Below are 72089 nucleotides of genomic sequence, written 5' to 3' on the forward strand. Positions count from 1 at the left end.
TCTCGCTCCCATCCCGCACAAATTTTCGGCGACGCCGGTCGCTTCTGCTGCGCCAGACACCTTCGCTCTTGCGTCTTCCGCGCCAGTTCCTGTGGCACTAACCTACAGCACCCATACTCCGCTCGTGCCCACTCCAAGCGCACTAGCTCATAGTGCTGCAGCGTCTTTCCACCCATTTCACTCGCGCTCACTACTGCTGCTATGGACCACGATGTCCTTTCCTTGTTCGCACCTGCTGCCTCTAAGTACAGCGCCACTGCCTCGCCTGCATCTGCTCGCCTCTCCAGTGTTGCCCACGCGTCTGGTCCTACTGTTATGGACTACATCACCCATGCCCTGCCCACGCCTGCTCCTCCTGTGCCACCCTCTGAAGCCTCCATCGCCAGCACACCCGTTCTGTCCGCCCCCATTCCGGACTACAAGAAAGGCCAGGCTTCTGCTGCTTCAGTCACCAGGCCAATAACGACCTTTGACCGCTCAAACACTATTTTGCACCACAGACCAGTACGGCTTCCCTGCCTCAGTGCACATCGACTGCTCCCGCTCATAATACTACCCCTCTGAGGTTTGCCAAGCTGCCAACCCTGCAAAAAGCCAATCCTAAGACGTAGTTTACTGTAGTGGACAATAACCTCGATTTCCATTGTATCTCAGATGATAGCACAAAGTTCATTTTATGTAAGTCTGCAGGCTTTAACTTCAAAGTTAATTTGCTTAATCAGTTATCTCCATGAACGCATCGGCATCATCAGTGATCTGCTGCCTATGGACTGCAGACATACATTGACTGGAAGGTGCATCATTGAGCTCCTCTTCTGTCCACCCACTGAGGTCATACACCACATTATTCACAACAAACTATTAGGCGAGCACACGCTTCCTAGCTCTGGCAACACCTTCACTCCCCAAATCAAAAGTGAAGTTATGCCTGACATCGCTCTCTGAGCTCTTTGGCTTGTCAAACGTCCTTACAAGCTATAGCTGCAATTACTTCCACACTTCACGGCCCCTCTAGAGTCAAGCCTCTGTTTCACTGACCAAGCATTCTCTATTATTCACCACTGCCACCTCATGTCTCAAGCACTGGCGCCAACCACACTGGTGAGGCAAACTCTCACGTGCCGCCACCACTGTGGCCACCAAGCCCAGTCTTCTGTTGTTACGCTGCTGCTGCCGGGTGGCCTCCAGCCTGCACTACCTGTGTCAACAACCTGACACGCACCATCTTCAGCTGAAGCTTCGCCTGACCAGCCCTCGAGCACTCAGCAACGACCCATCCTATCTTCCGAACTGCCTCCCTGCCAGCTCTCCCTATCTATTTGCATTGTTGGTTTCACACGACGTTCGGCGACGCTGCAACTGCAGGCCTCCGTACAGTCACCCAAATGCCAACGGTGGACACGTTTGGGCTCCATATCCCGCCTTAATGAGACACGGCGCCTACCAGTCCAGGTCTCACAGTGTCTGCCTTTGGCACACACTCATCTCCTCTGGCCTCTGTTTCCTCATGGGCACAAAAGCGGATGTCACTCTTGTCCCTGCCACTGTGATGCCTATTGATCCCTCTCCAGCTTCTTTACCTCTCGCTGCTGCAAACAGGTCGCTTATGCTGTTCACAACTCCGTGAGGTTATCACTCGGCCTTTCCCACAATAAGCTTTTTGTATGGCCTTTTTATGTGGCAGAAATCGGTGAACACGTTAGGGTTGGACTCCTGCGCCACAGTGACCTTTCGCCTGACTTTCAAGCCACCACAATTCGTCACTCTTCAGGTGACTTCATCTCCTGTGACAACAGCTACATGCCGCACCCAATGCCTGTTCCTTCAGCTCCGCAACTGGCAATCCTCACAAAAAGTGCATCACTAGCCTCACAGGTCGTGACTATGTTCTCTGAGCTCTCTGAAAAGCACTCTACATCAGAGCTCCGCGCACAAAAGTCTAAGCTGCCCTCACACATAATGGTTACGTCCTTTGAATTGTCACATGTACTGGCCTCTCTACCGATGCATGGGCTTCTGAGTGCGATCTCGACCCACAGTTACGACTCAGGCTGGCACTTCGCTCCCTCCATCCACAGCAACTGCACAGACGCCATAACACGAAGCCCAGCAAGTGCACCCACTTCTACATGTACATCTACATAGATACTCCACAAGCCACCATGGGCGTGGTGGAGGGTATCCTGTACCACTACTTGTCATTTCTCCCCCCCCCCCCTGTTCCAATCGAAAACAGAGCGAGGGAGAAGCGACTGTCTATACACCTCCATATGAGCTCTAGTTTCTCGTATTTTATCTTTGTGGTCATTATGCATTATGCACGATGTATGTTGGCGGCAGTAGACTTGTTCGGCAGTCGGCTTCAGATGCCAGTTCTCTAAATTTTCTCAACAGTGTTGGTCCCATTTGACTTCCTGAAGCATCTCCGTAATGCTTACATGTTGTTTGAACCTACCGGTAATAAATGTAGCTACCCTTCTCTGAATTGCTTCGATGTCTTCCTTCAATCCGACCTGCTACAGATCCAAAACACTCATACAGTATTCAAGAATAGGTCGCACCAGCGTCCTATATGCGGTCTCCTTTACAAGTGAACCACTCTTTCCTAAAATTCTCCCAATAAACCGAAATCGACCATTTGCCTCCCCAACCACAGTTTTTACATGCTTGTTCCACCACATATCGCTTTGTAAAGAAATGCTCAGATACTTCAACGATTTCACTGTGTCAAGCAGCTCACTAGTAATACTATATCCAAACATTACAGGTTTGCTCTTCCTACTCATCCGCATTAACTTACATTTTTCTATATTTAGGGCTAGCTGCCGTTCATCACACCAACTGGAAATTTTGTCTAAGTCGTCTTATATCTTCCTACAGTCATTCAACTTCTACACCTAACCGTACACCATGGCATAATCAGAAAATAATTGCAGATTGCTGTCCACCCTGCCGCCAAGTCATTTATGTATATAGAGAACAACAGCCGTCCTATCTTACTTCCCTGGGGCACTCATAACAATATTGTTGTCTCTGATGAACACTCGCCATTAACGACAACAAACTAGGTTCTGTTATTTAAGAAGTCTTCGAGCACTCACATATCTGTGAACTTATTCCATACGCTCATACCTTCATTAACAGCCTGCAATGTGGCAGCGTGTCAAATGCATTCAAGAAATCTAGAAATATGGAATGTGCCTCTTGCCTTTCGTCCATAGTTCTCAGTGTATCATGTCAGAAAAGGACAAGCTGAGCTTCGCGCGAGTGATGCTTTCTAGAACGATGTTTACTCGTGGACATAAGTTTCTTAGTCTCTCAAGGAAGTTCATGATATTCGAACTGAAAATGTGTTCAAGGATTCTGCAGCAAACAGAAATTAGGGATATTGGTCTGTAATTTTGCTGGTCCATTCTTTTACCTTTCTTATATACTGGAATCACCTGCACATTTTCCATTCGCTTGGGACTTTGTACTGAGCGAGAGATTCACGATAAGTGCAAGCTTTGTAAGGGGCCAACATCATACAGTACTCGTTGTAAAATCAAACTACGATTCCATCCGGACCTGGTGTTTTTTCAAATGTTTCAGTTGTTTCTCTAAGCCAGGTATTCTTATTTCTATGTCGTCCATATGGGAGTCTGTCTGATGGTCAAATGATGGTACATTTGTACTGTTCTCCTGTGTGAACGATTTCTTGAATGTGAAATTTAAAACTTTGGCTTTTTTTTTGTTATCTTCTACTGCCTCACCAGACTGGTCAACAAGGGACTGAATAGAAGCCTCAGGCCCACTTAGCGATTTTACATGCAACCAAAATTTTCTCAGCTTCTGTGCCAGATATTTTGCAACCCAAGCAGCTGCTTCCTTTGTGTAGAGCACCACTGACTTATCAAAGGGAGTGATACAAATCCCCACTCGATAACGCAGGTCTATAAATCAGCTGTCAAGACCGCCACAGAGTCAATGAAGCCATTGTCTGAGATCTCCACTCTGCTCCAAACCAAAGGCCCCCATCAACTCTGGGAAAGATGCTGCAAATTATAAGCTCTGCTTCCAGCTCGCATGCAAGGCCAACAGTCTTCACGACCTACGCCAGCTGCCGGTACAAACTGAGGATTACCTCAGAACCCACACAACAGGGGCGTTGGTGCCAACATGAACCACAACTTGCAGATGATTGCACGCTCTATAGCCATGGGCAAGGCCCCCTCCACATCTCAGATGAGGCCCCCCAGCAGACATACTGAGTGCACATTGGCTTTCTTTCCAGCCCTGAAGGCTATGTGCCTAAGGGGCTCCATAAAGCCCCCAACATTGGAGCTCCCAATAATCAGTAAACCCCTCCCCCACGTTCCTGCTCGGACCCTGCTGAAGGAGCAGCCAATTGTCCACTCAGGATGGAATGGGTGAAGCCAGGTGACCAATCTCTATATTAGCCCTCCACCTCTAGTGACGCAAATGTGTTACCACTTACCACTCACCCTGCTGTGAGGTCAGATCAACTGCATCAGGTGCAGTGGGAGGTGCCTCAGAAGTAGAGCCCATGGCAAAACAAGGATTGCCTCAGAACCCAAGCGACAGGTGTCGTTGGCGCCAACATGAACCACAACTTGCAGGTGACTGCACACTCTATAGCCAAGGGCAAGTCCGCCTCCATATATCAGATAAGGCCCCCCTGTCAGACATACCGAGTGCATATTGGATTTCTTTCCAGCCCTGAAAGCCATGTGCCTAAGGTGCCTAAGAGGCTCCATAAAGCGCCTAACTTTGGAGCTCCCAATAACTAATAAACCCCTACACTGAGGTGTCTCATGCGATCCACCAGATTCTCTGCCAGTGCTACACTCTGAGGCACCAGCCTGCAGGTGACTGATGGTTGCCAACAGCACTTTCAACTGTTGTGTACTGAGGCCAGCTCCTCCTGACAGGTCAGTATCATCGCCGCACCTATTGACCTCAATGATATGGCATTCTGGCAGGCCGCCAACATATCAATCCAACAGCTACTCACTGACCGATAGAGTTCACTCACGCTTGAAATGCGACACTTTCCTGGAGCAACGACACCAGTGCTCTGTGACATGTCGACAGACAGGATCTGACCAGTCATCTTGACAGAACGACTACGTGACATCTTTGATGCCTTACACAATTTGGCCCTCCTGGGATAAAAGCAACTACCATACTGGTAACCAAACATCACGTCTGCCCAGGAGCCAAGCACAACTGCCGCACATAGGCAAGTATGTGCACCCCTTGCCAATGTAGCAAGGTTGGCAGGAATGCATGACACACCTCCCCCATCAGCCCTTTCCCTATTCCCCCCGAATGGCTGAGGCATGTCCACATTGATCTTAATGGGTCCGCTCACTCCATCGGAGGGTTTCAAATACCTACTGTCTGTGGTATACTGGGGCACCCGGTGGTTCGAGGCAGTTTCTCTGGAGGTCATTATGGTTGACATCATTGCCCGCACGTTTGTCAACATGTGGATCTCCTGATTTGGCTGTCCTTCATACCTGGCTCTGGACCAAGTCCACCAGTTCAAGTCTAACCTGTTCAACAGGCTGTGAGCTCTGAATGGTGTGTCGTAGTTCCACATTATGCCCTAACACCTGAAGAGCAACGACCTGGTTGAACACTGGCACAGGACACTCACTCTAGGTTGTGCACATTTGTCATGGCAGGCTCTGGTCCGAGACACTTTCCTTGATACTTCTAGGCGTACATGCAGTACACAAGGAGGGCCTGGACACATCACTCACAGAATTCCTGTACGTTAAGCCATTAATGCTGCCCACTGAGTTTGTGAACGACATCCCACCACCCTCTCAAGATTCACTACTTGCCCTGGTCCATGTGCACATCTCTAACCTTCGGACAGCACCACCTAAGGCTCACACCACTCCATGTGTGTTGCTCCATAAGGACTTGGAAGCATGCTGCTTCATTGTGTTACAGGACGATTCTGTACATGTGGCTCTTCAAGCCACCTACTCAGGGCCACATAAAGTGCTCGTGTGCAACACCAGTACTATGAGCATCAGTTTCAATGGCAAGCCTCAAACAGTATCAGTGCACTGTGTAAAACCCCCTTGGGCTCTAGAGACTCCCTGAGGCACTGGTTCCCCCATCTCTCCAAGATGACACCTCTCCACTATGCTCTGCACTTCCAGGGGAGGGGGAGTACTCTGTGGCTTCTATTGATAAATGAAAAGTGTGTTTTATCTGTGAATTACTTTCTCTAGACCAGTCCAATGCCAGCTTTCTCAAGTGCTGTAACAGTTACGTTTTCTGATGTATTGTGTCTGGTTATTCAGTGTTTAATAAATGTGTTTCTATTGAAAAGTGTATTATTAGTGATGTACATTACCTTAACTGCATTAATAACCACTCATTAATATAAGGCTCAAACACAATTTTGAATGGTCATCATTGTAGAAGGTGTATCAAAAGTCGTACTGGGGGGCTGATTTCCTTCATCATTATCGTTTACTTGTTGATCTCAAAACCAAAAAGTTGATGGACAAAATCACTAAATCAAAAATTTCAGTACAGGTAATCACTGTGAATACTAATAATTCAGTAAGCTCACTCTATGCAACATGCCAGATTTCCAAACTTTTGGAGAGATTTTCTGAACTAACAAAACCATCCATAGTACAAAACATGTTGAAGCACACAATGCAACACTACATTACTGTGTCTGGTGGGCCACCAGTAGACAGTAAAGTCAGGGTCACATACGCAACTAATGTGGAGCCACAGCTTGTGTCTATCTGCATTGGAATCGTTAGCTACCGTTCACACAGGACACCACAATTTCTGTGTTGTTGCACAACTTTCAGCGTGGTGTGGGCGGGTGTGAATGTGTAGTGCAGGTTGTGGCATTAGAACTGTGATAAGAGTTATACAAAGAAGACGAAACCCAGATGTTGGATCCTAAAACAGATGTACCTCACTGATAAATCAAAAGGCCACAAACACATTTGTAATAGAAATAACACTTGGAGACGAAAATTCTGTTTGCAACAGCAAACTAACCAAAAACTGGCATTAAATATCATCACACCCCTCTTCCAAGATTTTAGGGTCCTATTGTATTCGTTGATATAGACATTTCGAATAACTAATTTCTAGTTTAACAGCTGCCACATCACACTCAGGAGCTGTTTTCTGCATACAATCCACAATTTATACTATGCTGGTCTCACAAATCACGAAGTATAAACGACTAACTTTTTTGCTTACTTATACTAAGTTTATTTATTTATTCATTCAAAAACCTTTTAAGATAGTGGTACATGTCATTGGTTCGCACAAACACATACACACACACACACACACACACACACACACACACACACACACACACACTCACACACATGCACAGCTGCAGAAAGTCAAACGTAGGTTGCCGTTCTTGTAGTTCTAGGAGTTGCGAAAATGTACCTGCTGAACACTGGTTTCGTTTTTATTTTGCGATAAAATGAAAACAGAGTGAAATCTAATGCGTGTTTCGAAATACTGCCACCAGGGAGCACTGGTTGAAGGAAAGTGGCGTTATAACTAAGTTGAACTTGTTTTGGCGCTCCCAAGTAGCGCCACTAAAAACTGGGAGTTCACACATGCAACTGCAGTATGCCACTAGCAGTGGCGACACTTTTGTTGCGTGCGTGAACCCGGCTTAAGGGTTGTAGACTGGACCCATGTAAATCGCAAACTACAAGAAAGAATTTCAGTTTCTGTTAAATAATTGCATTATACATCAATCACAATAACAATGGGCTTGTCCACTACACTTTGTTATGAAACCTAATGTTGAGTGGTAGAGTTTTTGGAGATTATTGTCATCTGAATGACCAAATTCTACCAGACTGGTATCCAATTCCATGAGCTGACGATGTAAATTTTATGCTTCAAAATAAAAAGATTTTCTTAAAAATTGACTACTGATAGCACATTGCCAAATTCCATTAACTGACAAATACAAATCAAAAGTAGCTATTATTACATCTTTTGTTCTTTATGATTTTAATTATATGTTCTTTAGACTTCGTAACACACCTAGCATGTTTCATATATTTTTACATGAAGTTGTAAGAGAACTAGATTTCTGTTTTCCGCGGTTTGATGATATTTTAATAGCATTGGACTCTGAAGGGTAACATGTCAAGCGTCTAAATTTACTCTTTAAACAGTTAAATAATTATGGTCTCATAATAAATGTTGGAAAATCGGTATCTGATGTACAATAGCTAACATTCTTAGAACATTTAATTACATCTACAGGAACAAAGCCAGATTCAGAAAGGGATGCGACAGTAATGAACTACAAATTACCCAAAACTGTTTGTGAACCTAGAGTTTCCTTAGGGACCATTAGTTTCTATCATCAGCATTTGTAACATGCTGCTGAACACCAAGCTTTGCTGAATAGTTACCTAAAAAAAAAAGCACTCCATCTTCAGGCCATGAGTGGGCTACCGGGACCATCCGACCGCCATCTCATACTCAGGGGAGGATGCGGATAGGAGGGGCGTGGGGTCAGCACACCACTCTCCCAGTTGCTATGATGGTATTCTTGACCGAAGCCTCTACTATTCGGTCGAGTAGCTCCTCAATTGGCATCACGAGGCTGATTGCACCCCGAAAAATGGCAACAGCGCATGGCAGCCAGGATGGTCACCCATCCAAGAACTGACCACACCTGACGACGCTTAACTTCGGTGATCTCACGGGAACCAGTGTAGCCTGCAAGGTGGCAAGGTACCTAAGAGAAAGAATTGAAAATGACTGACAATGTACTGACTAGACAGAAGAAGAAATTGTTCAGATCCAAAAAAACGCAAAGATCTCGCAAATGCTACATGTCCAACATTTCCATATTTGTACAATCAACTCGCTTTATTTGTGGATGTATCATATTTTGCCGCAGGTGTTCTACTGCAACAGTGGCAAGGTAAACAGTGGAGACCAAGTGGATTTTTTTGAAGAAAGTTCACAACGGCACAGAAGAAGTATTCCTCATGTGACAGAGAGCTAGTTAGTATATACATCACTGTCAAATATTTCAGATATGTGTTAGAAGGAAGACTTCATTATTTATACCGACCATGGTACTTGTGTAGGAACCTATAAGGAGTGATGGTTTTTATTTGGTCCCATTTGATTACATTCTGTACAAAGTGTATACTTGTAATATAGGACAAGTCAACTTAAACCTATTTTCTTGTAACATTTAACCTATATATTACAATTTAATACATCAAAGTGGCAACAATTGTAATAATGTTGCATATATTTTTCACCCATTTTTAGGTGCTGAAAATTATTTACATTCTACGATATATTCATATGTACATGTTTCGCTCCGTATTCATGTTCTCAAGTTATTTACATATAATAATATGTTCAATTAGTTACAGTACCTCCATAACAGTGGTAGTAGCATTTTTCATTCATTGATACATATACTCTTCTACACTATAAAATTCTTTTTCCATTAAATAATCCTTTAAAAGCTTTTGGAATGTCTTTTTGCTCACATTGTCCTGTAAACTCTTTGGAAGGGACTTTATGAGTTTGATAGCCAAGTATAAAGGACCTCTTTCAGCAACTCTCAGTCGTTGTTGTGTACTTCACAGCTGGTCTTTATTTTTTGTTTCATATATATGAATGTCTGCATTTCTTTCTATTGCTGCATTTCCTTTTATTAATGTTATTATTGTTTTGTAAATGTATAGAGACGGAAATTTCAGTATTTTTAGACTATGGAAAACAGTTCTGGATGAATCTCTTGTTCTTGTTCAAGATTGTCCCAACAGCTTTTTTTCAATGTAAATATTCTTTTTGCATTTTTGCTGGTCCCCAAACAGTAATTCCCTGTTGTGGGTATGGCTCAAATAGAGCATGGTACACGGTACATAGAAGCTCCTTGTTGGCATAATGTGCAAGATGTTTTATAACAAATATTGAGGTCTTATTTTACAGCAAACATTATCTATATGCTGACCACTGGAGCTAATTGTCAACTGTAATCCCCAAAAATTTAATAGTTTTAACTTCTTCCAGTCTTGTGTCAGCTACAAATATATCTATATGTTCTTCCTTTTCTATATTTGTGAACATCATGAACATTGTCTTTTTTAGATTTTGTATGGGCCACTGTTCTGTGTTATTTGTTGACATAAATGCACATATTTCCCGTGTTTCCAGATTTTTTTCTACATTCATTAGTGTCATGTTATCTGCATATAATGTTTTTTTATCTTTCTCATTGACATCAATATTGTTTGCATATAGGTTGAACAGAAGATCCTTGACGCATTCCATACTTAATATTTCTGATTTCAGATCTGCATGCTGTTTCTGTTTGTACATACTGCTTTAGGCTGCTGATGTATTATTTTAGCCACTTGGCTGCATGTCCACGAATACCATAGCTTTCATGTTTTTCCATAAGTGTAGTATGGGTGATTGTGTCAAACACGACAAATCCAGAAACATAACAGACGCAGAGTTTCTTTTATCTAATCCATCTATAACGGATTATGTGAGGCCTGAGATGGCGGTTTCTGTAGATTTCCCTTTTTTGGAAACCATGTTGTGCTGGAATTAGAATACTTTGTTTCTCTGGGAATGTGGCCAACCTATTATGCATGAGCATCTCTAGCATTTTTGAGAAACCAGAGATTAAAGACACTGGTCTGTAGTTATCTGGATCATTTTTGTCTCCTTTCTTAAATATTGGTACTACTTTGCTTACTTTTAATTTTTCTGGGAAAACTCCTTCTCTCAATGAGCAGTTTGCAATATCCAGAAGAGGTTTGATAATTTTTTTCATTCACATGTTTTATTAAATAATCTCATACTTCATCATATCCTGCAGACTTTTTGTGTTTCAATTTCTGGATTATTTTTATGAGTTCTGTTTTTGTCACTAGTTCCAGGAACGTTGAGTGGGATGGTTGACCAAGTGTTTAAGCATGCTTCGACCATTGATGATTTGTTTTTCCTTTCGAAATTTTGTAGAGCATCTATAAAGTTGTTGTTTAGTATATTAGCAATTTTTGTTCCATCTGTAACTATGTTGTCATCAACCTATATAGAAAAAACGAAATGTATTAATTCATACAGGCGCCAGTTGAATGCGCCAAAGATATATTAATTCATATTACGCCGCATTAATGTAATCTGAGGGGGCGATGGGAATATTAAAAACAATGCAACTTCACATTTTTTGCATCATCTTTCTTGTTTTAATGCATGCATCATAGTTCTTCTGTTCTCATCCACGTGTCTTCTCCTGTATGTGCTTAACAAATAAGAAATGGGTAGTTCGTGAAAGGAGAGTATTTTATTTCTACAAGTTTCAAGTGCACCTGTTCCCCTCTATGCGCATCAACAACCATTAAGTCAACCTTCAGATGCACGAATAATCTTCAAGTGACGACCACCGCATCGTCATCGGCGTTGTCGTGCTGCAAGAGAGAAGAGGTAATTATCATTAATAGGGAAAAAAGCTTTCGAATTTTATTCTTCTTAGTTCGTGTTACAGAAGATTCAAAGCGGCACCTACCGTCACGTCCTGCATGATGCTTACATAAAGAAGAAAACTTTCTACAGGCGTTGTGAATGTGATGTCATACCTCTCTCTCTCGCCAAATTAATTGTACTTTTATACATACTCTAAAATTTGCATTTAAGTAAAAGACTGAGAAATTAATGCCAATCAAAGTACGTAATCTCCAGTGTATTTCGCAGTTTACTACTGATTTGTGACATACATCTCGTGAAGAAAATGTTACTGCTGGTAGCTTATCAAGGCTTGATTAAATAAATAAATAAAATTGCAGAAATGGTCTATGGCCCGTCCATCAGGATACCAGTTGATTCTTTTTCGAGAGTATGGCACCTCAATTTGTGTCACAGCTGAAACAGTACATGACTCATCTGAAACCTGTATAATATTCCCAAAAAGCAAAGGAAACACTATTCGTACACAAGGACCTAATCAACTCAACACATGTGTTGATCAACAGCCTGAAGACACTCGAGTTCTGCCGTCAGCCCGAGACCAAGAACTAGACTCTTCAGAGGGTGAAAAACAAAGAACAACAAGCAACAAGATCTGGGAGTGAAATTCTGTTTCCAGCTCAGTTAACGTCCCAAACTAAATATGCTACTGAGAAAAGGGTCATGAGGGAACATGACAAATTACTATTTGTATTTGTATGTGTTTGTAAAATGTTTGCCGAGATTATGCTGGAATAATAGCCTCTTAATTCTTTCGGATTTAACATAAAAAGAAGTTTGTTACTATTGTGTTGTTGTAATCAAGATTCATTGTGTGAGCGATAAGAGAATAAAATAAATGAAGAAGTCCAGATTAAATTGAGTCCTTAATGAACTTAGGTTACAGAATTGATTTAGACATTGTATGTATGGAGCTATTTTACGACGGACTGAGTAAAAAAATAAAATAAATAAAAAAAAAGACGCCGCCATTTCCGTATGTTCGAAAATATTAACGACGAACCATGTTTGGGGTGCAATATTAAGAAACAAGAAACTGCTTAATAAGCCATGAGTGCTCACGTTTGAATGAGTCGGTGAGGTAAAGGCCGAGAAGGAAATAAGGTGGAAAATTTTATGGGATCTAAGGCGTAGAAGTCACATTGAACTCTAGTAACTTCCCAGAACTTACTCATAGTTCCATGCCTGAAGACGGACGTCTTGTCATTACCATGAGGCAAGTACATAAATGTTTATTTCGAAATATGTTGAGTATTTTTTAGGGTTCTATGAGACCATCGAGACCTCTTTCTGAGTTTATATTATACACGGCGGTTGACTCACAAATAACGTGGACTCGTTGGGGCAAAGAGCCTAAATGATTGTATTTTACCCCCATGTCATATGGGATACGTTGTCATGGTGACGTTGCGGGCGAAGTAGGGGTTTCTGAATGTTGTTTCGCCTCGTTCATCACTAACAAGGTAGCAAAATATGACAATTGGTAGGATCGTCAATGTCTGGATCAGTTGGTGTCGTCAGACTCTGCTGTTTCAAATAACAAATATAAATGTTGAGGGTTAATACCACTAACTTCCAGTTAGAAATTTTAATAATATATTATTCCCACCATACTACTGCAGCAAAGTAACGAGAAGCCAATGAATCTTAGAAGATGTGTGTTGATTGTCGTGTTGTTTTGTGTGAGTGTTGGATGTTGGGACACGGAGGAGCTGGAGATATTCGATTTAGTGGAGGAAGTTGACACGAATTTCTATTCTTTATTAGATGTGCCACAGGTACGTATATTTTAAAATGTCATAGACGCTTTTGACTTTTATATCTTAGATGACAGTGAAATTGCAAGTGTGTAGGGTATGCTTGCAGGATGCAGACGCCGCTGTCATACGTAAAGCTTACAGAAGATTGTCGCTACAGATTCACCCAGATAAGAATGATGCACCAGACGCAGAAATTAAGTTTCGGCAGGTAAGTATTGCATACAGTCCAATAAAATATACGCGCGGACACTCCGCGAAAAAAAAAAACAAAAAAACTCCTAAAGGTACACGTAACAACTACGAACAGTTCCTGCTTCATATGCTGTATGTGAGAGTTCTGTCACAAAAAACAGTGATTGTTGCTACGCTCGTAGATGTATTATTTGCAAGGCATAATACATGTTAAAAAATTGCTAAAATTTATTCTTGGGTTACGGGTAGAAGGGAAAGTATCAATGCAGTTCAATTGAACCTCAAAGTTTCCACTAGTTTTCTACACATCTATGTTTTCTTGGTTTTGAAGAACTCGTAAATGTAAATTAACTGTGTTGTGACAGTAGTTTGATTCCATGAAAATCCAAAAATACAGATGTTGTTAGTTGGTCATAGTTATTTCTACAGTTGTGGGCTATTAACACACATAGTGGTAATACTTGAGCTGCTATATGCCAGTTATTCCATTTAAACAATGTAAAATCCAAAAATTATTGAAGGTTTGGTAAGAAGCAATATTATTTAATTTACAGCTTGTGGCAGTTTATGAAGTTCTTCGTGATCAAAGGAAGCGTGCATTGTATGATCGAGTGCTGGAGAATGGGCTTCCAGATTGGAAGCATGCAGTGTATTATTACAGACGTGTACGGAAGATGGGACTTGCTGAAATGTCATTCATACTGTTTGTGATAGTAACAGTTGGACAGTACATTGTGGCATGGGCTGCATATCTGGAGAAGAAGTATACAGCGGTGAGTGATACTATAGATGTTTAACTTATAGTGTTACTAAAATATTGAAGCTTTGTATTAATACAGAAGCATTTAATGGTGACTTGTGAACGGTGACTAATCTACTAGTAGAGAAACAGCAATATGCTTTGCTATAAAGTTAACAGAACATTTTGTTCAACCATAATTACACTGTACGGTTGTTAAGATCCATTGTATTATATATTCAAACAAACCTCTTGTAGCAGGGTGTGGGCGCATGAGGAGTTGATTGGGTGTCGTGGCTTAAGCTGAGTTCCCACAGTATACTAGTCCCACCCAGTGTTCTTTCATCTTAGCTGGAATACTGACATCCCAGAAATCAAATGAAATTTTTTATAGATTTAAAGAATTTCTGCCGATGAGTATTTATTTTGCATTTCCTTAAAATCCTTCTGGAGAACTGTTCCATCCATGAAATAAGTATGTTTAACAATAGAAGCGCTCTGTTCTTGTTTTGTTGTAGATTCATATTTGCACTTATCAACAAGTAAAGTATAAAGTTTGATTCAGTGGAATGTGTTAGGTTCTTGTAATGTGTTTTATACTGTCACAAATTTTCACTAGATCCCAGGAATTCATTACTGGATATTTGTTTTGTGAGACTGAGTAGAGCCCTATGTCTGTGGTGGACCTTTAATGAATTATAACAATTAGCTAACAAATTCTTTGTTGTAATGAGGCAAAAGGACTGTCAGAAGAGGGTCAGTCATGTTTCGAGAACAATAATGTTTTGGTTCATAACCAAATTCCAATAAAGAAATGTAATAGCAGCACCCAATCTAACTCATTTTCAATGTTTCTATGAGTTGTACCTTACTTCTAATACTTGACACAAGCTGCTCATTTCATTTTTTATGTTGGTAATGATCCATCGGTGATGGGACAAGGGCAACTGTCTTCAGAGCTTTAAAGAAACTGCTTTAAAAAGATACTGAATTCATCATTTGTTTGTTGTTGAACACAATTTCAGTTTAATTATTTCTTATACATAGGGCTCACAATTAGAAAGTTGTAAAGCTCCACTGAACATAATGATCAGACGATTCAATATTAGTGTGTGTGTGTGTGTGTGTGTGTGTGTGTGTGTGTGTGTGTGTGTGTGTGTGTGTGTGTAGACTCTTACTCTTGCTGGAACCAGTTGCACAAATAGTTACCAGATTATGAAAATAGACACGATGTGGGCAGTCTTTGTGAGGAGATGACTCTTGACTTCTTGGGTGTTTTGAATATTATGTTATTTCAATGACTGGAGTTCTGCACAGTAAAGTAAATAATGTATTACATATTTGGGTGTACATGAGTGAAGAGAAACAGTGAATCTGCTCTTCCGCAAGTACTCTTTTACTGCCAGTGCCAGTGTGCAGGGCACATCATGAACTGGCACACAAGATGCCTTTAGGAAGCACAATCTGTGGCACGATGATATCACTGAAAAAGATTGTGTGTAATTGAAAGGTAATGTGACGTGGTTGAAGTTAGATCTTAACATTTCAGTCAGTGTTCTGCTATCACAGACCAGTGTAAGCTGCACGGTCTAAACATTGTGGATAGAGAGTTTAAAACATTTGGTTATTACAGTGAATGTGCTGCCATGGTGCAAATGATGTCAGTACTATGTAAGGACCAATGGTGATTGGAACTGAATAAAAAATCCATTGAGTCAATCTTCATTAATTGTTTGCACTAAACTGAGCAAGGTGAACAATAAGACACCGGACTTGCACTTGGTAGGAAGACAGTTCAGGTCTCTACCCAGCTCTATTAAATATCAGGAAAGTTCCTTTAAAAGGGACATGGCCAATTTCCTTAGTCATTCTCCTCCTATCAGAGATTGTGCCCCATCTCTTAATGATCTTGTCACTAGTGGGATCTTACATCCTAATCTTTCTTCTCCATCTTTTAATGACCTCAGCAATGAGGAATGTTGAACCACAGTCTTCCATTTTTTTCCAATATCGTTTGGACACCATATTGTGTGTGTGCCTGTAGACATGAAGGTGGGTGTGTGAAAATGTGGTGTGTCAAGACCGCTTCCAATTTACAATGCTAACTTTCTTTGCATGTAGTACCACAAACTTGCATATCATTTTTAGTGTGAGACCTGTCCGATCTGATTTGGATGTTTTTTAGCTTTGTATTATGTAAGTCATCATAGACTGTGTGGTGGAGGTTACGTAGTGTAGTAATACAATTTCATTCCATTAATATTGGAAATGTATTGAAGCTGTCTGCAGATGATGCTGTTTTCTTTCTATAGAGAGTATTATGAAAAGGATAGTTTGCTACTCGCCATGTAGAGTAGATACTATAAGATATTGCATTGCCTGTATTATTCCGGATTATGATGCAATGTTCCTTTGGACATGCTTGCATGTTCGAAGGAACAGGCACTGCAGCAACTACGGCAGTAAGAAATACATGACGCAATTGCAAATATGGACATAATGGCTGTAGTCGCTGCAGTGCCTGTTCTTTGCGTTGCATCGTAATTCAGAATAACATAGGCACTGCAATATTGTATTTATCCACCGAAACTGGACAAGTGACTTCCCTGTAGGGAGTGTACATAACGGATGTAAAAGTACTGGTTGTAGGTACATGGTTGACAACATATGGAAGTTTGGGTCTGACTGAGTCATCATCGGATAGCCAGATGGTAAGGTGACCACTTGCGATAAGCAGGAAATCCGGTTTCAGGTCCCAGCCCAGCACAAATTTTCATTGTTGTCAGTCCATTATACAACTGATGATTGCCCATATTCACAACTGAGAATACATGTCATGTATATAGAGAAGCTGTTGAGTCACAGACAGGCACAACAAAAAAACTGCTAAACATTTGAACATTTGGCTAAAAGGCCTTCTTCTAAAGCAGAATACGCAAGCACAGCCCACACACGACTGATATCTCTGGCCACAGACATTTAGCCGAAAGTGGAAGTTACAGATGCCCAAGCATTTAGAAAAAAATAGCATTTTTGACATGGATCAAATATGGCCAAAACCATTTATATTGGCATAGTAGCCAGGTAGCAGTTGGTGCAGCATTATTTATTTTCAGTTTTTGCAGTGCTTGCACTGCAAATAAACTGAACTAATGCTCAAAATGTTGCCTTTATTAATATTTTCGTAAGAGGCACCAAAAGGAAAGACAAAGGAAAATTTGGTTTGCAAGTAAACATCCAAGGAAAGGTAGTACTTGCATTGTCCTTGAGAACTCTGCAAATAACTTTCCAAGAAAGGATTGTAATTGAAATGCACAGTCTTTCATATCCTGTTAATTTCATTTTGACCTTCGAGCAGCCCTTAGTGGCAGCACATGAATAGTAGTTTACTGATACAGGTAGAATTGGTCGATTGAGAGGGAAAAGAAACTACATCCCCAGGAGAATGCACCAATATGTATTCCATTGTACATCACCATCTATCCTTGTTAATATTTGGTGAAATAATGAATTAAGCAGGGATTGATGTCAAGTTGTGTGATGAGAGAGAACCTTTTATGAATATAAACAAAGTTGTTTTTCTATAGCAACTTTGAAACAGTAACATAATTGTGCACCATTTATAATGTGTGGAAGATGCCAAGACAATTACTGCTTCCCCTGTTTTTTTAATGAATACCCCTGTGAAACAAGGCTCTGGAAGTAGACGACATTCCATCAGAACGACTGATACTGTAGGGAGACAGATCTCTTCCATCTGGTGTATAAGACAAGCAAAATACCCTCACACTCCAAGAAGAATGTTATTATTCCAGTTCCAAAGAAAGCAGGTGCTGTCAGTCTAATAAATCATGGGTAGCAAAATACTAATATGAATTCTTTACAGAAGAATGGATAAAGTTGTAGAAGTGGACCTCAAAGATCACTGTAGATTATGGAGAAATGAAGGAACATGCAAGGCAATTCTGTTCCTATAACTCGTATGTTAAGGGAAGGCAAACCCAAGTTTGTAGCATTTGTAGACTTAGAAAAAGCTTTTGGCAATGTTGATTGCAATACTTTCATTAAAATTCTGGTGGTAGGAGGGGTAAAGTGCAGAAGCAAAAGGATATTTACAACTTGTACAGAAACGAGATGGCAGTTACAAGAGTTTAGGCGCATGAAAGGGAAGCAGCAGTTGAGAAGTGTGTGAGGCAGGGTTGTAGCCTGTCACTGATGTTATTCAATCCGTACATTGACTAAGCAGTAAAGGAAACAAATTGAAAAATTTTGAGGAGAAATTAAAGTACAGGGAGAAGAAATGAAAACCTTGAAGTTTCCCAATGACATTTTAATTCAGTTAGAGATGGCAAAGTAGTTGGAAGAGTGGGATACTGTATTGAAAAGAGGATGTAAAATGAACTTCAACAAAAACAAAATCAGGATAATGGGATGAAGTCAAATTAAATCAAGTGGTGCTGAGGGAATGAGACTCACAAGTAAGACACATACAGTAGTAGATGAGTTTTGTTGCTTGAGCAGCAAAATAACTGATGATGTCTGAAGTAGAGAGGATAGAAAATGTAGACTGGCAATGGCATGGAAAGCATTTCTGTGGAAGAGAAATTTATTAGCATTGTATATAGATTTAAGTATGAGGAAGTCTTTTCTAGAAGTATTTGTAAGGAGTGTAGCTATGTATGCAAATGAAACATGCATTATAAACAGTTTAGACAAGAAGAGAATGGAGACATTTGAAATATGGTGCTACAGAAGAATGCAGATTATTAGGTAGGCAGATAACGTAACTAATGAGGAGGTATTGAATGGAACTGGGGAGAAAAGAAACTTGTGGCACAATGTGAGTAGAAGAAGGGATCAGTTGGTAATAAACATTCCGAGACGTCAAGGGATCACCAGTTTAGTGTTGAGGAGCAAAAATTGTAGGAGGAGACCAAGAGATGAATACAGTAAGCAGATTCAGAAAGTGTAAATTGCAGTAGTTATTCACACGTGAAGAGGCTCGCACATGATAGAATAGCATGAAGAGCTGCATCAGACCAGCCTATGGACTGAAGACCACAACAATAACATTCTTTCTGCTGTACGAACCGCTGCCTGGCAGCTACACTAGCTCAGATGGTTCATTTCTCATCTGACCTGCACCAGAATTTCTATTTTTTTTCTAATTGGTTAGCCATCTGGACCTTCTATTTCTGTAACTTATATTTCAGGCCAAGCCCTACATGCACTGTAAATGTGGAGGAAACTGGTGATAAGTAGATGCAGTCCACTTGTTACTCAAATATTCACAATTCTTTGATATTGAGAGTAAAATCAAGAATTCTTTGCTTAAGAAATATAATCTTACCTGTTGTTCATTATGCCAGTAGATATTTGCCCCATGATTAGAGGCATACCTGTCAATTATACAGTCTATATAGCAAGGTACTTCATAATGCAAAGACTAGCTTATGTTTGTGATATTTTTATTTATCTAAACTTGAATTTTTTTCAAGTATTGTAATATTCTATTTTCAGCAACAGTTTTTAGAAGCAAAACTAAAGAGACTACAGAAAAAACAGAAGAAAGGAAAATATGATGGGCCTGCTCTTCCAGATACAATAGTTTTAGAGATACCTTCACCAAGGTTTGTACTATCTATTATCAATCTCTTAAATGTATTTATCATTATTTCTTCACAATTAATAATAAAAAAGATTTGTGCAACATGTGAGAGATGAATGCAAGAATAAGCCTTACATGGAAGGACTAAATAATAATGAAGTAACATTATTTAGATTTGCACTCTCAATGTTAGATTAGTTGCAGGGTATTTCACTAGGCGATTTTACCGGGTTCCAGTTATAACGCATGTTTATCTTTTTCTGTTACCTTATATGCAAAAGGGGCATATTGGAATTTTGTTGGTAGTGGCTTGGTCAGCAAGACCCTTTATACATTATAAAGGGGAGAAAAAGTGAAAATCTATTATGGATGTGGAACACTGTGATGAATAAAGATTTTGAGTAGTGACGGCAGCCAGTCGCCTTTAAGATGGTACAACTTTTATTTTCCCACTACTGGTTTCAAGTCACCTAGCGACTCATCAGTTGGTACTGTTTTTGTATATGTTTGTAACAGTGTGGGGGTCATTGTTCAGAGCATATGTGATGCATGTATCACTTTGGAAACCATTGTTTCACCAGCTATGTTAATTACACAACACACACTTTGTCATAGGTTACAAACTCCTTAGTGTGTAGCATGTGAGAGGACATTTTTTGTTTCAATGGTGAGGGACCATTTCGTAACTGCAATCAAATCTAACCATGCGTGTCCATGCACTGATGGGTCAGAAAATTATGAGCACTAGCTTAATAGTATGTTCGTCCATCTTTCAAATGCAGTGTAGCATCAGTTCAGCCTGGTATGGATTCAACAACTCTTTGATAGGTTTCCTGTGGTATGTGGCAACAGGTATCAATGTACAGGTCACGCATTTCCCATAAATATCGGGCCAGTCTTTGTGGATGCGGAGCATACCAGATGGATTCCATCGAGTTCAGATCAGGTGAATTTTTTGGCCAAGACATCAACATTAGTTCACTATTCTGCTCCTCAAACCAATGTTGCATAATTCTGGTCTTGTGACGTGGACAGTTATGTTAGAAAATGCCATTACCACCAGGGAAGACATCATGTGTGAAGGGATTCAGATGACCTGCAACAATGTTAATGGAGTCCACAGCTCTCATACTGCCTTCTAGCACTAAACAGGTCTCATGAAAGCCCAGGTGAATGCCCCCACCCACCAAATGGCATAATGCTGCCCTCCACTACCTGCATCCATGGCGTAGTGCATGTTTTGAGCAGCTGTTCACCTGCATCATGCCTATCCAGATACAGCCATGTTCATCTGACCAAGTGACATATTTCTGCTGATCAGTGGTCCAACCTTGACATTCTCATGCTCACTGCTGTCGTAATTGATGATTCCTTTGGGTGAACATGGAAACACGTTGGGATCATCTGCTGCAGAGCCCCATGCTCAGTAATATACAGGGTGTACAAAAAGTCTGGGAACACTTTCAATTATTTATTGCACCAGAACTAAACATTGTACAGATATCATACATATTGCATTTTGAAGAGAAACGCTGAAAGTTTGTAAAAAAAAAACATTCGATATGGGAACCATGAGTGACCTGGCAGAAGTCAATACGGTAATCAAATTCTGGCCATACCCGTCCCAGCATGGCATTGTCGACTTCGGCAGTCGCTTCTCGTATTCTCTCCTGGAGCTGTGGTACATCATGTGATAGAGTTGGTACATATACCAGATCCTTAAGATGTCCCCACAGAAAAAAGTAACACGGAGTGAGATCTGGTGATTGGGGAGACAATTTCATGAAATAGCTTTCCCCTTGATGTGGCAGCTCCATGTTTGCGAGTAGCGCTGGCTATTGGCAAATTACCAAACTCCGCTGTGGCAGTATACATGGGGGGGGGGGGGGGGGGTAACTTTCAGGGTTTCTCTTCAAAATGACATATGTATGATGTCTGTACAATGTTTGGTTCTTATGCAATAAATAATTGAAAGTGTTCGCAAACTTTATGCACACCCTGTACTTCAAAACATGTGCCCCCACCACCATTGTACTCTTGTCAGATCTGCCATAGACCGTTGCCTATCTCGTTTTACTTTCTCCCTTAATTTAATTGACAAGTCAAAATTGTGCATCATTACAACAGAAACAAACTTTCAAATGAGTCAGCATTCCTGGCTTCATGCTTAGTACTTCACAAGACTGTCTGTCTGTCTGTACCCTCAGCAATGAATACTGAGGCACATAAAAAAATGTGAACACTTACAGCCTGTCGATACGACATCCAATCATCCAGAAGTTACAGCCATTAATTTCCACTGCATGAAATTTTTCGAAATCAGTTCTCCCACTGACCACCTCTCTTGTGGGGCCCATGGTACTGTCTTTGAGAATCACTTCCCACACCTGGTTGGAGGAGCAGCTTCCTCCTCCAGTGTCCACCCATGGCACTTGGGACACGTCTACCCGGAAACCCGCAGATCAGAGGGCCAGTACCAGCCAAGGGCTGTAGGAACTGAGACATATCGGTACTCTCTTCATCTGGCCCCACACTTGTCAAGGATGGACTCTCCCAAGAATCTCAGCCACCAAAGGCTGCGGAGGAGGAAGAGGAGAAGAATCAGAATGAGGACAAGGCTATTCTGGTGACCTGGAGTCGCCAGATCCCCCCGCGCCATCGGATTTTGAACCAATGCTCATTGATGTGGTTAGATTCCTATTGGTTACACACAGTGATCTTCTAAGCACTTGACACCTAATCTGAACATGTGTAACATGATCATTCAGTGGAAATGTAGTGGATATTACCCTCACCTGTACCTGTTGGAATTACACACCTTATTTCCCTCTCTTCTGCAATTTGCATTGCCCTACAAGAAATGCACTTCACAGATGACTATTCTCCAATGCATCATGGTTATCATGCATTCTGTCAGTCCTGTTGGCCATGACAGGGTTGCTGCAGGAGTCTGTAATTGGTTTGCATAGATGTGATCAGTGAGTAGGTTCTCTTTGTATCACATAGGAAGCAATAGCGATGAAAGTGCAAGGGACATCAGCGATCACCATTTGCAACGTTTACATACCTTCAGACAGGACTTTATTTACCTTTGACCATCTTAATCCTACAACACCCCCTCCTTTTCTCCTACTTGGGCATTTGAGTGCACACCACCAATGGACTCCCTGTGGGGGAGTACGACTTTGTCTGGTAGAGGCCTTCTAGTTGGCCAGTTTCTTACGGACCAGTAACTGTACCGCCTCAATGATGGAACTCCTATCCCCTTCAACACCGCCCAGGGCACCCTTCAGCTATCGATCTAACGATCTCTTTCTGCCATCTCTTCACTGCGTTGGTCACTACATTATGATCTCCGTGACTATAACAACTTTCCAGTGATCCTGTTGCTTCCTTGCCTATGGCAAATGAACAGACTATCTCATTGGCTGCTTTGAGCAGCCAACTGACAGTTGTGTGCCTCTGCATTTACCTTCACCCCCCCCCCCCCCCCCCCTCTATCAGAGTGCACTGATGAGATTGTGTTAAACATCTCTGTTGCAATCAGCTATGCTGGTGGCATTGCTATTCCCCTTTTTCCAACGCTGGCCCATGCCACTGTGGACTAAAGACATTGTAATATCTATTCAGGATCACCGCAGAGCCCTGCAGTGTTCTGAGGGATTCACAGACCAGTCATATCAATTTAAGTGATTTTGTGCTAAGGCTCGCTGTCTGAATGCAGCAAGAAGAAATGGTGGAAGCAATGTCTCTCATTCCAGAGAACATATGCCTCTTCATTCCAAGATGTAGGCCATGCTCTGTAGTCTTCTGGGCAGCCAACAGCCAAGAGCTGCTCTGGGTCTTATCCATGGCTGGTACCCAACCCACAAATTATCACTGATCTATTTCAAGGTCCTCAAGTCTGTCATCCTAATGACCCTTTGTCACCTGTTACCCCAGTACTTCAGGAGTTTCGGGGTGTAACCATTTTTTACACTGATGGCTCTAAAACTGGGGATAAGACAGGGTATGCTTTTACATTTGCTGGACAGGAATATCATTTCTTGCCATGAACATGTAGTATTGTTACACTGGAACTGATAGCTGTTAACAGAACCATCCCCTTTATTAAATGGACCTCATTTGACTATGTTTAAATATGTAGTGACTTAGTGAGTAATCTACAGGCCATGGGCTGTCACTCTGTGGTCTTTGCTCTTCATGACCGCCTGCCGGAGTGGCCGAGCAGTTCTAGGTGCTACAGTCTGGATCCACGTGACCACTACAGTCGCAGGTTCGAATCCTGCCTCGGGTGTGGATGTGTGTAATATCCTTAGGTTAGTTAGATGTAAGTAGTTCTAAGTTATAGGACACTGATGACCTCAGAAGCTAAATCCCAAAGTGCTCAGAGCCATTTGAACAATTTTTCTTCCTGACCTGCCCGCTGAACTTAGTCCTACTTGCTGCTCAGTTCTCTTTCTCTAGGCACCAAGTCTCATGGTTATCTTAGGGAATGAACAGGTCAACCATTTGGGTAAAGAAGTGGTTACTTGCCTCCACTGCCAACCCCCCTGCCCCCAATATGTTGAAGATACATGTTTAAAGTTGGTGGTAAGCATAAAACATCATCTGAGATTGTACTAAATAGTTTCTCCAGGCAATTAGTCTTGGAGCCCACATGAAGGGTAAATGATTTGCAATAACATACTAGACCTCTTAGCATCAAACAATCTTGAACAAAAATATATCCAAAATATTATCTTTTTTTTTTTTTTTAAAAAAAGAGGATAAAAACTAAAAACTCACTGGACTGCTTCCTAAGGGTATTTCCATTTCTTACTTAATATGTTAACATTGCCTAGTGTGCCTTAGATTCAAAGAAGTAGTATCTATGGCAGTTGTGAGTTTTATACACATATAGGGAGAAATGACTGTCACAATAAAATAAGAGATAGCACAAAAAATTGAGGTGTTCACTTCTTATAAATGCTTTTTGAGAGTGGAACAGTAGGGCAATACTCTGATAGTGGTTGTATGCGCCCTCTGCCAAACACTTAAGTGTAAATTGCAGAGTAGTCGTTTACATGTAGTTGTTTTCTCACTTCCCTTGCAGTACAAACCACTAGTTTCTGATGCTCAGAGTTTAGCTTCCTATTCCACTTGGCAATGTTTTTGCTTTCTTTTCTTCATTTACTGTCTACGTTTCTAGATGGAGATGTCCTAAATGATACAGAAATGTATCATGAGACCTCATTAGCGAGCTCACAGAACTACTTTAGTGGATATGGTGTTTTGCTTTAAATGTTATGTACTAGTTATTTAGGGATAGAAGCAAAATTAAAGTTAACTATAAAAATATTTTTTTAAAATTTGCAAAGAAGCAGTAAACTGTCCAAGTAGTTGTCTTTGCCAATTTAACACTTGTTTTTGAATTGGTTTTCCGTTTTTATTTATTATTAGTGTACTAGCTAAAAATAATGTCTTGTTTTGATGACAGGGTTTGGGACACGTTGCCATTCCAGTTACCAAGGATGCTGTGGTTCGTCCTGACATTGTGTCCACAGAGTGTGCTGCTGATAAAGAACATGCTGGCAAGACGGCAGCAGAGGAAAGAGGAAGACACAGCTGAGTGAGTAACAATATTTTAATAAAGAGTCAAAAAATCATGCTAAATGTGGTATGGGTGGGAAAAACTTACTGGTTAAAACTGATACTGGTATTTTGGTTCTGAATAACTGCTATTTTTGGTATTTGTTTGGTCTTGGTTGTAACAGGTCTTTCAATTTTTTACTAATAACCATGTAAAAACAGGCACATCAGTTTCATGTAACAGCGTGCAAAAATTCTTTGTTTTTTAAATAAAACTTTTTTTAAAAAGAGCATTGTTTCATCACCATCAGTAAACACTTCCGGGCTAAGTTGCCGTGGTCGATCTGTAGAACTTCTTCTCCCTGATGTTTCGTTCTCAACTACGGACAACATCTTCCGAGGTGAGTCAACGACTGGCTGCTAGGAGCTGGGGCCGCCACTTATATGGATATCGTAGGGGGCGCCACCGCACGTCACGTGGCATCGATGTGCAGCTATCTCTGGCTATCGTCTGTTCTCTCCATTGCAGGCAATCGATTGTCACGTGATTGTTGCAACGTCGACCGCCATATCTTATCCAATTTTAATCCTTCTTCTTTACGATTAAAATTGTATTGATGTTTGTGGATTTCAATTGCCTCTCTATACATACGTGTATAATAGTGCGACGTCCTCGCTAGCACGCTTGTTTCACCAAATTTTATTTCGTGATCTCCATCCTTAAAAACATGTTCCGCTACTGTCGATATGTCCCAAACGACAGTTTCTTTTGTGCTCCGTCAACCGTGTATTGATGCACGGTTGACTCACCTCGGAAGATGTTCTCCGTAGTTGAGAACGAAACCTCAGGGAGAAGTAGTTCTACAGATCGACCACGGCAACTTAGCCCGGAAGTGTTTACTGATGAAGACGCCGGGCGTGAAAGCCTACATGGAATGATGAGAGCAATGTTTGTTTGTAAAATTTCCATTGCTTTGAAATATTTGGTTATTGTAGAAAATGGGAATAGCAATTAGTGTTATTTTAATAGTCACACCAAAACGAGAAACAAACATAGGACATAAGAATTGGTACACCACTGGTGAGACAATAATGTACCTGGTGCCATGTGGTGAAGCCTGGCCTATTAGGTGGCACGCATGTACATGCCTTGTTAAAGACTTGCCCACACTTGTTCTGTAGGATACCGTATTTACTCGAATCTAAGCCGCACTCGAATCTAAGCCGCACCTGAAAAATGAGACTCGAAATAAAGGAAAAAATAATTTCCCGAATCTAAGCCGCAGCTGAAATTTGAGACTCGAAATTCAAGGGGAGAGAAAAGTTTTAGGCCGCACCTCCAAATCGAAACAAAGTTGGTCCATTGTAATATGAGATAGAATTCAGGTCGAATGAATGACGATACAGCTGCAGTAGTTTGGTTCGAGCCGTAAGCTTAGCAGTTAAGCTTTACCAGGTAGCCATTGCTATGCGTCAGGCGCTCCGTCCTTATTTATGCGCGTACCCTTAGTTTCTCACGTGCTTCGTCTGGTTTGAATTGATTGCTTATTTTTCTTTGATCTGATAATTGCCGTTCTCTTTGTTATAGGTGTTTTCGTCACTCTAAGCTGAAAATGCATTACTGTACTGTGTCATGCATTGTTTGTCGCATTCCGATAATGAATGTTCACGACCTGTCGCCGCTCGCGGCATGGTTTGCTTTTGTGCCTGCTACCGCCGCTTACAATAAAAAAAAGAGAGTAATTGTCTCAGTAGCGAAACAATGGCAAGAGACTGCTATTTGGTGTTATTTACACTGCTGCTTTCTTTGATAATGATCATCAAGAACCAAATAATAAACTCCATATGATAGAAGATGTTCTGAACGAGAGTTTAGTGAAAATTTCCTCCGTTTGAAAATATTTGCAGACGCCACTTTAGTACATTATTTTCTGCACAGAAATTAGTCATCTTAGATTTAAAAATCTAGTCAATTGCCGTGCTTCACTTCTGACTATATCACTATTAGGCATAAGAATAATACGAATATGAACATGACATATGTGTATACTTCCGAGTTTGTGTTGTCTCATTCTAGTTTCGTAGTTTATTAGGCAGACAGGATTTAAATGAGATAGCAGCAAACATGAAAGAATACGTGGTAAAATGTTTATATTCGTATTATTCTTATGGTGAAGAGAATACTGCATGTGATTCAGAATTCACAAAAGTTCCCATTAGCAACCATCTCTTCTCACAGGTAGAGAAAAAATCAGAACGTAGAATTGGCCATACTGACAAACATCGCAAACGGTCTTGCCAGTCGGATTTTCGTAGTACATTGAAAAGCTGTTACATTCGAAGATGAACAATACGGAGTTTGTATTTACTTCGTTGGATAATGTATGAAAATGCAGTGGTCGAAATTCGGGGCGGAGAAAAAAGCTCGTCTTCCATGTTTTTTTTAAATTTATTTACTGACGCAGAGGTTTTGGCGCCAGTATTTATCTTTGTGCCTGTAAAGCATGCCTGTGTAGCGCTACATATATTCGACGGCAGAAGTTAGTTGTGGCAGCACCTACCAACATATTTCAGAACTTCCGCTTACTTTGCACTCGATTCTAAGTCGCAGGCGGTTTTTTGGATTACAAAAACCGGAAAAAAAGTGCGGCTTGGATTCGAGTAAATATGGTAGTTCCTCACCTTTGTCGTTGGACATTGGTTGTATTGCAGAATAACATCATTCCTAATTTGGGAGTATTTTACGAAGAGTGGTAGGAATTAAGTGCAGTGTTCCATTTGTGTTAAAAGATTGAAAATGGGGTGCACAAACGAAACAGTGGCACTTTACAAGGAGAGCAGGTAAATTTGATTGACATACGTGTAATTCTGTTGACGTACTGTAAACTTGGGATAATAACTGAATCCTTAATTTTGTGATTGCTTCGGGCTGAAAAATTGATTCCATCCAAGAGTGATGATGCAGGAAAATAATCGGAATGTGACCTTATGCACTCTGTTACCACACCTGTCTCCTTCCCTTTTGCCATCTTTGCTAGAGATACTGAGACAGATTTCTGCCACAGCCTCAACCCCGTATCAGTTGAGATCTCATACTCTTAACCTGAATTATAATTTTTTGAGCTTTGTTTGACGTCGTCATTGATTATGGAAATAACAGCTATAAAGAAAGGCTATTTCAGAAACTGGTTATTCTGATCTGTTTTAACAGTCAGGTTAAACTGCAGATGAAAAAATTGATATAACTGAAAACTGGTTGTTACAGTGATAGACCACCACCCCTAAAGTGTTGCCCAGTACATAGCTGCAGCGCCTCACATGGAGTGAGACTCGTCTATCTGCATTCACAGTCACTGTTCATTCCTTACTGCAGTGCAAGTGTTAGCAAACTTCCATGTGGAAATAGTCAATTAAATGCTTGCTAGGAGCTTCCAAGTGGAAAGACATTCAGATGTGTTCTATGGACCATGAGTTTATTAACGTTTGTAATATTTTACCTCCATCATGTGAAGTTATATGAGTATATGTTTCTACAGTTTTATGAGTATTTGCCTTGTACATTGTGAAAGTATCAGTAGTACATGATTCCAGATAATGCAGTATGAGCAGTCAAAAATTGTAAGGGAAACAGTGAATGTACTACAGTACATTTTGAAGTACAGACTCTGGAGTCCATGAAGGCTCTATGGAGAGATACACTATAACCCCGCTTTTACGTTCCTGGAATTAATGTTTTCCCGCCGTTTATGACATTTTTTTTATCATTCCCGTCAAATTTCCTATTTCCACAATGCTAATTAACATCTGATTTTGTGTGAACATATTAATAATTTTCCCGGGATTTACGCATTGTGAAAACATATTCATGAAGAAAGAAAATGACGCTGGCTTGATGTTGGCCATCCAGTAGTGTTTACAAATATTCCGTGGCTAAGTTTTTTGGTACCAGGGCACTCTACTCAGCCAGTTTGAACTGGTAAACAAGTAAGAGTTGGCACAATTCATGCCGTATCTCCCGCCGCTACTAAGCTCTACTTGACGTGGTGGCTCATGGGAGTAACTACGTTCGTTCGAATAAAGATGTCATGACCAATCACAACCATTTCCAAACTCTCTCTACTGTGCAGTTTCGTGATTGTTGTGACGCCTTTGTCGAACCATATTTAACACGTTTTGGCATTTGACCACTTGGAATGCTAGTAGACACTGTTATTCACTTTGCACTCCTCAAATGTTTTTGCTTTAACGCAGCACTGGTTATGTGTTGTTTGCATGATGAGCAAAAAGTGTTACAAGAATTTATTCTTGTTGTCAAGTGCAGTATTTACATATGTACTTTTTGTGATCTTGCACAAACAAACAATGAGAGTGTAGTTTGTATGTGTGTGGTGTGCGACATTAGCGAGGAGGCACAGTACCTGATAACATCAAAAAGATGACTACAGTGCAAGAGATGCAGACTAACACGTATTCAAGTAACTAGTGCAGTATTTTTATTATTTAAATAATGAATGACAGCTGTAGGCTTTCAAAAACATCGATTATGGCTTATGTAATTGAGCCAAACGTTCCTACTTCCCAAACAGTTGTCAGTTCCAGTTACATCAGCGGTTTTTATTAGATAATAAACGAGACACTGAAAGCCTTTTGATGCCTGTTATGTGCACATATCATACATAAAGTGTGAAAATGCAAGGGGGTAACCTATACGCAACTTTCGTAGCTTAAAATGTTATTTCCCACATTTTACACTTTCCTGCATTTTACACAATTTTTTTAGAAGTCCCTTGAGAAGTGAAAAAGAAGGGTTTCACTGTATATGCTTAAAAATGCCTGTCATCGTAAAATACTGTTTGTCACAAAATTATTTTCGTTCTTCATTCCATAGCTTATTGGTTACAATATTGTGCTCATGTATCATAGTAACATTTTATTTCACATTTATTTAAAGCTGTAAAGCTATGTTACATCATTTACAAGCCTTAGCTAACATGTTCATTTTGCTAATAGCACCTGCTCCATGCAGTAATAAACTAAAACTCTAGCAGGACATATGTGTATAATGCTTTTAAGAACTTTCTAATTAACAGCAGTGGGAACAGAATCTCCTCATGTGTCTAAAATTCTGGCAACTAATTACACATGTCCCCTGCAGTTTCATAAATAGGGACCTGAAAAGTCCGTAATTTGTGATAAATCTGAATACAGATGTGAATTTTGCTTCAAAATAAGAAAATGCTAAATTAACTTATAAATGCTGTTTCATAGTGAGTTGAACCCAGATGAACTGTTTTAACAGAGATAGTTCGCAATAGCTGTATTTTCTGCATATAAATACTGAAAAATTACTTAGTTTTCAGTTACTAGTAGTGAAGATCATCTAGTGAAGCCCAATTTCTAAAGATAAACATGTAAGACCATGATTGCAAAATAAAAAGTGCATAAATGTGATGACGTATTGGTGCACTTGATGCTCTGCTCTCATGCGAGTTGTGGGCAGTGGAATGGTCTGTATAGGGTACAAGTGCTGTAATGCAACATAGGGACTCGAGTGTTGAGCGTAGTATCTTAGAGGAAAGAAACTCGCGTGTTTTTTCTCCTAGCCAAAGTTTAAAAGTTAATAAATGGAGACAGTTTAATGTGGCAGTTCTAGGTGACAGATGTTTTATACTGTGGTTGCATCAAGTACTGGTTGAAGTTGACCTGGACTACCTTGTTTACCACACTGTCAGCATCAGGAAGCAATTGTGTGGTAGCCATTACTTATTGCTTTGTGTTGCGCATTGCTCAACATTTTCTTAATTTGAAATGAGTGAAGAAACTAATCTTGGCCCATCACGTTTTCAGTAATGTCCATCAAAACACCAGAAGTGATTGGCATTTCGTCATAGGGCCGTGTGTCAAGTTCTGGCTTTGCAGAAATCCAGAACACAGGTATAGGCTGGCTGCCCTGCAAGAGGGCTTGTTTCCCTGCACCACTCGTCCCCTCTACCAGTCAAAATTCTTGTTTGTGTACACTCACGGCTGACAGGTAGTTCATAGCGCTCACATCCAGCACTATAGTGTTGCGACTGGAAAACAAACCTTGTTAACATATTTTTACTGTACCAAAGCTCTTCTGCTAATGTGCAAATAGTTATTTTCGGTTTTACTTCTGCACAATTCATCCCTCATTTCCTGTGTTGAGTTCCAGTCTGAAAAAGCACCTGCTCTCTGGTAGTTTTTGTTTGTCCAAATGTTTTGTGAAGCATCCTGCGGAAGTGAGATCGTCTACCTCCAGCCTCGGTTTCCTTCAGCAGAATCATAGCATGCTTTCTGGAATTGCAGTATGGGACTACAGATCATGATAAAAACTGAATGAAAGTCCGTTGCTTTTAAAATCCTGCAGTGGAGACGGGTGTGAGGTTAAGTGTCCGTGCCTTTGCTAGATCTCATAAATTGTTTTTATTTGTACTTACCTTCAGGAGCCAAATGTATAAAGCTGCCGATAGACGTATATAACAGTAAAGGTGATGCACTATCCTAGCTTTCAGAACTAACAGCTCCTTCGTCACGGCGGAGGACACGTTGAGGAACATAAAAAAGGAATGGCTGGCCACTCGAACTGCAGGATGAGAGGGGCCTTCTGATGAGAAGGATAAGGGTAGACAAAGATGGGGGGGGGGGGAGAGAGAGAGAGAGAGAGAGAGAGAGAGAGAGAGAGAGAGAGAGAGAGATGATTCACTAGATTGTCTCATTTAATTTTTACTTGCTTTGACAGAATCAAACTTTTTATAGTAGTGGGGTTACTTATAACTCTTCTTCGTAATATAATAACTCGTATACATATTTGATTGTAGGATTCATAGTACCATCACAGCTAAATGTACTTTAGAGAATCACTACACAGTTACACTCAGTCCAAGATCATTTTTTCCGCCTCTGTGGGCTATATTTTTTCATGTCACTATTCGAAAATAATGGATTTTCGATTTTCTTTGCATTCTCACATATGGATTATCAGATTGACATTACTACAGATGATATCCGCCCACGGTAGCTGAGTGGTCAGCGTGACAGAATGTCAATCCTAAGGGCCTGGGTTTGATTCCCGGCGGGGTCGGAGATTTTTTCCACTCAGGGACTGGGTGTTGTGTTGTCCTAATCATCATCATTTCATCCCCATGGATGCACAAGTCGCTGAAGTGACATCAAATCGAAAGACTTGCCCCCCCGTGAACAGTGGGAGGCCCTAGTCACATGACATTATACATTTCCTACACAAGATGTTGCTGGCAGCCCCCCCCCCCTCCCCCCCCATGCCCCCCCCCCCCCATGCCGCCCCCCCCCCTCTCTCTCTCTCTCTCTCTCTCTCTCTCTCTCTCTCTCTCTCTCCGTGTGTGTGTGTGTGTGTGTGTGTGTGTGTGTGTGTGTGTGAATTTGTCACCCACTATACATCTGCAGATGTGTGATTAAGTGCCTTCATTTATGTATACTGTATGATTTTTATATTTGTTGGCTGTCAGCATCAAGTCTATACTAATTTAAAGAATGGTAAAATGTTGACTGCATTTGAATACCTTAAGAGATAGGTGTCCACAAATGGGAATCGGACACACATTGGTCTGGATATGAAACAATTGAAAGGAATTATTGGAGCATATATTTTATGGAGATTTTACTGAGTAACACAATCAGGCAACAAATTTCACTGTAGCGTCGTTGTGAATGGTGAATGATGTAAATTTTCACTGTTCACCAGATTTTAATACTATTCTCCAGTGCAACATTTTGTCTTTGTTTCAAAAAGATCTGAGGAAGAGGACGAAGAACCTGTTATGCAAGTACGTGAAGTTGCTGCGAGGGGCCCACGTCGCCGCAAGCCCAAATTTGCCCCTCCTGAGGTACTGGCTGCTGAAGATGAACTGCCACATGATTTGAGCACAGCTCAATCTTCTGGGTCAGTTGATGACTTGTCAGCCCAGGAAGAAGATACAGTAGCTCCTTACATATCAGGTGGCCTGTGGACCGATGACGATCTAGCTGAGCTGTCTCGTCAGCTTAAACGATATCCACAAGGCACTCCACAGCGTTGGGAAAAAGTGGCCGCTGCAATGCACAGGCCGGCAGCAGAGGTAAGCTTCGAGGTACTTGTCTAGTGAAAAAGAAGGGAGCGTAATCTATAACTCTTCTTAAAATGTATTGTAAACATAAGGAAGAACTGAATAACAGCTCAGTATTTTCAGACATTCATGAACCAATATCATTTCATTTGTAAGTGACCGAGGTAAGAGAGACTGCTTGTTGTCTGCAAGAGGTGATTTTTGTACACAGTGACCCTACAGAGCAACACACCTGTGACTGATTTTATAAAATCTGTTCTTAGGAGGATGGCATGGTGCTTCGTTTTCTTGCCAATCTGATCTCCTCTTAGAAAAAGTTTTCTTTTATTGATGTCAACTGGCTCATTATTATTACTCAAACATAAATTACTTACTTTATTTTAAAAGCCTAAGAGACAATAAACAGTGTATCTCTTACAAGGGAACAATCACAGTGTGTTGGATAGCTGGTGAAATGACGGCCAGATGTCTGGTCTTTCTTAAGGATAAGCTGTAAAATTTAAGAATAAGTCCAAAAGAGATTTCATAGCATGGACGTACATTGTACAGATATTTGGTACTAAAATATAGACAAAAATTATGTCATAGTAGGAAATAAAATTGAAATCATAATTTCAGAATAAGCAGCAGACAGAGATCTGATGCAACTGCACTGCTTAGTGGTTCGAATGCGTCATTACTGTCTCTTTAACACTTGTCCTTGTTAAAAGAGAGTTATAGTGAAAATTTATTTCATTATTGTTTAATAAAACAATAGTTTAGCTCATATTATGAAAGTTTATTTTCTCCTTGTTTAAATAAACTAAGATTAAACTGTGATTTTGACCATACATGACTTACCTTGGTAACATAAGGAAACCTATTCTTTTCGTGTGTACAAGGTGCACCGCGCTCCCACTCATGTTGAGAGGGTTAAACTCAGAAGAGAGTTCCTGGAACCATTCTGTAGCAATTCTGAACATGTCCTGCTGGAATTGCCCAAGTCTGTCGGAATGCACAATGAACAAGAATGGGTGCAGGTGATCAGACAGAATGCTTGCATATGTGTCACCTGTCAGTCATATCTAGATGTATCAGGGGTCCCATACCACTCCAACTGCACATGCCCCACACCATTACAGAGCCTCCACCAGCTTTAACAGTCCCCTGCTGACATGGGCAGTCCATGGATTCATGAGGTTGTCTCCATACCCTTACATGTCCGTCCGCTCGATAAAATTTGAAACAAGACTTGTCCAACCAGGCAACATGTTTCCTGTTATTAAGAGTCATATGTTGGTGTTGAAGGCCCGAGCATAAAGCTTTGTGTTGTGCAGTCATCAAGGGTACTTGAGTGAGTCTTTGGCTCCAAAAGCCCATATCGATGATGTTTCATTGAATAGTTCGCACCTGACACATGGAACAATTCTCTTCAGTCGTCGTTGGACGTGTTCTTGCAGCAGTTGTTTCGGGCCGCAGCAATGTTGGAGATTGATGTTTTACCAGATTTGTGATATTCACAGTATACTCGTGAAATGATCGTACAGGAAAATCCCCACTTCATCACTGTCTCGGGGATGCTGTGTCCCATTCCTCGAGTGCACAACAAGTGTGGAGGGGGTGGAGGACGTGTCTGTCCGTACGCCTGAAGATCTCTGTCTGATGGCTTATAATATCTAACAGACTTCTTTCAATGTGCTTTTCTGCTTCTTCACGCCTCCTCTGTGTGTTAAGTAATCTATCCATTTCTTATTGTTGTTAAACGAGGGCTAGCCATGGTTTGCCAAACTTCACACATGCAGCCTGTGCAGGCCGTAGGTGGGCCCTGCCTGTCACTTGGCATTGCTCGGTCCTTCTTGGAAGTACACAGTACAGTGCAACATTTCATTTAGCATTGTTGTGCATCATTTTTCGGTCGGTGCCACTCTTTTGAGTTTGACAGAATCGTACTGTCAGTGCTGTTTAATCTTAGCTATTTGTTGATGGTGTGAGGGTCCAGCGGATGTTTGCCCGAGAAGGAGGCAGTCTAGTGATCTATCTTTGCAATTCTTTAAAATGAGTGGGAATGACAGAAGAGGGGGGATGAGAATTCTTGATTCGTATAAGTGTCAGGTGCTATATATTTGCTAAGAAACAGCATTACAATACTATGCAGAAAGAATTTAAAGATTTAGTTGACAATGAAAGAGCAAACAATTACAATGACCGACAATCCGGATTGCTTGTTCTATAGATCAAAAAGCACTTTGTGCTAAATTTGCGAACTTGGAGTACATGGAGAAATTGATGATACGAATAGTATAATTCCTGCAGTCTTGTGCATTGGTCCATTGTCAGTTGCAACAGTTTTCAGCGGAACTGAACAGAGAGTATGGAGACGTTATATGTTACTGCAAAGTATGTTGGTTAAGTTATGGGGGATGCCTGAAATGTTCTTTCGATTTAAAACTTGTTATTGTTGAATTTATGAAGGACAAAGGCAGGCAACAATGAAAATTAGAACACCTGGAAAGAGTGTAGACTTTGCATTTTAAGTGGACTTGATTGCACACTGCCCACAGCAAGACACTGCTAGGTAACTTCTTTATGATTTGATAGGGATGCATTTAAAAAGAAAATTGCCTTGTAGATGGTTTTGAAGAACATATTGTTGCCTTGGAAGAATTACAAGGGTAGTTTTATAAAGATTTTGAGGACACTGTCAATCTCAAATTTTTTTCCAAGCTATTTTTGAGACTGTTAGCTGTTTGTTGAAATTGTCACTGTGCATGTGCAGATGTAACTGATTGACCTGCAAGGTAATTCCAATTATAATGACAAATCTTTTTACATTAAAACTGTTCCGGATCTCTACATTGCTTTCCTCAAGTGGAGTTTCCAAGTCTCCATAGTGAGGTTACAAAATTGCTACTAATTTCAATAGAAATATTCACGTGAAAAATCGTTTTTCGATTATGAAACTATGTAAGTCAAGATTACATGGCAACTTGTGTGCAAAACTCTGTGAAATTGTCTGCGTCTGTCTGTATGCCTACTGTTTGTACCAGATAAATTTTATGTCTTCAGCAAACCAAAAATAAATAATTAATTCTAATAATTTGTTTTGTTTGTGACCTGTGTTATAGACAAATGTAAAATATAAAACTAAGTAGTATGCAGTGCGACTGTACTGCGATTTACATGGTGTGCGTTTGCAGTTCTTCCTTTCCTGCTCCTTGAGATCAGACAGTGTGGTGTGGCAGTGGAGGAAAAAATGTAGTAAGGCTGAGTGCTGTGGCACTTGTGCCCATGAGCCAAAAGCTTGACCACCCCTGTGTTAAGCCATTCTGGATTTTCCATTGTTTGATTTTATGAGGGATGTTTGTTGATAGTGATTCTCCACACCCGCACCCCACACCAAGCCCGGCCTCAAAATCCTCATATGTAAATGTTTCATTTACCCCCTTGCACCTTCTTTGCTTTCTGTCTAATCATATTAGTGTGACAGTGTTTATGGCAAAGGACTCGTTTCAAGTCTGAGGAAAAGGTATTTCACGTATGAGGACTGACTACGATTATGCTAGCCCAGAAGTTATTGTGTAGTGCTGCCTGAAGAATGGCATTATTGGACCTTTCTGTATTGAATTCACAGTGATCTGTGTGCCACATTCTTAAAGTACTTAAATAAGTTGGAAAATTAAGGTATTGCACAATTGTGTTCCAACTATCCATGATTGGAAAAGAACATAGCAAAATGCCAGTTTATATAATATTACCTTTGTTATAGTCACACTGTTACATGGTAGTTTATCAGGGTCAGGGTGGTTTGAGTTAGGACCTGTCCCATTGCCAGCTAGGGTTGGAGCAGCCTCGACCCTACCTCCTTTGCCAGTTGCCTTGGTCATCTGTCTTTTACTCTGTTCTAATTGCTTTTAAAAGTACTAGCCCCATTTTCTGCCACACCCTAGTTTCCATTTTTTTGCTTGGCATTCTGATTTAGTGCTTGAGCTCAGACAGTGTGGTGTGGCATCTTCTTCAACTGGGAGGGGGGTTTGGTTGGATGTAGGTGGGATCTTTGTTGCTATGAATGAGCCCTGGGAGATCTCTTATCTGCTCTGTCCTAATTACTGGCCTAAAACCACATACTTTCACTTCTCCTTAAATTATTGTTCAGCTCAGTACCTCGATTTCATAGTTATAATTCGTTTTGCCCATAATTCGTTTTACCCAGCTGCTGCATATATGATTTCTGAGACTGTGTTAGAGTTATCAAACCAGGGATGTGCAAGAACTGCAAAATCACTTCTGTGTAATTGAACCTGTTTTTTTTGTCATAATAATCATCTGTCTGGCATCCACTGTTGCATTAAAGCCTCTTATACATTTTTCCATTGATTATAATCATCAGCTGTATGCATCAAACCACTCCTATATATTTTTGAATCTCATATACTCAACTTCCATTATGTTGTTGCCTCAGTCTTTTCTTACCTTTCAAAATCCAACAAAGAATTACTTGCAGAAAAACTCCAGTGAGCTGCTTTTTGTATAGTTTGATGTATGCCAAGACATCTTTCTGAGCTTTCACTCATCTTCAACTGACAAAATATATCTTCATAAATAGAGTATTTCATAGTCTACATTTTGAACGCTCCAGCTGCCTTTTGTTCTGACTTGTAGATCTTCTTTCAGCCTCTATATGCGTAGCACAAACAGTTTAATTATTTTAATTGATTAAATTGTGGATTCTTGTTCAAACATAGTATATTGTGTTCACATCCCACTACAGGAACCAAAGCAAAATGACCCAGCCCATTGGTAAAGTGGAGCAGTGTGCTATAATTCATTTTCGGTAGCAAACAATGTCACGGTATGCTGCTGTATCAGTAAGGTGCACCAATTTGTTGTGGCTGCTCCAGCAGTGTGCTATGGTATGGTGCCACAGGGATTTCATTGTGTACAACAGACTGCATACACATACCTTAAATTTATCAAAAAATAAATTACGTAATTTGTTCTGCCAAGTTCTTCCATTCTCTCATCCTGGGGCCTAAGTGTCCTGCCTTTCCTTTTTAACCTTCCCCAATCTAAATCTCTTGCAATCCTGAGAAGGAAACTATTAGTGCTGAAAAGAACAGTTGCTACCCACCGTATAGCAGAGATGCTGAGTCGCAGATACGCACAACAAAATGACTGTCCGAAAATGAGTTTCGGCCAACAAGGCCTTTGTCGGAAACAGAAAACACAAATGCAATCTCTGCTGAAAACTCATTTTCTGACAGTCTTTTTGTTGTGCCTATCTCCAATTCAACATCTCTGCTATATGGCAAGTAGCAACTATCCTTTTTATAATATTGTTAAATTCCATCCTGGATTTTTCCATTGTTGAAACTATTACTTCTGAGAGCTATGACAGTAGGTATACTTTCATGGGGGCCTGTTGGCAGTACTGACTTTTCTCCTGGCTGGGAAGTCCAGGCCAGCATGTCTGCCTCATAATTTGATAGTTTTATGAAGAGAATTTTTCTTTTTTGTTTATGTTATGTTCTGGTTCAGAATGAAGTTAAAAAAGATGTTCGGCATACATTATACAGCCTGTTTGATTTATATCCCTTCTATTTCAGGTGGCACATATGGCAAAGAAGGTGAAAGAAGAGGGTTATCGTCCTCCACAGGTCACAACAGAAGAGCTCCCTAGGAAAACAAAAACGCGTGCTGCAGAATCACCACTGCCAGCTGCCTCAGAGTGGAGTCAGCCACAACAAAAAGCTCTTGAAAATGCTCTTACAAAATTCCCTAAAGGAGGATCAGGAGATCGTTGGGAGAAAATTGCAAAATGTGTTCCAGGAAAGACGAAAGTGAGTCTTTTAATGTTTGAGCAGTAGGTTACACAATCTTTCTGACTTTTTGTTTATTTATTTTCAGAGAAATGTCTCTCTAGGTAGCTGTTGGCACATAGGACTTAATTAATTGATTGATTACTACTTGTTGTTGTGTTTGTTGTCATAGTCATACAATTCCATCTTTGGTTTAGCATTACCTTTGAAAAATTTTACATTTTATTTTAAAAGTTTCTTTAAGACTTGTATTTTGATGGCTTTTCATTGCCTGTTTTTACTCTTCTTATTTGGGCAAAACTGATTACTCTGTTTTTGCAGATTTCCAGTCTATATTGTTAACCACTTATGCTGAATTTTTAGTTACTCTTGTTGTACTGTTTATCGACACTGATGAGGAAAAAACCTTAAAGGATGCTACTAAATTCATTGCTGATACTTATGTCTTCACCTGACATTGACTTATTTTTGGGAGTTGAGATTGTGTTCAGAAATTCAGTTAATTTCCTAAAAAGGTGTCTATACTACCATTACGTGCTCAGTATGAGAGGATTGCCTTTAAAGTTCCTACAAAAATTGGGAAAGAAAAACATTCTTTGTATAAATTGTTTTATTATTTTCCAAAATGTTCACCTTCAAAATTTACACACTTATGCATGCATTTGAATGAGTCTTAGAAACCTTCTTTCTACTGATGTTGGTACCTTGAACACATGGTTTCGGAAGGATTCATCATATTTTTTAGGTTATGAAAATTGCTATCCACAAAATTTTGTTAGACATAATAAAACAAAAAGTTGCCATTAGGCAATGAGTCAAGTGAATAGGGCAGTGATACCTTAATTGAATATTATCTTCTTTAGATAATCAGTTCTTTGATAAGAATGGCAGCTGGCACTGTCATGATGATGAGTGATTTTTTGTTGTTGTTTTTCCTGATTTCATTAGTAACTTGTGGCAAACAAACTATACACTATTTGGCATTAACTATACTTTGATCCTCTAAAGCTGTGGTCACATGTCTGGTGTATGCGAACAAACAGGTAGTCTTCTGTTAGAACTCCCAAACAAATGGTTGTTGCTTAGTTTCCAGTGTATACAATCATATCAAAATTCTATGTCCTGTTAAACTGTTGCATATGGATTTTGCATTGCGCCTGTCAATTTTTTAAAGATTTCACTATATCAGTTAACAAGAGCCTGTTTTTGAGCTTCGGTCAGATAGTGTGGCACCAATCGGGAACAGATGCAGGCATCTTTCACAGCGAAATGTTTGTGCAAAGTCTGTGTACTGCTGTTTTTAACATGCGTTAGGATGTTCCTAGCTCAAGGGAAATCACATGTTGATCCTCTTCAGACACATTGTGCACAGCTTCGTGATTTTTGGACAGCAGAATTTGGTCAAGCTTTTCGAAATTTGTCACTGATGGAAGCATGACCAAATGAAATTCTGCAAACCAATTGTAAACAGTTTTTTTCTGAAGCTACATGAAACTATTTTAGGCATTGATATTAAGGAGTGAAAAAATCACAAAAAAGAACAAAACTCTTAATTTGAAACTTCCACCAAAGGTCGTTTTAAGTAAATTATTTAACTAATCTCTGGGCTGTCATTACTTTTACAGTAACACATGGTAACAAACAGGCAGTTGTAAAACAGTAGTCAGTGCCATCTAGTGGTCATTTGTAGCAACTTAAAAGATATTGCTAATGCAAAAGATCCTTTATGATCATTTGTGCTAGTTCAGTGTCTGATATTTCAAAATATTTACCATCATTAACTGTGGTAATGCCAATCCTTACTTTAAACTGTGTCCAACAATATGTATTACGACCCGCACAGATAGCCAAGCACTTAACATGCCACTTTCGCGACATGGAGAGGTGAGCCTGACCCAGATGGAATCCATCTCACAGATTAATGCTGAGGGCTGGTGAGCTGGCCAGCCTCATTAATTCTTGACCATGTTGAGCCTTATAAGAATAAGTTCTAGTTAAATCTCTTCTCATCTTATACTATCAGACAACAAAGCAAGATTGAAGGGAGATGGTGTTCACATGTGTGTGTTGTATGATGTACAGCCAAATGATCTTCAGTTCAAGCATTCACCCAGTTCTCAGTGCGTTTTTGATTATATCTGGCAAGAAATTATCTTGTAGAATTGTTTAGTGTTAAAGTTCAAGATAAGCTAATTCTTTCTTGCTTTTGGCACACCTAATGTGATTTTAGCTCATTATTTTCTTTCCCTGTTTATCTAATGGTCAAATATTCTGTAAGGCATACTTCATGTATGATTGCTTGTTCTCCCACATTAATAAATGTTAGTTGCTCTAATGCTGAAATGGAGAGAAAATACTCAGAATTGAGACCCACCTCAATTTAGGTGATGTGTGAAGCACATGGTGCAGCGGCTGTGATGGCTACTAACATAATGAAGCTGTTGTGTCCTGGCTTTTACTTCACTTCACAGCATGTACATTTGTAACTTATGTTATACTGAACTTTGTGGTATAATTCTTTAGTGGCCTTTTTTCTCTCAAGACTGTGTTGTGATTGTGATTAGTATTTGTGGAATGATGAAAAGAGGAGAGATAAGCAAAGCAAGTAAGTAGGCTAAGGCTTGTCAGGGATGCAGGATGTGGTGGGTGGGAAACTCTAAGAAGAGGGGTCAAAGACAGACTAGAAAGAACCCTTGACAGCTAGAAAGTATAATATATAGTGTTTACTAGATCATACTTTATCATACAGTGTAAGCTTTCACAGCTGATGCTGACTGTATTTGAAACTCCCGGGCTGTTGAAAACGAGAAAGTTAGTTCTGTTTATAGGAGAGAGAAAATTACATTTGATTTTAAATTTTCTCAATATACAACGATTTTTTTTAACTGCTTGTGGGTATGTGCTAGATGGCTTCATCCAGATGGTGCAATATTTTGGCAAGTCTTGTGTGCCGGCGAGATGAAAGCAGAAGTGGGCATTTAATGTCAAAATATAGCAAAGTTGTCTCCAGTTCTGAACCTCTATACTGGCTCCTTTATCATGGATGTTGTGATGTTGCTGGTTGTGACAAGGATGGTCATACTTAGAACACTTTCTCGGGGACAAGAACCAGTCTGTTAGCACTTTCTTGACTCTGTGTCCGAAACATCACCAAAACAGGATGGGCCACACAAATACTGCTTAACATTCCCGGAAGCTCTTTTGGTGGGGCTACGTGATAGTATTATGTTCCCAAATGGTATTATAGGCTTCCTCGAGCTAGTAAAGAAGGTAGTTCTTCGTGTATTAAAGCCTGTTGAATTTTAGACTTCAGTAAGGTTTGGTAACCAGTTGGGTCTATCATCTCGTCAACCAGTACTAGAGTTGAATGTGCTGAAGGGCATACAATATTTACCAGATTATAAGGCAAGGTTTTTTCCCAAATTCATCATTCAAAAAATACAAGGTTGCTTTATATTACCAGATTAAACTATTGCTGCTGAGGTTATCGTTTTTACATTGTTTAATAGAGTATATAGGGGTCTTCTTACATGTATAGATGAATCTTTGGATATTGAAGTCATGTGCAGATTTATTTTGAAGCATTCAAAAGGGCAGGGACAGACAAGTGACACTGGCATATGAACAGGCCAAGATTTCCCTATATGACGAAGTGCTTGATATAGTATCAATGTTACTCGAACAATCACGTGATATTTGAAGCGAATGACAGTAGTGCCAAGGATATGTGAGAAATTATGAAACAGCCGCTACAACAATCTATTACTCTGCTTAAAAATTGACAATTTTGTGAAATACAGGAGGAAATAGCACTAAATTCTATTAACTTACAAACTCTTGTTATATTTGAAAAGGTTTGCAATAAAAGTTCTCACACACGTATGGATACCATTTATAAACATTATTGCTGCTTTTTAAGTGAAGGTAACATTAAAAAGTGGAAATGTTGTTCTTCAGGAAACATTACATGATTCACAACTGAGATCAATATTTTATTTGATTATGAGAGGCTAATGTTTTACTAAGTGGGTTTCAGGCGAGAGATTTGGTTACTTTAATGTATTGGAACACTGACTAAAATTGTTACCAAATTTTAATCAACATTATGATGGTGACATGCAGCTGAAACGAGAGCGTAAATTAATCCAGATTTGAATGTCTAAAAAACAAATAAATGATATTAAACTGACTGACTTGTTGTCACAAGAAAAAAATACAGCAGCAAGACCTGTCTGGAGATAGTCCAAAAGACATCGGTAGATAGTGGAATGACGGAAAATTTGGCAATTAGACTGAATTGTGATTGCGATCTTTTATTCGTGCATTAATTGCTGTTGCGATGTATGATTTCTGTGGGAGAAGATATTGCAGCCGGTGTTTCACATTTGCACAAGTAAACACTACGGAAATGTGGAGGGAGAGCAGTGATACCAGATTGGCTGAGAACTAGATGAGTACACACTTCATACGTGACTGGAACAGGAAGAAACCTTAATAATTGGTACACTGGGAGGTACCTTCTGCCATGCACCTCACAATGTACATGTGGACTGAGCTGGTAGCAAAGTGTGTCATGTTGCCAGTCTTGGGAATCTACACTGCTTACTTTGATTTTTAGGAACATCTACCATGTTTATATTGCAGTGTGCCTTTATTGATTGTGGTTGAAACTGAATTGACTTTAAAATTGGACAAATACTCAACAATAGTATTCCTGTCTGCAGGAGACGGTAAATGTCTAGATAGTCACCAGTGGTGTTCTTACATGTTTTATGCTGCAATGTTGTCAATGCTCACTGTGAATGAAAGGGGTGAGTCCGCTGCTGATTCTACACAGCCAATGAAAGAATGGTGGGCCACCAATATGTTTGGAAGCAAGAAACATTGTAACATTCTCGCATTAGTATAGAAGTGAAATCCGATATGTATTTGGATAAAATCAGCTGTGTTTAGAGGTCCCACAGTTAACCACGACATCAAAAATCGCAACATATTTGGAAAAAACATCAAAATGTTTGTGACAATGAGGATACTTCTTTCACGGCTGTGCTGTTAGGCTGATGGTTAAAAATAGTGATACCACAAACGACGGGATTAATAAGAGAAAAATGTGGAAAAGAAAATGTTGTCAAAATGAATAAATGGCATAGATTTAGAATACATATAATGTTAAGTGTTTTGGCAGATACTTTGTCTGTAAAAGTTTGTAATTTTGATTAGTCAGAATATGTTAAAAATAAATTTTCTCAAGAAGCTTCTTGAAAACAGGGGGTTTGTCTTATATGTGGGTAAATATGGTAGATGATATGGGATTATCATCTACTCAAAGATATTGTATGCAAGTTATGAAGATAGGACCATGATATTGACTTGGGCAAGTACTATCCTTTCTTTGTTCAGAATAACTGTTAGAATGTCTTCCCTCCACGAGTCAGGGAAGTAGTCCTATTTTGATTGGATTGAGGAAATCTTTTGCTACTTCTGGGAGCACTAGTAACATGCTGTAACTCACTTTCTCATGTACAGGTGGTGCATCACAAATAGCAGTCGATGCTGAATTGAGCTCTAGCATTGAGGATTTGCAGTTAAAAAAGTATATCACATAGTTGGGAAAAGGCATATATTCAACAGTCAAGTCATAGTTGGGAAAAGGCATATATTCAACAGTCAAGTCACTGTTGAAGTATATCATCTGGATGCAGGCTAAAAGTAGAGACATGTGCAATACATGTGATCATTGTCACTAGTCAGATTATATCCTTCACAAATAAGTTAGCTAGCCATCCAGAAAAACCAAAACCTGTTTCATATTTTAATGTTCTGTCCGATACTTAAGAGAAATTGAAGAAAAATCTTGGACCTCCTACAGCCTGAGAAAGGCTTAAGGCAGGGGCCGTTCATATATGTAAGCAGCAGTAGGAATCTTAACTTGGATTGCTTGTTCCAATGGTGCATCAATTATATGTCTAGAATATGTTGTGTGTCTTTAAAAACAGTATACAGTCTTCTTATTTTTCTATACGTCAGTGTAGGATTCTTTATCTGCAGACGTGTAAATCATTTGCCCCTCCACCACACCAGGTGAGTCGCACACCAGCATTGTGGACACAGGATGGACAGCAGGAGAGAGGGGTATAAAAGACAGAGCCCAGTGAAAGATGGTCATCATGACCACCTGCCACCTGAGAATGGTGACAAGTTAGCTTGTGGAAATACGGCACCATCTTGTGACACCACTTAGCTGAATACCTGACAGCAGTTCATATCTTGTTAAATAGTATTTTATGAAAATCGATAGCGTTACAGGGATAAAAGAATAATAATGAGCTACATTGATAAATTAAGGTTATTCCCTTTTGGGTCACACTCTTCGAAATTTTGTGTGATAACTATTATTTAAAATTTCACCTTTTTTGTTTTTACAGGAAGAGTGCATGTATCGTTATAGACAACTGGTGGAATTAGTAAAGAAGAAAAAGGAGAATACTGCAGAATGTGTGCCAATGGCAGAGCCTTAGGTTGCATCCATGGAGGCAGCCTATTGTTTAAGTATTATTTCAGGTGCTTCCTGTTTTGCGGGCATTTACATTTCTTTGTAAACTACAAAACAAAGTTAAGTTATACACAAATGATTGAATACTGTTTTATATTGTAGTACACCTTGATCTATGTTTGTATCACATTTTATGAATGCTCTATTGAAAAAATGTATCATTGTTCCTAATGTGTGGATGTATGTTGTGAACTTGCTGTCTGTGAAATTTTTCGAAGCTCAGAGATGTGTACATTTTAAGTGTGACTTGACTGCAAACTCCTAACAAAGAATAGTTAGGCTATGTACATAATGAACAAGGTGTAATTACCATTTAGTTGTGTTAACTATTGAATGATTTGTTTTGAGAAAAGACCAAAAACAAATAGCATATTTATAAAAACTATGAATACGTATATGAATTTATGATTGTTACTATTTTGCAGCATCAAAGAATAGTGAAAATGTAATGTGCTTGGGCTGCATGAAGAACTGTCAGATGTTTATGCTTGTACAGAAGAAAGATACACATGTCACTAATGAATATGTAAACACTTTACATACCATATAGTGTTACTATTTGTTTTTGAAGTTTCCCCATTGCCCCACTGCAAAAATCTTCTTCTTAATCTTGGTTTCTCAGCAATTGATATATCCATGTCCAGTTTGAAATTCCATCAGCTTTTGTTTCCTACTGCAGTGAAAGACTGCTCATTTTAATGATCACAAAACTTCAGTTTTTATATTGTCTGTAACCAGCTTTTGTCAACTGAACTGGAAATTTTTATTTATGTTGTTTTCTATAAACAGAATCTGAGAGTTTTGTATAAAAGTATGCCAACATACTTTTGGAAGAGCATTTTTTATTTAATACTATTTAATGATTTTTCTTGTGTGCTCCAAATAAAAAATAACAACAAAAGTAGAAACCTGTGTACAATAATTTTTTCAACAATACCTGACAACTATTGCTTAGTTTCTGAATTCAAAAGAAATCCAGCTCAGACAACAGGCATCAATTTTCTTACATAACAATTAATATTCTATAGGAATTTAACTTGGATGGCTGCACTCAGTGAAGATATTTTTCAGTGTCGGTGCTTACTGGAAGGTATGGTCAGGATTTAAATCCAAACTACTACAGTACATACTTAAGTGATATGTCTGATTGTATGTAAACCACACTTGGAAGTTGATAAATCATTCATCATTATCAAATACAGAATCACCCTCTGAAAGCAGTACCACTGAAATGTCAAAACAATTGAATTCTTACTTTAACGTAGATCATGGCATATTAATGGATTTAAACACACACACTTTTTGGTTGACCAAACAGTAAAGTCAAAGAGCTCCCATATGTAAATTATAAACCTAAGAAATGATTTTATTCAGAACACTGGCTGCATTTTGTTGGTGCTAGGTATGGACCTCTGCAAGTGACAGTGAATCAGAGAAGAATAGAATGTGGCATAAAATCTGTGCTCTTGCATTGTACACACACACACACACACACACACACACACACACACACATTGGCATCATGACCTCAATTCACAAGAAGTTTGTGTTAGAGGATTGCCCCCTTCTAATGTTGTCTGTAGCGCTTTAGAATGTTTGTGTCATCCTCATCTTCATAAGAGGAAAAGGTATCATAACAATATCGACCTGTTTGCGAAAATGTGCACTATTAAATTTAGGTCTTAAATGTTGTAAAAGAAAGGTGCTAAAGTACTGAATGTGTGTGGAATTCCTACGACTTAAGGAACTGTTGGGTGAATTAATCCATTTGCATTTTGTGTCTGGCTGTTTGCTGCGCTTCCCCATAGCCAGCTAAACTTGTAAAAAAATGCTATGACGTTTGCAAAAGACAGCAGTTGGTGTCTCCATGCAAAAAAAAAAAAAAAAAAAAAAAAAAAAAAAAAAAAAAAAAAAAAAAAAAAATCATAAATAAATTAATAAATAAATTTTATCATATCTGTAAGTAGCATATGGTTAAATCCTATTTAGAATTTCACACAAAGTTGTAGCCCCAATTGCAGCAGCTTCATCGTTTATGTGGCCAAAAATTAAATTACCAGTGATCCTATTATATCCTTTTACCTAAGTGAAGCTAACATTTGCCATCTCACATAGTTTCCAGCACTTCAGTAACCCTATATGCATAATGTTTTCAATCCTTCTGGTACTAAGTATAATGTATGCAGTCATTCTCGTTCAGCTGGAATGTAACACAACTTGTATGACCGTAAGTTCTACAGTCATGTATGTATGCCTGAGCCTGATATAGTTTGTAACTGAAATGTAGTGTGTTTCTGACAGGAACTGGTTTTAGAGCCACCCATGTTGATAGATCTTCTTTTTGGATGCTACCTCAAAAACTGCACCAAAATTCCTCATTGATTTGGCCATTGTTCTCAAAAAGAATGTCAATCATTGCCTTCACCTGGATTAATTTAAATGAGTATCATACATCAAAACTGTTTATAGGGATAGCCAATAGTTACATTTCCACAGATTATGTGAAAACAATACTTTCTCTTGTAGTGCATGTTAATGCATTTAGTCTATTGACAAAGAGATCTGTATCATATCATTTGGTCAAACATTGTTATAGTCTGTTAAAGTACCAAATCATACATAACAAATATATAATTACTGTGACTATCGTTGAAGAATAACAATTATGTGTTCTATTTTGAAGAAGCCCTTGAAATGAACATTATTAATGAAGAATATGATTTCATACCTTAGGCCTGGGCCAGAATTGATGAAACAGATCCATTGAGTCTTTCACCTCCAGTGGAATGTTTGCAGTCTTCGATCCAACGACGAGGATTTACAGCTGCTCTTAGCAATGCTGTGTCGACTTGTTTTGTGCCTCCAGGAAACAAAACTGCTTCCTCATGACCACTTTGAGCTGTCGTGTTTCTTCCCAGTCTCTTTTGACATTGCCCTTGAGGTTGGCATTCCATCTTGTGGGAAAGTCATATGACATTCATAGTCAACCCACCTCCCTTCCCTGACTACCCGCCTTCAAGCTGTTGCAGTTCACATTTTCCTTCCTCACTTGACCTTTTCCCTTTGTACCGTTTACATCCTTCCATCATTTGATGTCACCAGGGAAGACTTTCTCCAGCTTATTGGGCAGCTGTCTCAACCCTTTCTGCTGCTCAGTGATGTTGATGCGCACCATCCACTTTGGGGTTCCCCTAGAACCTGTCAGAGAGGTGTCCTCTTTGCTGATCTTCTTAATCAAATTGACCTCTTCTGCCTTAACACTCTAACGTTTTGATGACACGAGGAGCGGTGTGAAACTGGATTGCACTCACAATTCACATCTCTCTCTCATCAGTTGACTTACATGATGGGTCTAGCCAACCCTTTTCTCTGGATAATCAACTACATCGATCTCCCAAAAGCTTCTTATCTGAAGACTATGATTATAGGAATTTAAAAAAACTCTACTTTTGAAATAATTGGTTACTCATAGAAAACGTTCAGTTCAATTGTGGTATATTTTGACTCCAACAGGAAACCACTTTACCATTTCTTGTATAAACATTTAAACTCTGTTAAGCCAGCTGAGTCATCAAACATTAGACTCTCTTAATATACATATATATCATGGTTGGTTTAATAACCACCACAAATTATTAACATGTCTCGCCTCTAGTGAGTCCCATACATGAAGTAAGAAAGAGTCTCTATTCAATCCATGCTTCATCTGTCTCATTAACAGTTATCACAGTACCATAAACCACAGGATATTACACAAACACTCCTTGTCATTTGAATACTGCTTCCAAGGTGTGACTGGCAAACACTTGTCGGTGCTGCTCGTCTGTTGCAACTCCTGTCCTCCCATGACAAACATCAATCCTGCACACACAGATGTGTTGCATAGTAAATAGGCTCTCTCACACTTATCTTTAAAACATCGCATGTTCGAGGCGGCAGAAGATAGAGTGGTTCCAGAATTTATGTGGAAATTCTTGAATCACTACATATCCCCCTCCTTAGATATTTTATACGTAATCATTATGTGCATTAATATCACACCTAGTAACAATCCACATTTTAAAAGTAATCATTTACTACGTAAGTTTATATATACATTTTTTTTTCATACATCCTTGTACTCCATAGAGCAGGCTTTGATTTTTGTCTTTCCACTGATTCTTTACTTTGTTTTTTAGAACGTAAGCCTCTACTTATGATATTCCTCATTGCTATTACTTATGAATTGTGAGGACTCTCTCTTCAACTCCAATCGTGAATTCCAGGTGTCATGGACACTTAAATATTTCATCCTTTATTCTACTATTTTTTTTCTCAGTACTGACTAGTATCATTATTTATCGCCGTCTGCAATCTGGAGTGAGTCTGGGAAAAATGAACGTGTTCTTTCCGACATTCATAAAACCTAATAACGCTAGTGGTATATAGAATCCAAACTAACCAGTATAATTCCTACCAAATGTGTGACTTCTGTCATGATACTGCCCTTTTCCCTTTAGGAACAGTACCTATACCTTACATGTGGGTTGACCCTCTGAGTGAACTTCCTCCTGTTTCGGTAGGTCTGCTCCCATTCTCCTATGGTGCAGGTCAATCACCTTCTTGGTGCCACTGTCCGCACATATAGGTCAGCCTTTCTTACGTCTGCCTATCTGCCTTTTATATCCAATAAATGCTGGGTGCACCCCCCCCCCCCCCCCGCCCCCCCTCCCCCCTTATTCTTCGTGAGTAGGCCTCATGGTTCATTGTCCTAATATACATCTTTATGTACACTATAATTAAATATTCCTGGAAAAATTAAAAATGTACTTCACACTTGCTTTGTAATACTTCATTTCATACACTAGAGTCCTCCTTTACTGATCAACTTCTATGCTTCCAGCATACACCATGCCCACATACTACAAGTCATCAGAATACTTGTTGTGCTTTCCTCTCTGGCTTATGTCCTCTTTCCTTACTCACGCATCCTTCTTATGGATATTTGATGTGGAATCATTCTAGTCTTATATACTTATGCAAATATATATCTCTATTTTGTAAACAGGCACTGTAGAACCATTACAGTAAACGACAATGTGTGCATATTTCCCTAAAGTCCTTAATCCAAATACATAGTGGGCACAATCCTCTAACAACCGAAGATCACTTATTCCAGATACTTAGCGGACACAATCTTCTAACAACTGAGGACAACTCAGTCACATACCAGGAGCAGTTTTGGGTGATATAATCACAGTTCCTCATTGGTATGTTTCTCTATTAAACTGTAATTGGGGGATAACAGGATAGTGAAGAAGTAAGAGGAATTCAGTGCAAGAAAATTTTATGACAGAAGAAACTCTGAAAACAACTAGGGATCCAATGGTCATCACTCCGCCTGTTAACATAGAACGTTAACATCCCTGGGGGACAGATGTGACTCTGCCCGGATCTCAAGGATCTGACCTTAACCTCACTTGAGCAAGTGCAAACCAATACTACTTGTTAAATTTTGTGTGAAAGTCTCCCCACGACAAAACAATCTCCACTTTACTTGGTAACAAATATTAGGTAAAGTTATTCTATTTTCTACTCTATCCTGAATAAATTTGAATTCTTTCTATAGTTCATTTACATTTCTCCTAGTGTTACTAAATTCGGAAGATAAAATTGGAGACACGTTGTCGGAGGTTACTCTCATGGCAACTTTTCTGTCTGTCATCTCTTCTACCTGTTCCAGCTTACTGATATGTATTACGTCTGAAGTGGCTAGTTTCTCTTTAAAATTTCTTTCCATGTTATCAACTCGAGTGTTAATGCCTACAATTTACGATTGGACTATAGGAATTAGTTTGTCCTGCTTCTCAACACTTTCCTTTGAAGTGTGTAATCTTTGTTTTACAGCATCAAATGTAACATTACATACACTTTGAAATGATCCTAATTTTTTGCTAAATTCAGACTCTACACTATTACATTTATCTTCAATATCGAATTCAGACTTCTTTGCTAAATCTTGGAATTGGTTACTCTGTGTCTGATTCAAGTCAGTGAACAGCTGATTGACGTGACCACTTGAAGAACTAGTTAATTCACCTTTCAAATCTATTTCAAAATTTTCCACTTTAGTGGTTAAAATGTCCAAATTCAGTCTTCAACTTTTCCACGCCTTCACACAACTGGCTTAATTCCTTATTTTGTTCATCTACTTTTACACTTAACAATCCTAAAGTTTTATTCTGAATGTCCAATTTATTATTTACTTGAGTATTCACTGTGTCTATTTCTCTACTTAAATTAGCACTCTGTGCATCGAGCTTTTCACTTAGAGTTGCTGAATCTGCCTTCTCGTCATCCAACTTAGCGTTCAACTGAGTATTTACTGAATCTAACTTAAGACTTTGAGCATTTAAAACTGCACTCTGTGCTTCTAAATTTTTACTTAAGTTAGTAATTTGGGAGTTTTGCACTTTGATTAAATTCACTACTTCCGACCAGTCTGGCATTTCCTTACTCACTTTAATAGCCGTGGCTGGTTCTGAAGTTTCTCCTAGTTGCTGTTCTTGATCCATAACTTTACACGTTTTAGATCTTGTGAGCATTAAAAGAAAATCTACTTTACTTATAATAACTACAATATTACAGTCTATTTCAACAGTTCCTTCAACTTTATACTCAAACAATTATTATGTTCGAATGCATGCTTTTGCGGCGATATCTGTTAATAAAACATTCTTGGGTTTCAAGCCAAAACATTACCATATATGGTGCGGGCCGAGCACCAGTGATGTCACAAGCGACGGCGCAGCTATATAAGCGCAGCAATGACAACCACACGACAGTCATCCAGTCAACAATGGCAGAGAGGAGATCTCTGCCGAAAGCTCGTGGGCAGTAAACCACTTGACGCGGCTTGAAACCCGAGAATGTTTTATTAACAAACAGTTATTGTTTTACGCTAACCCGGCATAGACTTCTAGCTGTGTTGGTGAGTGGATGTATATTCAGTGCTGGTGAACAGCACTGGCACCGGCGTCGTCGGATGTAAGTCTGGTTACTGTGTCAGCGTCAGTTGCGATGTGTGTGAGAACTGTGTACTCTCCACACCGAATTTCATAGTCAAAGTATTCTCGGCATAACGCTTCTCAGTCTAAAATGTTGAGGTCTACTTTCTGTTCCTTTGACGTTATTACTTTCTTAAGTCTTTTACTGTGTTACATTCGCAACTTTCTTCCATTTGGTTTCTTGGACTCAATCGAATTACTCGAAACAGTTCATTTATCTTGTTATGTCTGATAACTGTGGCGACTCAAAATATCTTCTGCCCATTTACATCTTAAAATTCCCATTTTCTTCGAGTCCTGTCTCTTAGGTCGCCACGTTCTAACGTCTTGACAACACGAGGAGCGGTGCGAAACTGGATTGGATTCACAATTCACACCTATCTCTCATCAGTTGACTTATGTGACGGTTCTAGCCGACCCTTTTCTCTGGATAATCAGCTATGTCAGTCTCCCAAAAGCTTCTTCTCTGAAGACTATCGCTGGTTATAGGAATTTAAAAAACTCTACTTTTGAAATAATTGGGTACTCGTAGAAAACTTTCAGTTCAATCATGGTATATTTTGACTTCAACAGGAAACCACTTTACCATTTCTTGTATAAACATTTAAACTCTGTTAAGCCAACTGAGTCATCAAACATTACACACTATTAATATACATTTATGTCATGGTTGGTTTAATAACCACCACAAATTATTAACATGTCTCGCCTCTAGCAAGTCCCATACATGAAGTAAGTAAAAGTCTCTATTCAATCCATGCTTCATCTGTCTCTTTAACAGTTGTCACAGTACCATAAACCACAGAATATTACACAAACACTCCTTGTCCTTTGAATACAGCTTCCAAGGCGCGACCGGCAAACACTTGTCGGTGCCGCTCGTCTGATGCAGTTCCTGTCCTCCCATGAAAAACGTCAATCCTGCACGCACAGACATGTGTTGCGCAGTAAATAGGCTTTCTCACACTTATCTTTAAAACATCGCGTGTTCAAGGCGGCAGAAGGTTGAGTGGTTCCAGAATTTATGTGGAAATTCTTGATCCACTACAACACATGAGCTCTCATTTTCCTTTCAGACTACAAACACCTATTTCTATTTGGTCCTATCCTTCTGAACTGCCAAACTTGTCCATCATCTCGGGTGGTCCGTTCTGTCTGACACACACTCAAGTGACCATTTCCTGTGTGCTATCAGTTTGCTGACTCCTACCTCACCTACGTGCACACCCAAATGGCAGCTTGCTAAGGCTAACTGGAAGCTTTACTCCTCCCTGGCGACCTTCGACAAACAACATTTTCTCAGTTGTGATGACCAGGTAGAATACCTTACAAATGTTATCCTTACTGCCACAGAATGTTCCATTCCTTGCACTTTCTCTTTACTACACCATGTCCCAGTCCCTTGGTGGACTGATGCATGCTGCAGCACAATTCGTGCACAGAGACGCGCTCTTTGTGTTTTTAACTGTCCAACGATGGCAAACAGCATTCAATACAAACAGATGCATGCACAGTGCCGTCGCTTCTTCCGTGTAGCAAAAAAGCTAGTTGGATTTCATTCACTAGTTCTTTTAACAGTTCCACTCCCTCTTACATTGTGTGGGCCAACCTCCAATGGCTCTCTGGGACCAAGATCTATTCCCCAATTTCTGGCCTAAAAGTGGCAGACAATGTCATTGAGGACCCTATTACTATCTTCAACACCTTGGGCTGCAATTTTGTGGAGATTTCGAGCTCCTCACACTATCACCCTGCCTTCTTGCATAGGAAACTAGCGGAGGAGGCTCGTGCAATACCCTTCAGTTCTCTGAATCGTGAGTGCTACAATGCCTCCTTTACTATGAGGAAGCTAGATCATCCTCTCACTTCATCCTGATCCTCCACCCCAGGGCCAGACAATGCTCACGTTCAGATGTTGCAGCACCTTTCTCTTGAGGGCAAGCACTTTCTGCTTAATACATATAACTGCATCTGGGTACAGGGCACGTTTCCCAGATGCTGGCATGAAGCCACTATCAAACCGCTACCTAAGTCCGATAAGGACAAACACCTTCCTTCTAGCTTAGCTACTGCCCCATTTCTCTCACCAGCTTTGTTTGCAGGGTGATGGAACATACGATTCATGTCCGGCTAGTATGGTGGCTTGAGTCTTGCAGTTTACTAACCAGTGCCCAGTGTGGCTTTAGAGTGCACCGTTCTGCAGTTGACCATTTTGTCACTTTATCCACCCTTGTCATGAATGGTTTGCTGCCGAAATCCCAGACTGTGGCCATGTTTGCCAGCTAGAGTGGCAGAGCGACTCTAGACACTGCAGTCTGGCACCACGCGACCGCTACTGTCGCAGGTTCAAATCCTGCCTCGGGCATGGATGTGTGTGATGTCCTTAGGTTAGTTAGGTTTAAGTAGTTCTAAGTTCTAGGGGACTGATGACCTCAGAAGTTAAGTCCCATGGTGCTCAGAGCCATTTGGACCATTTTGTGGCCATGTACTTCATGGGGGCTTCCATGGCCGCCTGCCCCTTTTCCTTAAGGAATTTTTAAATGATCTAGTTTTCAAGGCGTTCTGCCTTGTCAGACACCTTTATCCAGGAAAACAGTATACCTCAGGGTTCCGTGCTGAGCGTTATCCTTTCTGCTATCGCCATTATCCCCATAATGGCATGTCTCCTGCCTGGCATCTCCAGCTCCCTTTTTGTTGATGATTTTGCCATCTAATGCAGTTCTCCATGGACTTGTCTCATTGAGCAGCATCTTCAGCGATGTCTTGATCGTTTTTACTCATGGAACATTGACAAGGGCTTTCGTTTTTCCACTGACAAAACTGTTTTTATGAATTTCTGGTACGACAACTGGTTTTTTCCACCGTCCTTACATCTTGTGCCTGTTGATCTGCCGTTCATTGAAACTACAAAATTCCTGGGTATCATGCTCGATAGGAATCTCTCTTGGTCCTCCCATGTGTCTTAGCTGGCCGCTTGCTGTATGTGGTCCCTCAGCTTCCTACGTGTCCTCAATGGTACTTGGGTGCAGATCGAACCACCATCCTCCACTTGTACTGATCCCTTGTCCATTCAAAACTAGACTATGGGTGTTTCATTTATGCATCTGCATGTCTGTCCCTCTTACGCCGTCTCAATACTATCCACCATCGTGACATCCATTTGGCCACTGGCACCTTTTACACTAGCCCGGTTTAGAGTCTGTATGCAGAAGCTACTGAATTACCACTGTCCTACCACTATACTTTCTCCTCAGCAGATATGTATGCCATTTGTCTCCAATGTGTGGCTATGCATCCTGTGTCTCCTTATTCAATGACTCCTTGATCATCAGTATGGGGTGCGTCCCTCTTCTCTGTTACCTCCTGGAAGTTGCTTTCGGATCTTGCTCCGGCAGCTTAACTCCATGCTACCTGCAACTTTTACAGTGGGTGTGAACCCCTTACCACCTTGGCTTCTTGCGGCAGACTGTGTTCACCTTTACCTTAATTTGCTTCCTAAGGACACTACTCCAGCCTGGCTCTATCACCTTCAGTTTCACGAGCTTCGCACAGAATTTGGAAATAGTACTTTTATGTGCACTGATAACTCTTGTACTGACCATGGTATCGAGTGTTCTCGTTATTGGCACCGAAATTTTTTGGTATTGGCTTCTGGAACACTGTTCAGTATTTACTGCAGAGCTCTTTGCCCCGTATCAGGCCACCCACTACATCCTGCGCCGCAGGATTTTCAATTGTGTCATCTACTCAGGCTCTCTCAGTGCCCTTCAAAGCTTGTGTGTGCTACACACCGTCCATCCCTTAGTGCAACGGGGCCAGGATAGCTGTCACTTGCTCACTCTAATGGGGTCACTGTGATATTTATGTGGGTTCCTGGTCACATCGGTCTGACAGGAAATGAGGCTGCTGATGCTGCTGCCAAGGCTGGAGTCCTTGTACCTCAGCCCCCTAGTTCTCACATTCCATCAGATAGTCTGTGTGTTCCTGGGTGTCAGCAGGTTTTGTCACCACTGGTTCTCCCTTCATGGAAGCAAGCTCTGGGCTATTAAGCCTCTCCCAGCAGCTTGGACGACCTCCTCTCGGCTCTCTCGCCGTGAGGAGATCATTTGTGCACATTGCACCCAACTTTTAACTGTCTACCATTTCCTGATGGAATACCCTTTTTATAGTCTCTTACCTTCCCGTCTGTATTTGCCATCTGAATTATCGACCATTTCAGCGAACAGCGTGCGGACTGTCGCTCACGTTTTACTTTTTATCTTTTGTAGCAATATGTCGAAGGAAATTTAACTTTTAGTTCTGGACCTCCACTTCTCTACAGTGTATTTTATAGACCTTTCTCCACTTCCCGGTTTTAGATGTCTTCTCTTATGTTGTTTGGGGTTAATGTCTAGTCATTTTTAACTCCTCTCTGTCTTTGTGTTCTATGGTTTTGACATGGGAACATATGACCCTAGTTGTTTTTGTGCCCTAAAACAAAACAAAACTGTCTTTCTGGCACTGTTAACCTGCATTATCTCTGTGTGCTGCCATGATCCTCACCAGGTGAGGATATCAAGCTGATTTGTGTTTGGAGCAGTGACTATTGCTCTTCATCCTGAAACTTCATCTGTGATTGACTGCTTCCAGGTCACTCTAGCAGTGCAGTTGTCAGAGAAATGATTTCTTGCACACCATGCACTTCTACAACTCCATCTACATCCACACTTTGCAAACCACTATCAAGTGCATGGTAGTGGATACTTCTTATTGAGCCACAAATTAAAGTTTATTCACATTCAGATTGCGTATGGAACACTGGAAAAATGATTTCTTATATGCTATGAGTTGGCTTCCATGTCTGACAACTCTTAATATTTCAAAATGTTTTATATTTATTTTTTAACCAGGATTAGGATTGTAATCCCATATTGGTGTCAGGAGCAGAGCAACAGAGAATGTGAACTGATTGAACTATATATATATAAACAAAGATGATGTAATTTACCAAACAAAAGTGTTGCTATGTTGATAGAGACACTAACAAACACACACACAAAATTCAAGCTTTCGCAACCCACGGTTACTTCATCAGGAAAGAGGGAAGGAGAGGGAACGACGAAAGGATGTGGGATTTAAGGGAGAGGGTAAGGAGTCATTACAATCCCGGGAGCAGAAAGACTTACCTTAGGGGGAAAAAGGGACAGTTATAAACTCGCATACACACACACACATCCATCCGCACATTTACAGCTACAGGCAATAAAGCTTACAATGCAATAGCTGAAAGCAGAAAGACCACTGCAAACAGCCAGGCTTCTCCTAGGTTCTCTCAAAAAAATTTGAAGGCTGCTCCTTCTTTTATTATTCAATTATTTACATACGAAATTGTTGACATTTATATCAATATAAATATTGATACACACATACATACAATACAATTTGTTGCTTCGTTGTGCAAAGCCACTTATACTTTACACATGGGAAAGAAAAGTTAGTATGTACACGTATGTTTTTCTTGTTTGATTAAAAACAGTTTCAATAAGTTTCTGTTCAAGCATTGTGAAGTCCTAGTCACAGATTTGTTCTTCGACATAATACATGAGCAACACAGTGTTATGGGGTTGTGCATTGATTCTAAACACCTGTTGGCGTGTGCATACAACACAATGTTGGCTGCGGGTCCTTTGGAGAAGTGACTTTAGGTGCGGATTATAACATCAGACGCAGGTTGTGGTGTCAGATGTAGTTCATGTGTCTTCCTCAAGTGGCATAAGGGTGGCTGGTTGTGATGTGTTTGGAATGCTCACAATGCATGCATACTGTTGCCTTCCTGGTTCTCATCCCAGTGTCTGCTCACATATGTGTAGCAGCGCTGAGGCTCCATGATTCATGAAACATTTGCACAATGATATAAGTCTTTAGAAAGGATCCACTTCTGTAGTACATATCAAATTTAAAGACATAGAGAAATACATATAAAATTGATAAATAATTTTTAGGTTCAGATCTTTACAGTATATAACAACATAGGGTTATTAATTTTTTATTGTATTTTGTCAACTGGAAAGACATGGACATCGCTCATTGTAGGAATACTGCAAATTCAGACAAAGCTGAAAGTTCATTCTCTGTTTGGATAAGACATTGCTTAACTGCAAGGATTAAAAGTTGTTGAATTCACATGATTATCTATGTGCCTGTAACTTTTGTTTTCTTGTATGTGTATTAATGTGTACATTTAAATGGTCAGTAATGTGCACTGCATAGACATCTGCGACAATTACATTTTACTGCTGATGCGCTGTGGCTTACTTCATGTGTCACTGTTGGATGCATGGGAACCCGGCAACACCCTTTCAGTATCACACCCTCTTGACATGAGCAGCTTCAGTTCTTTCCTGAGGTAAGTGTGTACCTTAGAATCCAGTGGAAATGCTGTTAACTTCTCCTACTGTTTGTTTAGCAACCCATCAGGGATTGGGTTTACACACAATTCACTAATTCTCACCCCAACACAACTGGTCACTTTTTATCAAATGCACACCTATAGTTTGCTTCTTATTACAACATAACTTTAGGTACCTTTGTATGTAATTTATTATTTACTGTGGGCTTTTATATTTACAGATTTTCTGCCCAATTTCATTTTATTTGCTAATAGCCTTCTAATTACCAGTCACGTGTTCTTACAGAGTTCTCTTAACATATTTCCTGCTTTTTAAAATACAGTTTAGAATCTGGGTTTGGGATTCATATATCATGAAGTTAATATTTCATTTAATTACATACACATTAAGGTCAGGTTAGAGAAAAGTCACTACAACACATCAATACCTAAAGTACGGGAGTGCAAAATAATTGGATACCTACTATTAAAAGTGATTCAATTATAAAACAAATCAGGTGGGCATCTGGGGTGTTTTTCACTATACGTAAAATGATAAATACCAGAATTCAGGGAAAAATGGGTTTTATTCCCAAGAACTAAGGGAATTCATGAAAACTGGCTACAATCCCAGTATGACCCGCACGTGCTACGGAAAGAGAATTTTGCCCCCAACAGGAAGGAGGAGAGCGATCCGCTGTTCTGGCTGCTACCTCGCCAACCCTCTTGTGTACCTCACATGACAGCACCCATTGGCGGGTCTGTGGCAGAAAGTTGGCGTCTCTCACTCAACAATACTATGGCGGCAACCCTAGCTCAACTTAATAGCAACGGAGCCAGTTACAAATACTGTGAAGTAGTTAATGTAACTGTTCATGCCACTGCCTGAGGCTAAGTTAAAATGATGGAAGCAGAATACAATAAACCTTTTTTAACATTTTTAGCCATTACTATGTACAGTTCCTTCCCTCTTCCATGAGAGCTGGTTACAGTTTTGTGATGGTTACAATGGTTAACACTAATCACTTTTAATGACCTATTCAAAAACACCAAAAGTTATATTTAAAAAAAGGGGATCTTAAAACTAATGGAGGGTTGAATTCTTTTATTTTTAAATTGATTATGTAAATAGGGGTAGGGGGGATACAAAGTTTGTGTTTTTACTTTAAAGTATCATTATCCACTGGTGTCACTTGAGTCATTCATAACTAGATGTCTCTTCTTCTTCTTCTTTCGATTTCGGCCATCTTTGGACCACGTTCAACAATTCACTTGCCCGGCTTTTTGATCTTTTTTTCTCTCTTCCCAATATTTCCTCATCATTTTCGAGTGGTTCCTCCTCCGCTCTTCCGACCATTTCCTGTTATTATTCTTTAGTTTCGTTTCTTCTGGAAAACACTTAATTTCGTTCACTATTTGTCTAAACTTTTCCCTGTCCCTGATTGACTCACGGGTGACATTAAAATAGGCCAAATCCTTTTTCACCATCTGTATCCATTTATTGTTGGTTTTTTCGTTCCTGTTACTATGTTCAAACACTTTTCTTGTTAGTCTGTTTCCATCCATCCTCGACAGGTGACCATAAAACGTTAGTCTGCGTTTACGCATTGCCTCACTCACTTTCTCAATAGTTTTGTATATTTCCTTATTACTCTTTAGCTTGTACTCTTCTCCAATCTTTCTCGGTCCTAATATTTTTCTCAAAATTTTCCTTTCTTTCTTTTCCATGTTTTCTATTTCCCCCTTTTTGTTAAGAGTTAGGCACTCCGATGCATACAGGCATTCTGGTCTAATGACAGTTTTATAATGTCTTAATTTAGCTTGAATCGAAATGTTTTTTTTGTTATATATGTCTTTGGTTTTTTGAAAAGCAAATTCCATTTTCCTTGCTCTCGCCTGGTTTGCACTCTTGTCTAAACCATTCACTTGAATTATTTCACCTAAATACTTAAATTTTTCTACTCTCTTAATATTGCCGTATTTAGTAATAAGATTTTTCTTGTTATTTCTATGATTAGACATATACACGGTTTTTTCAAATGAAATCTGCAGTCCAGCTCTGGCCGAAACTTCTAGATGTCTCTGTTAATATAAAGTATTCCAGAATGAGATTTTCACTCTGCAGCGGAGTGTGCGCTGATATGAAACTTCCTGGCAGATTAAAACTGTGTGCCTGACCGAGACTCGAACTCGGGACCTTTGCCTTTCGCAGGCAAGTGCTCTGTGAGTACCGGGCGTGAGTCGTGCTTCGGTAACTCAGTTGGTAGAGCACTTGCCTGCGAAAGGCAAAGGTCCCGAGTTCGAGTCTCGGTCGGGCACATAGTTTTAATCCGCCAGGAAGTTTAATATAAAGTATTGTTCTACACACTTTGCAAAACCACCAGATTTGATGCAGCAGCTGGTAGTCAACTGCATACGTGGAGCCAAGACGGTTGTGGGCACAGTGGTGATGACTAGCTGGGCTTCAACTGAGCAAAAGGGCATGTTCCCCCAGGCACTGTAATACAGACCCGGAGTCGAGATGGTTAGAGGGCCGGCTGGCTGAATGATAGCGTGTTATCAGCAACTCCAACACTTCCAGGTGGGAATTACGTCAATGGAGGCTCAAGTGACTCACAATAAACAAGGGGTAAACTAACAATAAGTGATAGATACAAATACAGAATGAGCCTGTAAGAGGCATAAAGGGCAATTGATCAAACCAGGTATCAAACATGTTCTTTACAAATAGTTTGTTTTTACTCCTGGCATCCAAAAATTACTTTCCCAAAAAAATGTTTTTAACAAATTTACATATAACTTGAGTGCACAGTTATACAAAACTCTACTGCTTAAACTACTGGGAGGGCCATGCCTGTGAAGTAGTGTGACTCATCAGACATCACCCACGGTATTCATCGTGTGTTTGGGGTTGTGATGGTGGCTCTCAGGATTTACAGGAATCATATTTATACAAAATCCATACAAAGAAACCAATGACCAGTAGAGCTAGAAGCACAGAGGTAATGCTTGGAATGACCTCTCCGTGTGCCATTCAGCAATGTGCATTGTAGCAAACCGAGTGACCAAGGAATACAGTTTTGTGATAAATGACAAGCAGCAAAGTTGCATTTCTGTCCCTTAAGGCCAGACACACATTACTAAAGTGCAAAGCATTACATATTTTTGTAAGGCTTTACTTTATGACACGTATGTGATATACTTGGTCAATTGATCATAACACTGTTGACACCTTGTGGCAAGACTGAGTATAGTGGGATGGATCACTGCAACACGAGAGGAGTCATACCTCGGTATAATGTGGCTGGAAAAGAATGTGATAGACTTGGTACTGTTAAAGGGCTTCATTGTGATTAATCTGGCCATCTCCTCATTGACAGAAGAAAGAAATACAAAACAGAGCTGATGACGTGGCAGTAGGATAAAAGTGGAAGGGTGAAAAAATTAGCTACAACAGCATGCGGTAATGGGTGCCCACTGGCAATACCAGCAGAACAGATGCAAAAGCACCATACCCTGTCAGTACCGTAAATAACTGTGTCATCAGAATTGATCCAAGCTTACTCGGTCTACTGTAGAAATCAATACGTGTCTCGTCTTGTGTCAATCAATAGATTGCTTGTTTTTGTTGTTTTGGTTTGCTGAAGGGCTCCATTGCACGGCCACCAAACAAGTTTTTCAATCAGTCGGTGTGCCTTATTTTGGCATATGCGACAGAGCTTGTGGGGTCACTGAGACAATGATTCTGAATGTATTTTAGTGCTAGTAATACTTCCAGTTCTCATGGGTCAATGTTTTCCTGTCTCCCGTTCTGCTGAGGATTGCTACTGTACCTAAATTATTGAAGTAACATGTGTCATGGTGCTCACACAGTGCTTGGATTCAGCATGAAAAGTACATGTTGCGTAAAATGCATTGCATGCACATATCTCAGTGAGAGCAAACAATTATTTACAATATTTTGATAAGGAGGTATTTCTTGTATTTGGGATGTTTCCTTCAATTACTATTTTTAAATGATCATTGTTATAATAGTATAAGTATCTATGTCAGCTATTTCCCAGTAGCTCAGTTTGAGCATCCTCTACTTGCACTGAACATTTTTATACATGACATAATAAAATAAAAATACATTTCAAAGTGGGTTGGCAAGTTCAAAGAGGGTTGGTAGACTGTCAGATAAAATACATAAATATATAATAAAATAGAAAGACCTGTGGGGGGAGCTCCAAAATTTGAAGCTAAATACAATAACATTTTCACATATATTTTTCAGTAGTAGCTACAGCATAGAGTGTTGCGATAACTTTTCTTTCATCATTTACTTCTGCCTCTAGGCTGGTATACTAAATGTGAAAGTATTGAGCAATGTGTGCCTAACAGTTCTCTGTATACCTTATTGTACGTCATGAATTCCAGATTACTTCTACTTGTTGATAAGACACGAACTTCTTAATAATTTCTGGTTCTCTCAAATGCATTACTACTGGGTGATATAGTAATTCACAATCTTGTATCTTTATGTGTTTTGTTTCTTTGTTCCTATACTCTTTACTATCATAATTCTTCAGTGATAGCCTTTGTGGTGAATTATTTAACCTACCTGCAATAGCCTAAGAATTGTTATGCTGCATCGAAGATATTCACAGACTTCGGCAGTTGATTTTCCAGCGACAAACTTACCTTGAAGTCTGCAAACCACAAGTCGGTGTGGAAAAATCATAGAAAGTAACTTGAAGTGTGTTTCCTTTTCTTTTAAATATGTATTTTGTGAGGACGTGAATAACTGTGTTTGGTAAAATCAATATGCCATAGTCATGTGCAAAGAGGAGACTGTGGCTGTATTCCAATGTTTTCTAACTGTGTTGTATAATGGGGCTGGATGGTGTAGCTAAGTGAGGCTCGGCGCACCGGCGCAGTATGTGGCATGATATCAGGGGCATGTGCTATAGTCAGTGGGATCTGTCGGTAGCGGGCATAAGCTGCTCGTACAGTGCCTTTATGAAGAGCAATATTCACGTGGCTGTGAAACATTGGGAAATGTTTCTGGCTCATTGGTGCAGTGCTAGATTCGATATGGATTTGTAATGCTTGATAGTTTTCTGTTATTATTACATATGCAAAGCACATATTTTATTTAACTACATTTTGTGACATATGGATACGGCTGGAAATACTGCGGATTGATAAGCTGGTTATGCGTAATCACTTTTATATACTCAGGTCCTCATACCATGACTGAAGACACACAATAAATATTAGTTCTCACTCACATTTGAGTGAAGCATTACTGAACACTATCGATAATTGGTATTACACTCCTGGAAATGGAAAAAAGAACACATTGACACCGGTGTGTCAGACCCACCATACTTGCTCCGGACACTGTGAGAGGGCTGTACAAGCAATGATCACACGCACGGCACAGCGGACACACCAGGAACCGCGGTGTTGGCCGTCGAATGGCGCTAGCTGCGCAGCATTTGTGCACCGCCGCCGTCAGTATCAGCCAGTTTGCCGTGGCATACGGAGCTCCATCGCAGTCTTTAACACTGGTAGCATGCCGCGACAGCGTGGACGTGAACCGTATGTGCAGTTGACGGACTTTGAGCGAGGGCGTATAGTGGGCATGCGGGAGGCCGGGTGGACGTACCGCCGAATTGCTCAACACGTGGGGCGTGAGGTCTCCACAGTACATCGATGTTGTCGCCAGTGGTCGTAGGAAGGTGCACGTGCCCGTCGACCTGGGACCGGACCGCAGCGACGCACGGATGCACGCCAAGACCGTAGGATCCTACGCAGTGCCGTAGGGGACCGCACCGCCACTTCCCAGCAAATTAGGGACATTGTTGCTCCTGGGGTATCGGCGAGGACCATTCGCTACCGTCTCCATGAAGCTGGGCTACGGTCCCGCACACCGTTAGGCCGTCTTCCGCTCACGCCCCAACATCGTGCAGCCCGCCTCCAGTGGTGTCGCGACAGGCGTGAATGGAGGGACGAATGGAGACGTGTCGTCTTCAGCGATGAGAGTCGCTTCTGCCTTGGTGCCAATGATGGTCGTATGCGTGTTTGGCGCCGTGCAGGTGAGCGCCACAATCAGGACTGCATACGACCGAGGCACACAGGGCCAACACCCGGCATCATGGTGTGGGGAGCGATCTCCTATACTGGCCGTACACCACTGGTGATCGTCGAGGGGACACTGAATAGTGCACGGTACATCCAAACCGTCATCGAACCCATCGTTCTACCATTCCTAGACCGGCAAGGGAACTTGCTGTTCCAACAGGACAATGCACGTCCGCATGTATCCCGTGCCACCCAACGTGCTCTAGAAGGTGTAAGTCAACTACCCTGGCCAGCAAGATCTCCGGATCTGTCCCCCATTGAGCATGTTTGGGACTGGATGAAGCGTCGTCTCACGCGGTCTGCACGTCCAGCACGAACGCTGGTCCAACTGAGGCGCCAGGTGGAAATGGCATGGCAAGCCGTTCCACAGGACTACATCCAGCATCTCTACGATCGTCTCCATGGGAGAATAGCAGCCTGCATTGCTGCGAAAGGTGGATATACACTGTACTAGTGCCGACATTGTGCATGCTCTGTTGCCTGTGTCTATGTGCCTGTGGTTCTGTCAGTGTGATCATGTGATGTATCTGACCCCAGGAATGTGTCAATAAAGTTTCCCCTTCCTGGGACAATGAATTCACGGTGTTCTTATTTCAATTTCCAGGAGTGTACTCACATGGTATACTGAGTAGAACTTCATGATGTTTGTATGTTAGGCTGTGTCCTATGTGAGTGACAGCGAGCGACCTCTGGATATGTGACATTCCAGCGACAAGCAGCCTGCAGCAGCATCGGGTGAAAAGCTTGGGTGTCCTGCATGTGAGCGACCATGTAGCGCTACAAGTTGGCTGCTTAGAGCCAACCAGCTGTTTCTATAAAATGGCGTCCCTAACCCTTAGAATACTGTAGCTGGAGAACAAGGCTACAGAAATAGGTTTACTTAAGAAAATAAAGCGAAAAGGAATGCTGGGCATGAAATTTACAAAGGGAGAAACCTCCATGGAGAATTTAATAAATATCATCAACTACGAAGATCATCAGACAAGTTCATCGAATACACGTGAATGAGCAGAGGAGCATTTGACTATCTCATTGATAAATTAAGTACGAATGTTTTTTTTACATGATCAAGAACTTTTAACATCCAATAAAAGCAGAGGAATGGCTATTACATGACTAACTAAGCTAAATACAAACATAAGTACACAGATTGGTGCCAGTGAGCAGAAGCTAGGTGTGGTGTAGCGTTTTGCATATACAATTTGTGACTATGTGACAGAAAACGTTGTGGGTTCGATTATGTACCATTCTTATATTTTTACTGACTCAATTAAAGTTCTGTTAAGTTTTTAGGTATACTGTTTAACTGCATCACTAGGTATATTTTTAGTGTCTTGCCAAAGAACTTGATCTTCACACCTATCCCAGTATATCACACACATTTAATTCCTAATAAATTACAATGAACCATGAAATTTTAGAGATATTTGATTGTTAATGTAATTCATCAGCAGTCATTGCCAAGGCCAGGTGTTTCAATTACTCTAAATAGTTTGTAAAAGTAAAGCTTACAAAATTTTTGAAAAGAAAGTCTTACATTTTGTGTAATGATTTGTCTAAAAGTATGAAATAAAAAATATTAGGGAAACGTTTGGTGCACCTCATTTTCTGTTCATCATTTCAAGCATCATTCAAAGGCATGTAGAACATTTCTCTGATCATCTTATTTCTTTTGCACACATCTTTTCATAAAATATTTGACTGATTTCTTTCATGCTTTAATTTCAAGTTTTCTTCAGAAAGCCTGATCTTACTGACTCCTCGTTTGCCTTCCTAACGTACTTGATTCGAAGGAAGCCTTTTTGACATTTACATACCGCACAAATGTATCATTTTATGTGCAAAGTAGCTAAGTCTTGAACAGATGAAATTTTTTGACACTTCATTTACAGAAGCTTTTAGTGAAATATTTCAATTTTTCCTCAGCTTATTTATTAAGTTTTCGTTAATTACCTTGATTACTTTGAAGCAGTTAAATATTTTCATGTCAAACTAGAACCCCGTTTACCTGTTGGCTATAAAATTTGGACAAAACATCATGATGTAAGATATAGGGAGTCTTTATTTCGATCTGCTCACACATTTACAAAATCATCTTGAGTGTTAATCATATGATAAAATAGTCCTTTCTGCGTTTGGTCATTTCCAAAATTCGTCTTTTCGATATCTTGAACCTTTTATGAGATACTGCGATTCTTACGACCACTTGATACCCGAAGCGCAGGAAAGGTTCAGACGTGCCGCGAGGGACCCATCCACGGATGTAACAACCAATATCTCAAGAACGAAAGATATCATTCTGGTCTCAACTTTAAATACAATTTGGATATATTGGTTACATTTCATAGGCAATAATGTATGGCCTTAAATGAACTATACAGAAAGTCTACACAATGTGATTTTACCTCTGCAAATTCTTAAAAATTTCATGCAGCCATGTACTCAATTTCATGCAACACAGTAACTATGACGAATAACAAAAATAAATTCAGATCTTTATCGTTGAAAGATATCAAGCTATAGGTTGCGGAAAAATCAAATTTTTTCACCAAATAGTTTTCCATTGGACCTAGTTAAACCATTAGACAAGTGCATAACCTTGTATTTAATAATGGATTTTATGTTTTAACTTTACGTTTTAATAATTCTTGCCAAGTTGGGATACAGTGTGTGTTTTATGAAGGAAAATAATCTTCCGGTATACTCTGGTTAGTACAGAAATGTACTTGTGCAGGTCATAAACAACAAGCGCATATGCGGCTGGACAGCTGAGTGCCGTACCACATCAGACCAATGGCTGCTGCTTGGCACTAGAAGTAGTGGGGGAGCCAGCATGTATTCGAACCTCAGGACGCAGGCGACAATGTGGCATTGCTGGCCTTAGCGGCTAAGCTTTTCCAATTGTAATTTCATTAATATTTCCTATCAGGAGGATGGAAAGGCAGTTGGTAAATGATCCTATGCTGTAGAAATCATTTGAGGAGTTTTTTTCTGCATTTAACATCTATTTCACTTATAGAGGATGATGTTTGGTTTGTGGGGTGCTCAACTGCACGGTCATCACTTCCCTTACAATGACCCAATCTTTACACAGTCCAATTTTAGACACATTCACAAATGATGACGATGATGAAATGATGGGGACAACACAAACACGTAGACCCTGGGCAGAGAAAATCCCCAGCCCGGCCGGGAATCGAACCCGGGACCCTGTGATGCGGAGGCAGCAATGCTACCCACTAGACCATGAGCTGCAGACTATTTCACTTATGCATTATGCAAACTGAGTTGGTTTCCTATACACCTCATGGAGGTCTTTTGTCTCCCTGGACATGCATTAATTAAAGTTAAGCGATGGTTTACTGTGGATTTGTAACAACTTATTCCCTTTAGGCTTTTTGTTCATAACCAAGTGTAACTGGTAGACAATGTCTAACTTATGTACCTCGTAACTGCTGTGTCACAAACTTACTCGTACTTTCACATTTTCCTGTTACTGGCAGAAATTTGCCAAAACTGAAAAAGTGTTAACTAATTAGCTGACTTATCAATTAGTTCTCATGACTTGAATCCTATAATTTTCCTCTGCTCTAGCTGCTGGTGGTTAACACTAAGACTGATATTATAACATGTCACATCTAGAAACATAAAAGAACACAAGCAATCCTTGCAAATATATTTTTTTTTGTTTTGTTTTAGTGGAACAGCTTGCATCTATGTTGCACTTAGTCCTGCCCAGCTGGTACATTCTATAGATACAAACAAATAAGTAAATCATTCTTATCTTTCTTATCCTGTTGCGACATTCTTATCACTGTGTCCTTCTCATTTAGTCCCTGGACCTCAGGGCATAGGGATGTATAACAAGAACACCCTGGTAACACCATATATCTTTCTTCTTTTATTGTTTTGTTGTGGTGACTCCTTTATCTTTCACAGTGACTTTAGGGGTAGAAGCAGGTGGTGCTGCTTGAGGTTGCACAGCTGGGCCATGATATGGCTTTAGCCTATCAAAGTGTACTATTGTAGTACAATCAGGTAACTAAATTTCATAGGAGAGGAAAGGGTCCCTCGTACCGAGGAGTGAACTACTTTGTTCGTCACTTTTTTACCACAGGATTTTGGAGCAGTACTAAATCACTGGGTTTATGTTGAGGGAGGGTAGTGCCTTTGTTGCTGTGTTCTAGCTGTTTTTGTGTGGCTTTGAAATTGCTGTGTTTAACTTGGTTCCATATGGCTTTGAGATGGTGGGGTAGTGTTTTCACTTTGTCTATATTGATGACAGGGGGCAATTTGTGAATCTCAAAGTGTGAATTCATGGGTCTCCCATAGACTGCTTCATATGGGGAGTATCCCATTGCCTCATGGACATGACTATTGTACACAACGGTGACAAATTCTACATATCTGTCCCAATCTACCTGTATCTTCCCTACATAATACAATAGTACCTGCACAATAGTTTTGTCCACCTGCTCTAGACATCCATTGGCTTTAGGGTGAAAGGACTTCGTTTGCCAGTTTTTTGATTCGTAACACTTTGCAAATTTGTGCAAACAGTGCTGACATAAAGTGTGAGTCTTGGTTGGTGAGTATGGTGTTGGGATTTCCGAGGACTTCTGAAAGGTAGTACCAAGTGATTGACAAAGGTGCAAGCAACAGTTTCAGTGGTCATACCTGCAAGTGGTATCAAAATTAAGTACCTTGTAAAGAGATCAATAATAGACAGTATATGTTTATTATTCCTCGTGCTTTGTGGAAATGGGCCACAGATATCCAGGGCCATAATTTAAAATAGTTTTGATGCTTCAGGTAATGTTTGTAAAGGAACTTTAGTCCTCGGTGGAGGCACTCTTTGCGCACAAGGCAGACAATGTCAGTTTGTTGACCGCTCCACCAGTAATTTGAGGCTGCTCTTGCCTTTGTGGCTTGTTGCCCATTTTGGCAGGCCTGTAAACTGTCGTGACACTGTGCTATTATTTGTTGTGCAGTTCTTTAGGCATTACTACTGTGTTGCCCAACAGGGTATTGCGATATAGTATACCGTCTTCTGTAATGAAATCAGAGCATGATACATACCAGCGGTATTCTACATCTCTTTCTTGTGATTCTTTCAATTCTTCTATGGACACATCATCTGTTTGTGCAACTCTAACCTCTCTGCTTAGGCCATTGGCATTGCTGTGCAGGCGGCCAGTCTTATGCCAAAGTGTGTAATCGTATTCTTACAATTTTAATGCACATCTAGTCAAGTGGCTACTTGGATCTTTTAAATTTAAAATCCATTCTAAAGCAGTGTGGTCCATGAACACAGTGAAATGGCATCCATACAAGTAATGCTTGAAGTAATTTACTCCAAACATGAGACCTAGCAACTCCTTCTCAGTAGTACTGTAATTAATTTCAACTGAGTTCATTTGTCTGAGGCATAACTAATTGGTCTTTCCTCAACATCATATTCCTGACTTAAAAAAGCTTTGACAGCATAATCTGGTGACAGAATAATCTGATGCATATGTTGAAAGTAGGAAAATTTTTTCGAAAGCTGGATATATTAGTAAAGGTGGACTAATCAAAATTTCTTTAATTTTCCTCATTACTGCTTTGCATTCATCTGTCCATTCAAATACTGCATCTTTCTTTAGTAATTCTGCACAAAACGTCTATAATAGTTGGCTAAATCTAGGAAAGATTGTAATTCTTAAACATTTATTGAGTTTAGAAAATTATCCACTGCTTCAGTTAGCCTTGTATCTGGCTGAACTCCATCTAAACTAATGATGTGACCCAGGTACTGAACCTGTGACTGTTCAAAAGAGCATTTTTCTAGTTTTAAACTCAAGTGTGCACTCTGCAGTTTGCACAATACCTTTATTAATCTTTTAGTATGCTCTTCCATAGTTTTTGCAAAAATTATGATGTCATTGAGATACACAAGGTGCTTAGTAGGCTTTACACTCTCAATAACAAGTTGGAAAATCTTTGAAAAGTGGCAGGCACATTTCTTAGATCAAAGGCATGCGTAAGAACCCACACAGTCCAGATGGGACCACAAAAGCAGTTTTAGGTCTATCTTGTGATGGGTGCAATTGGAATCTGATGATATCCAGAATGCATGTTCAGGGTAGTAAAGTATTTGCAATTTCCTAACCTGTCTAAGGTCTTGTCAATACATGGCAGAGTGTAAGTATCCAGTGTGGTAGCCTTGTTTACCGTTCTCACATCGACACAGAGACGATAGGTTCTCCCCCCCCCCCCTGTTGATTGATTTTTTTGGCATGATCACGATTAGACTCTTAGACTCTCCCAAGGACTTGCAGAGGGTTGAATTATCCCTGCAGTCAGTTGCTGTTGAATTGTATCTTCAACAACAGACTGATAGCCGTTCTTCGAATAACCATGCATATTCCTCTAAAATTGGATACAAAAGATTTTGCTCTGACTCCAGTAAATGTGCCAACTTCTATTTCAACTGATTTCTTATCAGAAGTGCTACTGTGCAAACCTTCCTCGTAGGCAACTGCTTACATCTTTTCTCTTGACACTGTTTGTGGTTGGAAACTTCTATTTGCACAGCTTCTTCACCACTGGCTATATTGTGCCACGTGGGATTTCTATGCCCCTTTGACAAAAATTTTCAACACATGCAGGTATTTGAAACAGTTCCCATTTACTTTGGGTCTTCT

The 72089-nt window shown here is 40.1% G+C and overlaps 1 protein-coding gene across 1 annotated transcript; it reads left to right on the forward strand.

Moving 5' to 3' along the window:
* Positions 1-12793: 12793 nt before the first annotated feature.
* On the forward strand, positions 12794-46769 carry LOC126473516 (dnaJ homolog subfamily C member 1). The gene is made up of 8 exons (XM_050100618.1): positions 12794-13319; positions 13408-13509; positions 14048-14266; positions 19753-19862; positions 25320-25451; positions 33201-33525; positions 39096-39329; positions 45734-46769. The coding sequence occupies exons 1-8, from the start codon at positions 13182-13184 to the stop codon at positions 45824-45826; spliced, it is 1353 nt and encodes a 450-aa protein (XP_049956575.1). The 5' UTR covers positions 12794-13181; the 3' UTR covers positions 45827-46769.
* Positions 46770-72089: the final 25320 nt, after the last annotated feature.

This window comes from Schistocerca serialis, chromosome 4 (genome assembly GCF_023864345.2).
Source record: "Schistocerca serialis cubense isolate TAMUIC-IGC-003099 chromosome 4, iqSchSeri2.2, whole genome shotgun sequence".
Classification (NCBI taxonomy): domain Eukaryota; kingdom Metazoa; phylum Arthropoda; class Insecta; order Orthoptera; family Acrididae; genus Schistocerca; species Schistocerca serialis.

Bases quoted from the DNA above. Each gene is read 5' to 3' on its own strand.
- LOC126473516 (XM_050100618.1), top strand. From the start codon at position 13,182: ATGAATCTTAGAAGATGTGTGTTGATTGTCGTGTTGTTTTGTGTGAGT. The intron at 14,267-19,752 runs GTGAGTGATACT...TTCTATTTTCAG, and splicing joins TGGAGAAGAAGTATACAGCG to CAACAGTTTTTAGAAGCAAA. The intron at 39,330-45,733 runs GTGAGTCTTTTA...TTGTTTTTACAG, and splicing joins GTGTTCCAGGAAAGACGAAA to GAAGAGTGCATGTATCGTTA.